The sequence below is a fragment of the Calonectris borealis genome, chromosome 1 (genome assembly GCF_964195595.1).
Source record: "Calonectris borealis chromosome 1, bCalBor7.hap1.2, whole genome shotgun sequence".
Lineage (NCBI taxonomy): Eukaryota > Metazoa > Chordata > Aves > Procellariiformes > Procellariidae > Calonectris > Calonectris borealis.
The window spans coordinates 173062524-173134612 of record NC_134312.1 but is presented as its reverse complement, the minus strand read 5'-3'; positions in this window follow the sequence as shown (position 1 = coordinate 173134612).

Here is a 72089-nt window from a genome sequence, read left to right as displayed (position 1 = left end):
ACATACATCTGCTCTACTTCTTATGGAAAGTTGTTCACGTGAGTGATCAGGAGACCTAAAACCTTGTATAAATTCAACATAAAATAAGAAAATTTAAATGTCATGGAAAATCCAGGTCTATTTCAGAAATGATGTAAATGTGTAAATTAGGCATTCGGGGTCCTAGCTCCACTGAAATAAATAACAAATATCTTGACTTGAGTATGAGACAGGACTTAACCCACTTATAATCTGGTCAAAAAACAGGTGCCTGTGATAAAGTGCAGACAACCTTGGATTCATTTTTCATTCAGCTGAGTGCAAAAAGAACATAATTTGCAAGCAAAATACATGGGAAGAAAGTAACAGTCAAGAGTGTGGAAGATAAGGAGACTCTTCCCATCCATCCAGAAGACTTTTATTAACCATTTTTTCTCCTCCCTTTCTTTATTCTCTGATATCTTAAATAGTACTGAATTTGCCTGCCCACTGCTTGCCTGGTTCACCATGAATGGTTTCGATCAGTTTGTTCCTTAGCTGTATTACTTATTTGATTATATTATTGCTGAACATGATAAAAAATATTTTCCAAAAGGTATTACATTGACACATAGTATGCCTTATAGTTATCCAAAATTCATTACTATAGAGAGATACCCAGATCTATTTAATCATCAGTAGGAGTACAAGACTTTTGCTAAAAGTGCCATCTGAACCTTAATTTACTTGACCAACATTTGTGTAATTAATAAAAGTCAGAATGAAGGCAGAAGCTACAATGTAGTATTGCAAATGCAATTTATCAGCTTTCTGGCTCCGAGTTCTGCGCACTGCTGGAAGGCTGCCTTCCCTTCCTGGTTCCCTCTCAGTTCTTCCTTTTGAGAGGTCTTCAGGTGTGCAATGGCAAATTTAGCAACTGAATATGAAAAGCATGCTAAATTTCTGCTTATGTCAAGAGATTATATTCTCCCATTAATCCATTTTGCAGAAAATGTCTAAAGCCAGGGACCAAGACAATGATTTAAAGAGAATACATAGCAATTGACAGGCAATGAATTAGCACCCAGTTCTTTTGCCAGCCTGAACATTTGCAGTTCTCAGCATGCTAGAACAATGCCAAGACACTGCATGACGTTAAATTGGATTAAACGTATAATGATTTCATGGAGAGATAAAGTAGAATAATCCTTTCACTGAATTGGGGGATTCAAATAGCTTACCCTGTTCCTGCAATATTGCGGGTTATCCTAATAGAGTACTACAGCAAATGTGCTTTTCAAAATGTGAGTTAGTTTTGGAGGAAGAAAGAGTTTATAGCATGTGCAGCATTAATAACAGTTTTTCCTGCTGTGATATTTTGTGCCTTAAGGAAAGTTCTCTTGGCGTAAGTCTGGCAACCCTGAAACAATAGCCAAACTTACAGAATATAACAGAATATAAAATGGTAAGGGCCTAAACTGGGATCTAGAGAATGTATGACTTTTATGTCACACTATGTTTACATTATTTAGAGATTTTGAATGTAATTATTTAGAGATTTACTTTTGATTGAAGGATTGACATTAGAAATTCCTGAGGAAAGTAACCTATTTCAGGGATGGGACTAATTTCACATAATTTTCTGTATTTCAATTTTTGTAACTTTGAACTTTTGTATTTATCGTAAAATGATGCTATTTTTGCCCAGTTGAAAAAAGGACATATTTTTATTATTGCTTCATATATTTGAAACATTTTGTTCAAGTAAGTTTTCAACCAAAGCATATATATCTCTCTAAGTATGATCACGCTTTTGAAAAGTCTGCTGTAGGCTCCTCTTTGCATCCAAACTACCGGTCTGGTATGTGATACCCTCGATTTGCTTAGTAAGTGTTTAACAATCATCAACCATTATGTTTGTTTGATAAATAGTGCGTTTAGTTAAAAAGAGCACCGCTTCATTTAACCCTTCTCTGGATCTTGGTTGGCCTGTGAGTAGGCCTGTGTGAAAAGCCTGTTTTACAATTTAATTTGCAGATGCACATTTTTTGATACAGCTTTTAAAAATAATTTTATTTAATTAATAATAGTAGATTAGAGTTCATCAAAGGAATTGCATTCATTTCTTTATTTACCATTTCTTCGTTTGATAAGGGATCCCTCATCAAATAGAATGATGGTATCTATCATCACTGTTGGTTATTATTAGTCTCAAAGCCTGAGGCAAAGTCAAATAAATAAAATGCACTAGCACCTTTATCTTTTGGCATGAAAAAACAATGAGGAAATAGTAAAACATTAAATTACCTGTTCTCAGTCACATGGCTAATCCTTAGTCAAGCAAGAACTTGATCCTACTGATTTTAACAAGATCCCTTCTCACACAGTTCTACTCTTAAGATAAAGATAACTTTAATAATTGTTATTTTTATTAATTTCTGCATAGAAGTTTTTATCTTCAAATCTGTTGTAATAGAGAATTACATTTAAGAGACAATTAATTTGTAAAAGACAATGTTCTCCATTTTTTCTACAGTATCAAAGCAGAATATAAATTTTGTGGAGCTGCCCCAAAGCACAAATGTAGCTCTTCCTAGAGTTAGCTTCACATTATCAGCATTTTTTCAGAATCTTACCTTTCTATCCAATTTCAATAGATTTTAATCAATATTCTCAGTGTCGTTATAGAGCTGACCAGCTGAAAACCAATATTTCTTCTTCATATGTTCTGTTGCTGGATCCTGTTTTTTAAATGTCATATTTTTGCCAGTGCATAAGACATTTTTCCATAGCCAAGTTGATGGATTTTAAAATCAGTACATTGTTACATTTCAAAGAAAAATTGGACATCTTTTAAAGTCCCAATGATCCCTGTAAGACTTAGGCCTCACCAATGTATTTTATGAGGTACTAGACCGGATTTCCTCCATTAAAAGATTCATATGTCATTTCTGCAGACATAACTTCTCCTGTCCAGCTGTTGAAGGACCTAATCTAACCAAGATGTAAGGAAGTGATTATTTGCATACGTGGTGAGGACATGAAGATGTGCAAGGCTGTCAGATGCCTGCCTTAAGGAAGAAAGTCGCGATGAGCTCTTGTATTGCAACATAAAGGCAGCAGTCAAGAGCACAGGCTGCTAGTGCCAGCTCTGAAACCGAGAGCTTGATTCACTTGCATAAACCTAAGCATCTAATGTTATTTGAAACACTTTGGTGGATATATACTAGACATGGTTACATGACTGATGGATGTGACACAAGACTTGCCTTTACGAACTGGTGGTTGGATATGTAGCCATAGCTTCACTGCCTCTAGTGACCTCTAGGTTTAAGGAACTGCTTTGAGTCCTGAGGGTGAGATTCAGATCCATATAGTAGATACCTGTGTGTAAATGCACGTATTTATAAGGAGTCTAGGTTATAGTATAGTCACAAAGGTAGACATTTTACTTGATCGAGACAGGCTTTATAGGCAACAGAGATCTACCCAATCTGGAGTGTTCTCTGGGGAGTCATTCTGCTCATTTCAGGATGCAGTTCATTTCAGAATGAGCTGAATAGCTCTGGAGCTGCCACTGACTATGCAGATTAGGTTTTGACTAATTTATTGACCTTCAGCTGCCAGTCAGCAGGCCTCCAGTAGGTCCTCTGACCTATGTTTAGAAAACTAAACAGACCCCTAGATGTCCAAGGACCACAACAGTCAGACAGCTCTCTGACATGTAGACTGCTGGGCAGAGATGCAGTGTGCAGTGCAGAGTGCAGAGATGCACGACCTAAGCTGGCAGTGCCATTTTACATCACAGACAAATACACGTATTAGGCTTTACAGACTTATCATGCCTTTCTGATTCAGTAGCTGGAGCCAGGAGCCATCCCAAAAGACACCAGACACCTTTGTTTAGGTGTCTGAATCCTACCTCCACACTAACATACCAACATGGACCCGTTTACCATCTGGACGTGAATCTGACTCTGCAGAGAAGTCAGTTCCATTTTGTGTTTTTGTGACCCCAAGTGTAAAATGAGATTAGGAAAACTTCCTTCCCAGAACTGCCATAAATTTTAATTAAGTGCTTGGAAAGTTATTTGATCTCCTTGATTGAAAAACACTGCAGAACCACTAAGGTTGTTATTATTTTGACAGTAATTATTATCTTTCATATAAAAGAGCTTTCTTTTTATAAGACGAGTGAGGTTTGAAAGGCACCTGGTGATAAATTCAGCTTTCAACACCTATGTTTTGAATTTGTTATATTTTCCAAGAGTTATGCAAACATTCTCTGAGAAATCCTAGCAGATTTTAGCCATCCTTTCACTGCATATACTTTTTATACTCTGTAGAGCTGTTGGGGCCCAAACCTACTCAGTCTTTGACTTCTCAGATGAGTCTTGTTCTGGATGCCTGGGTATATTGTCTAATATGTTATGTGTGTACTACAAAGCTGTATGTAAAACCAGACACTTCAACACTAGCGTGTTCACATTTAATTGCAGTTCCAAGCAAAAGTAAATACCTCTGATGGCCTGTCAGAGTGCTATTTTGTCCATCTATTTATTTATCTGATAAAGACTTTGTAATCTCTTAAAAAGAATTACCACCCTCATGCCCCAAATCATAGGTATATGAAATTGTTTTGTTCTTAAAAAATATGATTAGCGTTGTAAACACTTTAAGTAATTCTTCTCTTTTTTTTTTTTTTTAATAAAAGATGAATCTAAACATAAATCAGATGTTTTACCTAGGTCTTATCAAATATGCATATTCCTTTGTTTAGAAGAATTCTGGGTCATGGCATCTGCTGTTCTGCAATTAGTACCTTTGTCTTATTATGTTAATTAAATATGGTTTAACAAGAATCACCGTCATCTGTACTTATTTCCTCAAAAGGAAATTGATTGTGAAAGTAAAAGAAAGAAAATTAGTTGGAAGAATAGACCTCAGGCACTTCATCATATATCTGAAAGTACAGACAAAGACAATGTAATTGAAACAAGAAGAAGCAGCAGAACTGGTCAGGAATCTTTTCCATTTAAAATGCTAGTTTATCAAAATTGAAAGGTTTTCTTTAGAATCATTTTTTTATGAAACTGATGAAAATGTCTACCCATGATGGAATTTTTGGGATAAGTTAAGGTAATCTTGTAGCCTGGTGTTTATGACATTCTACTCAAGATACTTGGCTAGGACTTAATGCGAGATTTCCAACAGAATTCTTCTAATCACCAAACCGTAAATTTAGATTCTTGTGTTATGTGACACAAGAGACTTTTTAAATTTGAAGATGGGGGACAGATGCCAACACAAGAAATCAAATGCTTTGCAGCTTAAGAAACACATTTGGGAGGTTAGGTGCCTAAGTTGAAGCCACTCCAAGAAGTCAGTAAGAATAGAGCCTTATACTTACACTGATGATATCTTAATTCCTGGTTTATATTTGGATGGGTGTATCTTTTTCTGCATCTTTCTTAGACTTAAAAATACATTTTCTAAACCTCCCCACCACTGTGCAGGAGAAGAGAGGAGAAAAGTCTTGCAATCTCAAAACTTACTGGATGTCAAAACCTTTTCTTTCCCAAAGGAATCTTTGAAGTTGTACTTGATATTTTATAATTTGATATTTTGAAAAATGTTATTAGTTAAAAAACCAAACCAAAACAAAACAAATGTGACTAATGTATATGTTTCTTGGATTTGAAAGTATTTGCCTGGCAATACCAGGCTGGAGGCCTCGATAACTGGGCAGATCTCGGGCAGAGTTATGTATATTCCCTTTCTTGGTTACAAGAAGAGCTGTGGGATACCATTGAAGAGAGTCCACGGCTTCATGAAGCTGGATGGAGGTGAATGACTGTGTGCTCCTGTTTCTTTGCTGTCAATCTGATTCAAATCTTTAACACCTACAAAGATGAACTTCGTGAACTTGGGTTGTCATACAATACTTTGCTTTATCCTGGAAAAAAGCCTTCTTTTCCATTTAGGAGGAGTTATGGCAGAATGGTTTGGTCTCTTCTTTTAAAATGAAATTCCAGCTTTCGCCCCATGCTTATGTTGGCCTGTGGCTGCAATTGATTGGGCTTTTGTAGTTTTACAGTTTTCCGGCCTTTATAGCTCGCCTTACAGAAGTTTAAGACATCAAATGTGCTTGGATTTGTCTCTGTTTTTTGAATAGGCAGATGTGTTTTAGGTACTACTGCCTACAATTTATATCTGGCAAGTATTATTAATGCAGACACAGATACAAACTTTGCCCCTGTTCTTACCACTGGTTAAGAAAACACACTTTGCTGGACAGCTGTTACCAAAATATCAGAAAAATTAGCTTAAATGTTAGCTGTAATTTCTAGGCAAGTATGAAAGAACTGAGGTGAGGAGAATGGGGAACTTTTTTAGGGTGATGTACAAGAGATGATAGGCTTGCCCAGACATTAACACTTATTAAAGTGAGTATTAAATTACAAAGAAGCAAGGCCATTTTACATTTAAATAAGAATATCTGCAAAAAGAACTTAGTTCACTTGAATGCAATTCATCGTGCCTTTAACTAATTTGAACTCATCTGCAAGTCTTTCAGTGGCCAACTGCTAAGAAGGTGAATTAATGAAAAAAAATGTAGACAACAAATGGATCCTGACAGGGTGGTTTGATGCAGGCCTCTTTAGTACAGATTTGACCCAAATACATTTCAAGCTACTGCTGATAAGAAACCAGTTATTAAGCATTAAGTTTTCAGGGCAGTGCCTGGTAGTTAAGGAACCTTTATGAGTGTTTTACTTTACATATAAAGCTCACATTGTCTTTAGAACAGATTATCAAAAAAAGGGTTTGTCTGATGACTCCTTGACATCTCTTGTTCCCTTCTGCCCCATACCAGTTTCTGTGTCGAGTATGTTTAATCGTGCACTGTTCTCTGAACAGCAATTAAAGCCCAATTTGACTTGTTGCTGAGCAAGATGATAAGAGCTCTGGCTGTCAGCACGGTCAAAGATCAACCATTACCCCATACAGAGCTTGCTGCAGCTTCATAATTTATTCTGCTGAAAGCTCCTCTGAGAACAGGACAGACTTTGCAGCTGTTGGTGTGCCTTTCCAATTGTAATTCTTCTGGAGAAAAAACAAAATCCATTTATATTATAGCTATTCCTGGAGTTCTTACTCATATGTGACAAAACAAGGGATTCCTTTTTTTTTTCCCTTTCTTTTTTTCTTTTTTTTTTTTTAAAGATTTAAGCTGGTATAAGATGTCATTTGAGCATATTTAAAAGTTTATGTGTGCAGTTAAGGAAATCAAAGAAATATCACTGTTGCTAAACCCTCCACTGAAAGACTCTGCTTTCCTTCAAATGCATATAAGTGAAATAGGGTCTGAAAGATCATTTACATGTAAAGATTCAATTAAACTGTCATGCTTCTTTGTGGCATTAGGAGACAACAAGCAATAAAGCATCTGTGTGCAAAGAATGTCTACAGTGTAATGTGCAGCCAATAATTGTGAATTGTCTAGTCATTCCTAGCAAAAACCTTTCAATCTGGCATTCTCCATAAATAAAGGAGCCATAGAATCCATCAGAGATGGAAAAATGATATTAAGTCATCAGTGGCAAATGCTGAAATTATCTTTTGCTGCAGGTTTTCCAGAACTTTGTCCTATCACATTCTACTATCCTAGCCAATAAAGTTCCACTATTCTTCTCAAGACACAGTTCCAGATGCATTTAAGATATTCAGTCTAACCAAGAGCTAGTAACTTCCTACTAATAATCTGAATGTTTGTTTTCAATTCCTTTCTGAGTTACTGAGCGGTGAAAATTACCCAACTGCTGATAAAAATATGCCAAAGAACCTCCTCCAAACTTCCTTTATTTTATTTGAGTAATTTGCTGTAGAGGACTGAAGCTCAGCTCACCCCTTCTCAAGCTTTGCCTGTTGATGCCTCATGTTTGTGTCTTACATCTGAGGAACTTTTTGGTCCAACTCTGAGTAACTGAATTTGTGAGACTTCCAATCATTCATTCTGACAGAGGTGCTTCAAAGACGTTGGTCTCAGAGGAAAGGACACTGGTCCTCCCTTCAAGCCTGGACAACAGTAATACTATGACAGAGTTCTCGGGGTGCTTCTCATATACAAACTCTCTTACTTGACCCTAAGAATAGTTATAACATTTCCATCTGCACAATACTTCCACTTATCTCTGACACATTTCAGGGTAATCTCCAGTAATACCTCCTTTACTCCATTTCACTAATCTGCATTTTGGGTACAATGCTCATTTTTTTCACCTTCTGTTTTATCAGCTCTTAAGATTTGCCTAGTACATTCCATGACTTTACATTGATACCTTCCAACTTTCATATTCTTAATGAAGTTATCTGCACAACAATAATACTGAATTAAGGAAACCAGAATGGCTATTCAAAGTCTGTGTTACTACCCAAAATCAAAGGCTCAGAATTTTGTCTTTAGTTAGCTAAGTCAAAGTTCCAATAAACACTGTTTTGTTTGCATGCAAAATAGCAACAAACTGGGGATCGAAACTGAATATATTTTAAAATAAGTTTATGAAGTAACCATATGGATAATCTGTGTGTTCAAGGATTCATAGTTGTTCACACTGCAATTTTTATGAATTCCGCAATTGATTTAAAAAAAAAAATATATAATAGGTCAAGGTATTTGTATGAATTGCAGAACATCATTTTATTGTGAGAATAAAGTTACAGTCTTGAGCTTTAACATTTCGTTTTGTGCAGACATTTTGATGCATGTTAGTTCACATTTTCCTTCTTTACTCACTCTTGACTCTTAAAATATTAGTGCCAGCAACAGCAGAGCTTTGTAAACTAAGTTTTTCCTTCCTTCCTTTTGCCCTGATGAGACCAGTTGATACTAGAGGGTGCAGTGCCAAATAAATACAACTAAAGGTAAAAAGAACAGGTAGAAGCAGATTTTCATTTTTTGGCTAAACATTGGTATCCTTTTACATATACTGAAGCGATTGGTATGTACTACAAAGGGAAAAAAAAAACGTAGGCATTTTCATTGTAAAAATAGGCACTACAAACTAGAAAAAAAATAGGATTTCTGCCCATCTTTTGCATCTGGTATGTAAAAGAAGTTAAAGAAAGAGGCAACTGGAGCTTCAAGGCTGAAATTTCCAGAAAAACTAGCTTCCTGGTTTAAGCATTAATTTGAAATAGAATCCTTGAATGTGAAGAAGTGTTGCCCTTTATCCTTTAACGCAGAAAATCTGAGCTCTCTGGAGTTTTTTTATGTGTAGCTGCTTTGAATGAGGTCTTAAAAATAGATCCTGCAGCTTGCATAGTTTTGTTTGTTGTAATGCCTAATTTATACATCTCTTTTTTTGCATTGCCATTATGGCATTTCAAATGAGACCTAGAATTTGTTTTTCAGTATCAAGCTGTAAAGGTTCCAGGACAACTTTCCTGGAGTCGGGTTTTCACCCAGTATCCTTAGCCAGATTTTCCATTCCTGTGTGATTCAGTCAAATTATCTATCTCCTTGCTATCCATCCCCTTATGCCAATTGTCTGTCACAGAACTCCATCACACACAAAGCCTGTGTTGCTTTTTTCCAGTGTTTAGTTTTGAACAAAGTTGCCAGTATTAAAATGCTTGTGCCTCATTCCAGTGAAATGCTTTAGTCATAGAAATCTATTTTACAACGTATTTTAATGTTTTCAGGTACGCTAATCAGCTCTCTGTGCCATTAGGATTCAATGTTGCACACAGTAAAGAAGCTTTCTCTCTTTTGCTGAAAAATAGTTATGGGATTCATAAAGCTGTTATTCATGGTCAAGCCCTGTGCAAATGGAGACAGAATATGAGAAAAAACCTCTTTGTTAAGGCTATTTATCATTGGCTGGGGAATTTTCCCCCAAGCAGTCCTTTAATAATTTTGCTCAGATTGTGAGTATTTCTGTGTGACCAGGTTGCAGACTACACAGTGAGTCTCTAATCCCTGAAACAATGTGAGGTCAATCATTTCCCTGCACATGAAGTAAGCATGAGGCAGTAAAGAAGGTTCTAAAAACAATTGTCTGATATTTTCAATGACCAGCGTGAAGAACATGTAAAAAAAAATTACCCTATATCATGTTTTAAATATTTCTTTTAATGGAAGATTACGGCCCCAGTTTAACATAGTATTTGAACATATGCATTTAGAAATGGGGACATATTTAATGCTTCACCAGAGATGAATAGCTCAGTCACAATTGCTCTGTGTATTAGAAGATCATTGTAAGTTACTGTTCAGCTAAATATACCCTTCAACCCTACTGTTTTATAAAGAGTTTCAGAAGTGATAATAAGCTCAATATGAAAGATGTTATTTGGCACAGCAGAAAACATGGCACAGATTTTAACTTCATGTGTAAATGATAGATAAGATAAAACCAAGAGCATACTATATAGCAAGTAAAATTGTAAAGGAAATGTATTTTGCATGGTTTTGGCCGATAAAAGGACCAAATTAATTTTGCACATTGACAATTACACATTTTAATATTTTTTATTTTAAAAGAAGTTATAAGAAAAAATGATCACTGTTGAAGTACTGCATATTTAGAGAACTATTTCAAGTATTCAATATATCGATGAAGATTTGGATTTAAATTGTATTCCTACGTTTTCTCTATAATATGCAAAAATATATTTTCCTTGTGAAAAAGTCTTTCAATGAGATCATGTTGAAAACATAATTAAATTATCCTTTGGGTAATTTAAAGACACACCTTCTTCCAAATATTATAAGAGATAAAGGGTTTGGGGCCCAAAACTAATTACTGAAAACAAAATAGTTCCCTGATATTAAAAATTCGCACAAGAGGTAGAATTAAATTACACATAGTACACATAGATTGTTTTTTTACTGTGATCTCAGACTTTTTTTGATCTATTTCTCCTTACACACAAACAATAACAACCTCTAGCCCAAAACCACTTACTTAGTAGTCTGTACCTCAAAATTTTGCAAAGTGATTATAACGAAGGAATACAAATCTTTTTTTTTCCTGTATCTTAATTAACAATTAAAAATTAATCTTCTTCAGCCCCAGGCATGTGCCTGAGATATAGCCAGTGGAAAGAATTATGCTGCCCCTCAGGACAACACTCTCATCCTAAAACAGGTGGGATAAATCATCTTCTAGAGGGAACTCTTTCTTTCTTTTTATATTAGATGGAGACTAGACAAATACCTTTGTTAAGGCAGGTCAGTTTCAGATGGTCAAAATTAAGTGAGATGAGTCTCTCTTGAACCATCTAAGACCTTAATTGGTTTCTGGATTATCTTTTTTCTTCTAGAGATAGCCTAAAGCAAAACTGCTTCTCACTGTAGTGCCTTAGCTATATGCCTGAAATCAGACTGTATTCCTACATTTGTGATCCTACTTTTAAAGCTTTAATTGTAAACCATATTCTTGACAGTAATCATGAGTCACCTGGGTAGTCCCCTTGATTATTCCATGATTAGACCTTTGCAGTGTGATCTGAAGAAAATCTCCTACATCTGCCCAAATCTGTTCTTCTACAAGCTGAAAGTCTTTCTTACCTATTGAAATCTACAGTTTAGTAAGTGATTGTAAAGTTCTCTTCAGTTGGACAGATTTACTATCTTTCGCAATAACTAAAAGGAAAACAAAATGTGATGTATTGTAGGAGATAACAAAGGAAACATTCTACATTTGAGCTGGATCGTTTCCTTTCAGTAGTCTCAATACGGATGACTAGAGTCAATGATGTAGAATATTATTTTCCTTTAAGTATAGAAGATGAAAGCACCTTGTATGAAATGATGGGCAAATTTACTCTATTATCTACACTTGAACAGCTGCTTCCTCTGAAATCCTTTCCTTTAACCTCTCTTAGAAGAGGTAAAAAAACTTTGAGAAAGGTTTTATGTGTCCTTAGAGAATAAAACAAAATAAAGCATGAGTCTGAAAATAGTTCTCAAATGTGATCTCAGAGCCTTTGAAAGAGAGCAGAAACAATCTAGAATAAATTTTAAAGAGTTTGAAAACTGAGTAAAATCACAGGTTGGAAAGGACCTCTGGAAGGCAATCTAGTCCAGCCACCCATTCAAAGTAGGCCAACTAGACCAGGTTGCTGAGGGCTGTGTCCAGTCAAGTTTTCAATATCTGCAGGGGTGGAGAGTCCACAGCCTCTCTGGGAAACCTGCTATAGTGACCACGCTCATGGTAAAAAGTTTTTCCGTATTTTTTCGAGAATTTTCTTTGTTCCAGCTTGTGTCCATTGTGTCTTATCTTATCACTGTGCACATCTAAGAAGAGTCAGGCTCGGTGTTCTGTATATCCTTGTCCTGGTTTTGGCTGGGATGGAGTCGATTTTCTTCCTATTAACTGGTATAGTGCTGTGTTTTGGATGTAGTATGAGAATAATGTTGATGACACACTGATGTTTTGGTTGTTGCTAGGTAATGTTTACGCTAGTCAAGGACTTTTCATCTTCCCATGCCCTGCCAGATGTGCAGGGGGCTGGGAGGGAGCGTGGCCAGGACGGCTGGCCCAGCTGGCCAATGGGCTATTCCATACCATATGACGTCATGCTCAGCATATAAGGCTGGGTGAAGAAGAAGGAGAGGGGAGCGTTCAGAGTGATGGCGTTTGTCTTCCCAAGTAACCGTTACGCGTGATGGAGCCCTGCTTTCCTGGCGATGGCTGAACACCTGCCTGCCGATGGGAAGTAGTGAATGAATTCCTTGTTTTGCTTTGCTTGCGTGCGCGGCTTTTGCTTTCCCTATTAAACTGTCTTTATCTCAACCCACAAGTTTTTCTCTTTTACCCTTCTGATTCTCTCCCCCATCCCACCCAGCAGGGGGGTGAGCGAGCGGCTGTGTGGTGCTCAGTGGCTGGCTGGGGTTAAACCACGACAATCCTTCTATCAAGTAGTTGAAGACAGCAATAAGATCCGTCCTTGGCCTTCTCTTCTTAAGACTGGACAATCCCAGTTCCCTCAGGATCTCCTCATATGTCATGTGCTCCCATCCCCTGACCCCCTTGGTGGTCTTCTGCTGGACTCACCAGTATATCAGTTTATTTCTTTTTATATCGGGGAATCCCAAACAGGATACAGCACTCCAGATGTGCTGTTGTAAGTGCTGAACAGAGGGGAAGCTGGTTCCCTCAGCCAGCTGGTGACACTCCTACTAATGCAGCCCAAGATGCTGTCTGCCGCCTTTGCTGCAAGGACGCATCGCTGGCTTGTGTTCAATTTGGTGTCCACTGGGACCTCTGGCCCTTCTCTACAGAGCTGGTTTCAGCCCCCTGCCTGTACTGGTGCATGAGCTCTTCCCATGATTATTCCTCCCCAGGTGCAGGACTTTGCACTTTCCTTTGTTGAATCATAAAAAGACAATCTAAAACTGAGATATGTATCGGTACTCTATGAATGCACAGAGGATTAGACCTGATGCATGTACTCCTAGCACGGAGGAGGCTTCCTTTATTCTTATTGTTTCTTGGTTTTGATTGCGTATCTATTCAATGGTACTTGACATTACTGTGAACATGTGTACAGTTGTGGGATAGAAATCATGTACTTATTTGATTAAATTATTCATAGGTGCTAATAGTTTACATTGGAAGTTCAACTCCTTCTGAAATAAATATTCAAGGTGCTCCTACACCCTTGAATTATATCACCATCCTGCCCAGATGAGCATCCTGGTATTGGCTTTTCAGTATTATTACTGAAAAATATTCTTACTGAGTAATATTTCTTAAAATAATCCTATTAAGAAAGTAATGATTATTGTCTGTAAAGCCTGATATTACTATTGTTAGTATATGACACATTCATTTACCATGTCTAGGGTTACACAGAAAATTTAATAAAGATCTCAGGTTTATTTCTATTTTTCGGGATTGCACATTAGTAGAGGATGGTATGAAATTACGTCCCCTGTTTACTGTTTGCTGTCTGGAAGATGTCTATCTACTAAACTCTCATCTTGGCAATTTTCATGAGCACTAAATTAATTATAGCAATGAAATTCAGGAAGATTGGCATGGGACGAAAGCAGATGCAGCAAGATGAAGGATGAATTCGAGTGCTAAAAAATAAAGTAGTTTGTCATTCTGTCACATAGCCCCTTTCTTCAGACTATTCACCCCTTAACAGTACCAAAAATACTGTTTGTAGTAGTTCTTGACTGTTCTAGTCTAATTTTATACCTGAAGCTCAATGCCTACCTGATTTGTTTCCTTTCTTGAACTAGAAAACTGTTATAATCTACCTCTTTCAAAGCCTGGATATGAGAAGGCAGTCTAACGAGAGAGACAATTTGTTTTCTAATTCTCTGGCCTCTGCTGGCATGTGATAATACCTCCTTATTTTTTTTTAAATTTTCACGTTTTGCTTTTTGAGAATTAGATTTTGTGCGGTGCCATGAAGTGAGAGATGTGTGTGAGGAGTTTTTCTGTTGGGTGGACTTCAGTTTCTCATGTGGAAAATTGGACCACCAAAAGGAAACACCTGCTTTCGTCTTGAACACCCACGCTTCTTCAGGTCTGCAATATTGTTCCACAATTTCCCACGTTTCCACTTAGCAGAACACCAGCTGCACTCCAAGGTCAAGATTTTACTAAGACTCAAAACACAACTTGTCATTTAAAGTAATCAAGACATGACTGGGCAAGCACACCAACATCTAACATCACATCAAAAGAAAACAACTGCACATGTGAAAATGTCACTTCAATAGGATGAAGAAAGAACTGTAAGCAGATGTGTTCAATTTTAAATGTACTGTTTATAGACATGCAAGCCAGAACTACCTGAGTTACTATCACAGATAAATAATACTAAGTAAATCATCATCAGTAAGTCAACATTTCTCTGGGAAGTTATTATTGTAGACAAGACAATAGTTATCTTCCGTGTGTTTCCACAAGTACTTTTCAAAGGGAAGCTATTCTTTTTCCTACGTATAAAAGAAGCTTGCCTTTACATGTAATAGTCTATATAAGGTAAAGAGGTGTCAAAAATAACACGAAGTGTTGATATAATGTCAAAGAGAAAAAAACAAACATAATAACTGATCTAAAGTAAATATCTACCTTAGAGTTTTGTACTGCTGCCCAATTATCTAAATGCCTGAAACACAAAATCAACAAGAAAAACAAAGTCCCTTGAAAGTTTCCTGGAGATCCCATCATAACCATACAACCTGCTCGGGCACGTTTGTTCTTTCTCTGTTTTCCTTTTTAGGGGATTAATATGAAAAGCTTTCCTGATTCTTGGAGAATTAAAGGATTTTGAATTGTATCACCTCTGTGGGGAATCCTATCTTATAGGTTTACCCCGAAGCAAAAGAATTCTGTTTTTGCAAAGTTTCACCATAATAAGCTAATCAGTCAGCCAATCAAATTCTCTGGAAACTTCAGTTTTCAGTCAACATATTTTCCATGGGTAAAAATATAGATAAAGTATTCCATGTAGTTAGTTTAACACTGTTTTAGAATTATGCTATATGTAACATGTAGGTTTCATGCATTATTTTTAATCATGCTAATTGCATTACCCTCTACAGCTGTTTACACTGGCCTAGACTAAAAACTCTTTAAAGCATTTTTTCTATGAGTATTTCTTCAAGTTTCTTTACCCAGAGAAAGGTGAGAAGTTCAAATGAACTTGCCAATACGCGATACCATATACTGACAAATATATATTTCATGTTTTCAAAAAATATCTGAATTATTCTGCTCTACCTCAAACAAAAAACTCTCTGATTTATGCTACTTGCAGTTATTCTGCTGGACCGGCAACTTTCACCATCAACTCATAAATGTAAAGATTGACACAACTGTGTCAGCTTTAGTAAAGGTCTATTTATCAGAGGTGAAATATGAACAGAAGTTTTTGTAAACATTTTGTCCTACAAGGTGTTTATTATGTTGTAGTTAGGTTGCCTACACCCATAATTTTGTACCGGCTTATATTTCACCATCCTTCTTAGTGACTGCTTTTAAAAATCTGTTCGTTATCAAAATGCAGTGGATGCAGAAAACTAATGAAAATATCAATGATAAAGTATTTCTTGTACAATTTAAACTCCTGAGAGTAGCATTAGCAGCCTACACAATATATCGGTGAGCGGTATTTTCAAAAGCACCCAGGGATCATGTCATTAGAGACCTTATTTTGGTGTCTAGCCTGCATCTTTGGCTACAGAGGAGAAGGACAACATGGATGGGACGCACACGACCAAATGCAGATATCTACAGAGCTGCCTAAAATAGGCCAGGTGAATCACACCTGTGTATTTCTCTCGCTGTCTTTAAAGAAGCCTAAGGTGACAAGCTCTGCTCTAGGTATCCATACCATAGATGTCTTAAGTTAGATGAAACTAACCCTGCTTCTAGTAACATCTGATGTGCTTATTCTCCTCACAGACCCAAGAACCTGGTATTCTTGGTGATTGAGAAAATCACTCTTGATTGAGAAAATCACTGCAGGTGTACAGGAAGAAGGGAACCCTCCATTCAAATTATTCTGTAGCCTCGTACGCCATAACATTTGGAAGCAAGAGGAGGAGGTATGAATTATTTCCTCTCCAAGATAGGAGAGGGGAAATGTACCTCCATTTTCCTCTTCCCAGTGAATACCTCAGGCACCAAAGTTTTATATAAAAGCCTGCCATTCTTTCAGCAGAAAAAGTCACCTAGTCTCTCGTGCCTAAAAGGAGGAATACAGAATCTAAGCACAAGGAATTGTTTCAAGGCTGTGAAGCCCAGCTTCGTGGTGATCTCTATACTAACTCAGGCATGACTCTATATCTGGAAGAAAGAGATTTCTGATGAACATCTACTTTGGTGTTTTCAACTGGTTAATTTAGAACAAAGTTTATTGTGAAACCCAGCCCAAGACCTAACCTTTTCCTAGGCAGGACAAGCATGTGGCACCATGCATTTGGCTGTGAGTTCTAATGGGTAGCTTTTTCTTTGGATATGGCTTTTCAGTTTCAGTCACAGGAAATTAGGTGCCCAAACGCCAGTGAGAATATGTGCCTAAATGATGGTCTGATGTCACACTGGATGCTTGTGAAGAAGCAGAAAACCTAACCGATGAATTGCTAAGCCCCGGGCTATTATCTGAAACTTTTATGCTTTCTTCCCCCAACAATATTGTTGCCAGAGTACCAGGGTGGTTGAAACACACTAATAATTTCTTAGGCAGAGGAGCAATTAGCATGTCCTTATGGCAATATATCATGCATAGTAAACAACTTAACTATAACATAGCTCAGGAATATGTATTCAAAGGAAGTTTGAAATATTTGGCAGTCAGTGAACTTCTTTGTATAGGGATGGAAAAGGGTATTAGCTCATCTCTAATATAAATACTTGCACCCAGTAGCAGAGACCTATTATAGGAGTACGTTAGTTAATGTTATTTAGGTAAATCAGGAAATTTCAGACCAAATATTTATGTCAGAAATTATGGAGCCATTTATATCGCTATTTTTAGCACATTGAAAACAGTAATGAAAAAACAGGATTTAATAGGCTTTAATAGGTAAGGTAAGAAGCAGGAAAAAGGGTTTTCCATAAGAGGCCCTAATTTCCATACGGGGACCATTCTTTTTTCCATCTTCTCACCGACATAATAACCTAAGTAGGGGCCCTTTTATAGACCTTGCAGAAGGCATGACCCTGGGGCTTCCTTTAAGCTTTGCAACCAAAGGCTGCCCTAACTCATTTTTTCAGGTATCTCTACCTTATGCTGGTTGATCGGCCCCGTTTATTGCTGTCGCCTGTATGGGTAGTTACAGAGACCTTTACAACACAACTGCAGATGCCTACTTTTCAGAAAACTTCTGGCTTCAGTATCGACTTCTTTGGTCATCTCCAATAAGTATCTGGTCCTGCAAGAATGAAGTCAATGGAAATGATTTATTTAGGTGCAGATGAAAACCAAATTGTTACAACTTCTTTTATAAGAAGAAATGGGCATTCTGCACATTACGATAATGTTTACCTCAAGAGAGGAAAAATTTGACTGCTTTTTTCATTACTCTGTGTGATAATGAGCGTCTTCTATTTTTCTGACATGGATGAAAAATGTTTTGAAGTTGGCCCCTTTATATATGCTGTAATTCAAATTCAAAATGAGCTATAATTCAGATCTATATATTTGAAAACCTCTAGCAAAAATGGGTGATTTCATTAGTTCAGAGAAGATGTGATACACATGGTGAAGTCTCAGTTTAACATTAATTTCAAATTAACTTGTGATTTCATTAATTCAGAGAAGATTTGATACACAGGGTGATGTCTCAATTTAAAATTAATTTTGCCCTTGAAGGCTCATGCTGCTGGTTTTTGAAGGAGTAGAAAATCAGGAACTCTATTCCCAAAATAGCTTGAAATCCTTATCCAGAAAGGATATTAGCAGCCTTCAATTTTAGCAAGTCTTTCCTCTCACTTCTCCAGGTTTCCTTTATCATCTAACATTTGACCTATACTTATCGATATGTTGTAGAGCTTTTTAAACTTGTCAACAGAGAAACTATAGTTGAAATGTAGGTAGAGATAAATATAACTTCACAACTTGTTTCCCATGATCCACCCATGAGCAACTTGTTTGAGGTTTGTGGCTTCTTCCTCGGAGAAAGCTCCCTCATTGTCTTCAAAGAATGATTGATTCAGTAAGCTGATCTGAGGACAAGAAGTCACGGGAGAGGTCTCTGCCCCAGTATCATGGCCTGGAAGAATGACGATAGGTTATCATTTCCCTTTTGTTGCAATGAATTCAGTTCATGGATATGCTATGGATAAACATCTAACAGGAACCAATCCCTTTTAGAATTGCTTTCAGACCTGGCAGACAGAGAAGTCCTTGAGACTGTTGTGAACTGTACACCAGAAAGTCTGCTGTGCCTTTTGGGGTCTTATGTAATATTTGAACAGTATGTCAAAGTGTCATTTAATCAAGCTATTATAGGATAGATGAACTTTTTCATTTTGATCTAGACTTTGATTAGTGAGCATTAATTGCTAGGAAAATATATTTTATTTAGGGGAGTGAGCAAATAGAAACAACATTTCCTTTGTCTTTTATCTTTCAGTTCTCAGAAATTATTGCCTTCTGCAAAAAGTCAGTCAAGCTTAGTGATTACTATAATATATATATAAATACACATATACGTATTAATATTTTTATGATGAAATTATTATTTCTGAATATCTGATCAGATAGACTTTTCCCACTTTGTCCCTTTTTCCATATATTTTGTTTTTCTTATTTGTTACCAGCCTGGAAAAATGATCTCTCATTCTGTTTCTCCCACAGTAACCTGTTCTAATTTACAGTTCAGTGCAGATATGTTTAAAACCCATGATGAAATAGTCCTTTCTCATATGTAGTTTAACGTCTACATGAAGGCTGGTGATTGAGCTACAAATGGAAAAAGTACATGAATGAATGCAGCCTCCTGATCTTTGCCTTTACAATGCCCTTTTGTTCTATAAGTTTCCATGTGGGAAGATTAGGGAGGGTCAGTAAACAAAAATGTCTTTGCACTTCTTAAGAGAGCTAAGTGCTCTGGCTGTAGAGTCAGCAACTTCCCATTGACTTCCAAATAATCTGAAATAGATGAGTTCCTTTCACAGCATGAAAATGCTGGCTGGGACGATGGGTATTGTCTTCTGATTCCTTACTCTTCCTTACTCACATCAATGTGGCTGAGCCACCTGGCTAGAGGAGGTTTTGCCACTTTTACTATATCAAAAACAGAGATTATCTCATCAAATGCATGTACTATTGGTTCTTCATTCCAGTCAGCACATTTTCTTCATAATATAGTGTGGTAAATGTTTTGTTACAGATTCAGAGGCAGATATACTGTCCAATTCTCGCACGTGTTCACATCTAATGGTATTTTCTAGGATTGTGGAGAAATAAAGAAGATTTTGAAGGGTTATGGAAGAGATATAAGGTGTAGGGGATGCTGTCCACACACTATAATTTGTCTTTCTGGCTTTAGATTTCAAGGAGGGCAGAGGCTATGGGAGAACATGCCACAGTTAAATGGCTCACCCATTCTGCTCTTAGGAAATTATCTTATGAAGCAGCTTCTGAACCATGAAACTTTGTGCAGAAACAAATCTGTAAGTCTGATGCTGCTGCTTAGCCTTTGGCTGATGTGAGAATTTCAGGATCAGGCCTTTAGAAGATAATTTTGGTGTATCATGGATAGATAAAAGTAATGGGTTAATTTGCTACCTGTACAGTCTCCCATTATACACAGTGTTAAGACAAGCAGTTCTAAATAAAACAGATGTCCAAACCCACATGCTTATAAGGTCACTGAGATGAGCTATAAGATACACAGTGCTGCTCAGTTCATAACACAGAAGCTTTGGAAGGAATTTGGATACTAATAACTGACCTAAAGTTGTGACTGTTTATTCCAACCATTTACAAACATAGGGAATTATGCAATGCTCTGACATCATTTCTGCTAGCAGCTGGAAACCTCTGCTGAACATCTGTCTGAAGTGCTGTTCTCACAATTCAGCTGCCAAAACTAGCTGAGTAGATTAAAATTATATTCCAATTTTTATTTCTTTATAAAAATTTGTGTCTTTTTTGAAGGCAAAATACTTTTGTGAAAACTCTTTCAACAATTCTTTGTGCCATTTCTATAGCCTTTAGTTACATATTGTGTCATAAAAACGTAGAACACTGGAACATATGTCACTGCGTCAGAAGATCCCTGGGATTTGCACTAGCTGTTATTTGTATGTTGGCAGCTTGCTTTGAAATGATTGTTTGCTCCTCTTGGAAGCAGGGACAATTTTAACCAGGGGTCTCAGTTCTGGAAAGGCAAAAATGCTGTGGGAACTAGTAGGTAATTTTAACTTTCATTAAAAGAAAAGGACGAAATATGAAAAAAGTAAGAAAAATGTTTAGCCCTTTCGTTATACCTACAAGTGTAAGTAGAAAAGAAAAGTGGCTAAGGGAGGGAAAGTTTCCCTTCCCCATAATTTGAATTTGCTCTGGGTAGGTATACTTTTAGATTATCTCCATTGATCTCCACCTGTATCCTGAATACATCATGGAATAGCATGAGAGAGAATCTAATTTTCCAGATGGAGAGGAAAGAACGCTGGTTCTGAACTAATTTTAACTATGTCCTTACTCTTAGCATTGGGTTTATTTCTCCTAATGTACCACAAAATAGGTTAATTGAATTGCAGTCTGGAATTGCCTGTTTCTGCTCACTGAGTTGAGCAGCTTGGACTGACTATTTCTGATTTACAAATGTTCCTTTTATTTATGTTCCTAAACTTGAAGCATGATATTCCCATGTTAAATCTCTTTATATTTTAGTTTATTTGTAAAATAGGGATTATTATGGTTTGGTATAAGGGCTATTCTTTGGGATGTGTATTTCTGTGTGTTAAACTGTGTGTACAGAAAGGTACTACACAAATTCATGTTTCAGCTTCGTTTAAGGGCTAGCAAGTCCCCCAAAAAATCATGACCACTCAATTGTGAAGGGGTACACTGGAAGAAAGACTAATGTCTTTACAAGCCCCACTTACTTTCTTCGAGGGGAAAAAAAAATACCTCTAAGGCTTTATGTGGTGGGAATGACTAGTTTCCTTATAACTAAATAATATAGAATTTTCATGGTATTTTTCACAGATTCAGTAAAAGTTGGGTTTTGGAATTGATTCCATTCTCATTTATCCTGCTATTAACATAGAAGCCAGAGAAATTATGCTATGTAAAATGGATATAAGTGACAGCAGAACTGGGATTTGAGACACCCCTCTCCCTCCACTGGTAACAACTGATACTTCTGGCAGTAGGAAAAGCCATATAGCGGGTATATTGGAAAGTTACTGCTCAATTCTTAAGTGTTAAGAATGTCCAGCTCCATGCAATAGGTTATCTATACATCCTTACCCAATTGCTTTTTTTGAGTAAGTCTGTCATTTATAGGTTTTGTTAAGTCTACCCTGTCTCCCAAATAAGCCATTAGGTCATCAGGCCACATAATTTATTAAAGTGCTTTTTTGTGAACAGGGAGTTCATCCGTGAGGATATTGTGTTTCCCAAGGAAGTTAGGAAGAAATTTGCCAAAAAGGAACTAAGGTTAAAAATTCAACAGATATCCGTTTCTCTGGAGTTCCTCTAAAAGATGTTTCTGAACAGATGTGAGATGGAAGCAGAAAGAAAACCTCCAGTGAAATTCTGAAGTGAAGGGTACTGATGTGGTAAGTTGCACATGAAAATGAAAACCACTCCAACTGGAACGCAGAAAAACCCCTAGTATCTAGTTGGCTAATTGTACTATCATGCAAAAACCTAGATCTACAAGAGGATTCAGCCCTTACAGCTATTTCAGGTTCAAGATTCTCAAATTCCACACTGTTACCTCACTCTCTAGATGCCTGTTATAAATGTGCCATTCTGAGCTTGTTGGAGTGTCTTTGTCTTGGGAGTGCTTGTCATCCTTGTGTCCCAGAGTGTGTGTCCTACAGCTGTCTTTGATGCGTAGGTCTCATCTGCTAGCTGCTTGTATTCTACATCATGCTTAGTACAGTTTGTGCAAAACTATCGGGTCTTCATTCTCTTCTTTACTCAATAACTGGCTCATTGGACTATTTACCTGAGCTGTAAGAGGTGCTATTCCTTCCAGCTTCTGCATGAGTCGATCTGGAGACTGTATCTCTAAAATTTGTGGATAAAAACACCAGGCTTTTGAGTGCTGATGGGTGGGGAGAAACAGGGTCTCTTTAACTCTTCTGCTGAAACTGTTTTTCTTTATATGGCAATATTAAACGTGTATTGGGCTAAAGAAACACTGAGAATTACTCTGGAACCTAGTGATGGGGAAACTCAGCTGGCAGTGGGATGACCTGCTTAAGAGTGCCAGCTCCAATGAGGCAGTTTTTACAAAGTGGAATATTCAATAGGTAAGACTGAGAAAACCTCTGTCATGGCTCTCTGACAACACTGTGGTCAGACCTTTCCTGCGAGAAACCAGAGCTGGAAGGAAGCACAAAAGAAAATTTCATTTGTATTTCTTCACATATCTAGTGAACATTAGGCTTTTGGGAGAATTGGAGAAGGCAACATAAATGCTTTCTAAACTGCTGAATAGATGTGTGAGAGAGGGCCATACCAAGCATAGGTCTTGGAAGGGCTTCACAACAGAAAATCCCAAATACAAGTCATTGTTTAACTTAATAAGAGTTGTAGAATATAAGTTTTGCTTTTCATCCCAGTATTCATTACTGGCCAACATGATAGCTTAGGTTGCTGGCTTCTCTGGAAAATCACCTTGTGTTGTATAGGCAACCTAGGCAAACATTAGAGCTGTGGATTGTGCTGAGCAGCAAGGTACCTGGAATATGGGGGCTGCAGACCTTTTGGGGCACAGCTTCTGTGTGATTAGAAGCTGGGAATGCTGTAGTCCCATTTCTCAGGACTACTTTCAGAGTGTTTTTGATAATACACTTAGGGCATTGTGGTACGAGCTCAAAGTACTGTCTAGCTTGGTCAGTTGTGGGTACTGCTGCAATCTTGCAGATAGTAATTGTTAGTATTTCATCAGAAAAAACAGTGTTAGAACAGTCACTAGCTGCATTGTAATAATCACATGCTTAACGAGGCCTTAAATCCCCTCTTGTATTACAGCTGTGGTATTTTAATGTTAAATGGTTCATGTCTCTGCTGCCTCCAAACAGCTGACTATAGGGTGTAATTTAACAATCAGTTTAGGTTAATATATGTCCCCACTGCAGCTATGATGAATAGCACTGCCTTTCCCTTAACACTTGCCACATATTGTCATTCTTCTATGCCAGCAACTGTGCGACTTCATGGACAGTTTGATAGCTCCCTGATCTGGCTCTGGGTTAGTTTTCAACCAGACAAGCTTCCTCATCCAGCTGCCGAATGCTTATTTAATCATTTGGGCCAACACAGTGGAAGAGGGTGGGATGCACATCTGGAGTGACAAGGTGTGCAAAGGCTGGCTTCCACCAGTCTTATTGCCTTATGTAAAGGCTTTTGCTTCTACAGTGAAGGCAAAATGATGATAAAGCAGAGATGATGATTCTTTGCAGTAGAAAAAAAAAATCTTTTTTGCACATCTGTCCTTAGAGCCTATATCTGCAGGCACTTTAAATGTTAAACACTGAATCAGCAGGAATCTCGTATGTGGCATCCAAAATCTGTATTTCTTGAGATGTGAATACTATGTAAAGAAAACGTTAAGGAATGTTAATGATTTCTCGAAGTATTTGGTATGATAGCCCTTGGAGTGGAAGAAAAATCACTTTCACTTATCTTTCAACCTCAGTAAATTTAAACAAAAAGACAGAACATCAGATACACTTTATCTTGTATACACAGTAGAACATGCCAACTAATAACAAGAAACAGCTCATGACCCTAGAGGAACTCACCTCATTTAGAGATAATGGAATACAATCAAATATAAACAATTTGAAATGCGAGTGTAATGCAGACTTTGCCTGTGATGCTTAAGAGCAGATTAGCTTTAAAGCAATTTGAAGCAACTTTTGTTGCATGTCTTTTTTAACATCTCAGCAGCATTAGAAATGCTTGACAGCATAAGTATTAAAATGTTATTACTACTTGTAACTAAACACCTTGTTCGAATTTAATAGTAACATCCTAGCTATCCAAATATTTATGAAGGTTGGATTTGACAAAGATTCAGTGTGACGTTTACCAAGATAAGGTTAGTTCAAGAAATGACTAACATTCTTTAATACAATGCCGATCTTTCTTCTGATGGCTGCAGTGCAGTGCATTCATTACTTGTAGTTGATTCATTTTAGGAGCAAGTGTTCAAAGATACACTGAATCTGTGTGGATTGTGTTGTAAGTAAAATGATTGGCATCCTTTGGAATAGACAGTTGTGCATGGCAGAATGGTGCTAAGCGTAGAAAGTTCTGAAAGGTGAACTGGACCACTGACGTACCTTCAAAGTACTGCAACCAGATTAGCTTGGAAATTGTTTTGAAAATAAATTAATGAAAACAAATTATTTGGAAAATAAATTCTCTGTGCTGTGAGTGCCTTGTTTTCACAATATTGATATATTTCCTACATGCTTTTCACGCTAACCTTATTTGTCCCCTGAGGGGCTCAAGCTTGCTTTGGTTGCTAATGACTCAGAGTGGGGGGGAATTTATTTCACAGTTTATGGGAAAAAAAATTATCTGATTATTGAAAAATCAGGGATTTGAACTATGGATTCTTCAGGGGATGTCAAGTCTATTGCTATGTATTTCTACAATGAACCCTAAATTCCAGCGTGGAGTCTCCATGCTAATGCATTAACAGTCATCATAGAATAGAATCATAGAATCATTAAGGTTGGAAAAGACCTCTAAGATCATCGAGTCCAACCGTCAACCCAACACACCATGCCCACTACACCATGTCCCTAAGGGTCTCATCTACACGTCTTTTAAATATTTCCAGGGATGGTGACTCAACCACTTCCCTGGGCAGCCTGTTCCAAGGCCTGACCACTCTTTCAGTAAAGAAATTTCTCCTAACGTCCAATCTAAACCTTCCTTGGTGCAACTTGAGGCCATTTCCTCTTGTCCTATCGCTAGTTACTTGGGAGAAGAGACCACCACCCACCTCGCTACAACCTCCTTTCAGGTAGTTGTAGAGCGCGATGAGGTCTCCCCTCAGCCTCCTCTTCTCCAGACTAAACAACCCCAGTTCCCTCAGCTGCTCCTCATAAGACTTGTGCTCCAGGCCCTTCACCAGCTTTGTTGCCCTTCTCTGGACACGCTCCAACACCTCCATGTCTTTCTTGTAGTGAGGGGCCCAAAACTGAACACAGTATTCGAGGTGCGGCCTCACCAGTGCCGAGTACAGGGGCACGATCACCTCCCTATTCCTGCTGGCCACACTATTTCTGATACAGGCCAGGATGCCGTTGGCCTTCTTGGCCACCTGAGCACACTGCCGGCTCATGTTCAGCCGTCTGTCAACCAGTACCCCCAGGTCCTTTTCCTCTGGGCAGCTTTCCAAACACTCTTCCCCAAGCCTGTAGCGTTGCCTGGGGTTGTTGTGGCCGAAGTGCAGGACCCGGCACTTGGCCTTGTTGAACCTCATACAGTTGGCCTCGGCCCATCGATCCAGCCTGTCCAGGTCCCTCTGCAGAGCCTTCCTACCCTCCAGCAGATCAACACTCCCACCCAACTTGGTGTCGTCTGCAAACTTACTGAGGGAGCACTCGATCCCCTCGTCCAGATCATTGATGAAGATATTGAACAGGACCGGCCCCAGTACTGAGCCCTGGGGAACACCGCTCGTGACTGGCCGCCAACTGGATTTAACTCCGTTCACCACAACTCTCTGGGCTTGGCCGTCCAGCCAGTTTTTTACCCAGCGAAGAGTGTACCTGTCTAGGCCGTGAGCCGCCAGCTTCTCTAGGAGAATGCTGTGGGAGACAGTGTCAAAGGCCTTACTGAAGTCCAAGTAGACCACATCCACAGCCTTTCCCTCATCCACTAGGCGGGTCACCTGGTCATAGAGGGAGATCAGGTTGGTCAAGCAGGACCTGCCTTCCATGAACCCGTGCTGGCTGGGCCTGATCCCCTGGTTGTCCCGGACATGGCTCGTGAGCGCCCTCAAAACGAACCGCTCCATAATCTTCCCCGGCACCGAGGTCAGGCTGACCGGCCTGTAGTTCCCTAGATCCTCCCTCCGGCCCTTCTTGTAGATGGACGTCACATTGGCAAACCTCCAGTTGTCTGGGACCTCCCCAGTTAACCAGGACTACTGATAAATGATGGAGAGTGGCTTGGCAAGCTCCTCCACCAGCTCCCTCAGCACCCTCAGGTGGATCCCATCTGGCCCCATAGACTTGTGAGCATCCAGGTGGCATAGCAGGTCATTAACTGCTTCCTCTTGGATTATGGGGGGTTTATCCTGCTCGCCATCCTTGTCTTCCAGCTCAGGGGGCTGAGTACCCTGAGGATAACTGCTCTGACTATTAAAGACTGAGGCAAAGAAGGCGTTAAGTACTTCAGCCTTATCCTCGTCCTCCGTGGCAACGTTCCCCCCTACATGCAATAAAGGATGGAGATTCTCCTTGGCTCTCCTTTTGTCATTAATACACTTGTAAAAGCATCTTTTGTTGTCTCTCACGACAGTGGCCAGGTTGAGTTCCAGCTGGGCTTTTGCCTTTCTAATTTTCTCTCTGCACGACCTAACGAGATCCCTGTACTCTTCTTGCGCTGCCTGCCCCTTCTTCCAAAGGTGATAAACTCTCCTTTTTTTCCTGAGTCCCAGCCAGAGCTCCCCATTCAGCCAGGCCGGTCGTCTTCCCCGCCCGTTCTTCTTGCGGCACATGGGGACAGCCCGCTCCTGCGCCTTTAAGACTTCCTTCTTGAAGAACGTCCAGCCTTCCTGGACCCCTTTGCCCTTCAGGACTGTCTCCCAAGGGACTCTCTCAACCAGTGTCCTGAGCAGGCCAAAGTCTGCCCTCCGGAAGTCCATGGTAGCGGTTTTGCTGGCCCCCCTCCTTACTTCACCAAGTATCGAGAATCCTATCATTTCATGGTCGCTAAGCCCAAGCCGGCCTCCGACCACCACATCTCCCACCAGCCCTTCTCTGTTTGTGAACAGCAGGTCAAGCGAGGCACCTCCCCTAGTGGGCTCGCTTACCAGCTGCTTACCAACTCCAGGAACCTCCTCGACTATTTCCTCTCTGCTGTGTTGTATTTCCAGCAGTCATGTCTCCATCACAGGCTCCTGACAGTGCATCTGCCACATGCTTCACTGCTGCCTACTGCTACCAGCAGAAGCATGGCTATTACCATTCTTCCTGTCTGTCCCCCGGTAAATCTGATCCTGTAGTAGCAGTACTAAAGCAAAATCATTATTCAGAATTCTCTAAGTGTGTGTATGTCTCCTCACAGAGAGAACTAGAGTGTTGCTATTAAAAAGTGTGCTTTATATAATTAGGAAGACAACAAGTTGACCAAAATAAAGTCCTCACTACTATACAAGTATATAAATAATGTAAAAATAGTCTAGACAACACTCTGGATAAAAAACGTAGGTGAAAAAGAAATAGTCCTATGTGTTTTCAGAAAATGTGGACAATGTCAAAATATTGGCACTAATTCCAGTCTGGCTTTAACAGACCAAGACCAAGGAAAAGGGAAAGGGAAAGGGAAAGAAAAAAGCAGAAAAACCTTCCAACAATTGTGGAAGAACTGTTTCAAGCCTCGCAGCTGCTGACCTTCCAAATACCTGCTGAATACAGTGATATGTATATATTAGCTCATCTCCAGTGCTGGAGGCACAGATGTGGATGATGCTACCTCTACAAGGTTTTCAGTGTTTCACATATGGATTTTGTATCCTCTGTCATCCTCAGTATATGGTGTTAGCAAATCTGAGAACCTTTCCACTGAGCTTCTAGTGACAAGGAGGAAATTGTACATGTTAATAGAGTACAGGAAAGAGCTCTGAACCTATGAACTATTACCACCCAGTTTTTAAACATTGTAATGCCATCTAGCAGAGGAAGTGCAACTGAAAGCATGGTTAGATATCTTCTATTTTTATAGGGGAAAATAGACTTGAGGCTTGTAAAGGTCTGAATTTTAAGTAATTTTTGTTTGAAAGGTGAAAAATCAACATTTTCCTTATCTATTTGAGACCACTGTTAGAAAAAAATATCTTGAGTCATGTTGAAAAACAGCACTATACATCTACATGCCTGTGGAAGGAAGACAAAAGGGAAAGAGGGAAAAGACTGAGGAGACTGCTTTCATAAACTTATTCAGTTAACCTTGAAAACAAAGGCTCAGCTATTCTTCAGATCTTTTAACTATGTCTTATGAATAGGTATTACCTAGCCTATCAGTTTCTTTAGGTCCATCCATTTTATTTTATTTTTCCTTATATGTTAGGTACAATCTAGTAAATGAGAATATTCTTGCAGTACCGGTTGAAGCCCTCAATATGAATTTCCTTTGGCACAGTGGTTCTAATGTCCATGTGAATTGTGTAGTCCCTCAGGGAAAACAGATATGACCCCTAGCTTTCGTTGAAGTGGGTTGTACACAGTGTAGTGAAACCCACCCAAATAAGTCAACGTGGTACATCGGAAAAATGAAGTCATGAAAAGGCAAACATAATGCCATTTTTAAGAACACCGGTTTTATTGTACAGGATTTGCAATACTTAATAAACTTGTTCACACACTCTGCTTCCGGCATTTGACTTTCAGAGAAATCCTTCAAATTGCTTCAGAGGGGACAGAGCCTGGGTTCCTGTAGTAGGATCAGTGCTTTGGTCTGTGTGGTAACACTGTCAACAGATGAAGCAAATAAGGTCAACGAATGACTTCTGCTAAGAAGTGGAAACCAAGGCATTATCTGCTTGTTTAAAGATTGTAGGAAAAACACTTCTGGAAATCTGAAACAAGAAAGGAACTGGACACTATTTGCTCTGAGAGCTGTCAGGCTCTTTTCCTGTCTTTCCTTTCTCTTACATTGTTTTTGCCTGAGTTGCCAGTTGGATGAGCGGCGTAATTAGGAGTGACACGAAGCCTGTGAAAGCAGCCAAGTCCTGGTTAGAATCTGCTGCTGTTCGTGTTGTGGAGAGAGGATACAGTCAGGCATGGAAAGTTATTTCCTGCACTTAATATCTGATCAGTCATTTGAAATGTAAACGTGAATGGAGGAATAACAACAGTTAGAAATAAACGTACCAGAAGAGATTGGTTCACCTTCTAGTTTGGCAACCAGCTGCTATTCTTAGAAGTCTCCAGGGTGAAAAAATCCTAATAATACATTTATAATACTTAACCCTGGGTGTACATGAGGTTTGAAAACTCTCTATAAACACAGAAAATAATCTAAATTATCAGGATTACTACCATATGCAATTTTGCGAGCTTATTCAGCTTCAAGTGCTGTGCAGATTCATGTAAATGCTTTGTCCTTTGAAATATCACTAAACCATTTGCATCAGCCACAACTTTTGGCATTCTCTGCTGAAAAATAAATTAAAGATATGAGTTATGTGAAAGCCCATGGCAAGACATCTAGAAGGAAAGATCCTCATTCAGTATTTCTTAATGAAAACTAATGGAAAAGTGGAAGTATGGAATTTGTTTCACTGACATTGAATGTTCAACCATGAACTAGTCACCATGAACTATTTTTTTTTTAGTAGATGTGGGAAATAAGCACATGATCCATCTGATCTATCTTAGATGTTTGGTTTAGGATATGATTAATTGCTCTCATGAGGTTTCCCTCTAATGAATTGTAAGGGAGATCAGTCTAACTATTAGGTATCTTGAGCAAGTTGAGAGGAACCTGACCCAAATCAGTCTTGTCAGAAAGGGAATCTAGGAATCAACTTTCTCCATTCCCACTTAAAATTGCTTTAAGTGTTATAGTATCACAGTAATACATAAAATAACACAGAATATGTTATGTTCACCAGTATCTAAGCTTTTACTAATTCTTCGCTAATTCTGCAAATAAATCTGCATAACTCCTTGTTGATGTCAATGAACGAGTCTTGGTTTTCAGGATCAGACTCTCAGGCTCACATTAATTGCTTGTCTTGTAGTTTATATACCTTGTTTGTGGGATCCAAGGAGATTCCCTGATTATGTACTAAGATGATATGTGAACTCAGGGATTGGCTCTGGCTTAGAGTTCACCAATTCAGTGGAACAGCAATACCGGAAAATTCCATTATTCTCTTGCTGTGTGCTTGTATGCTATGTAATCCCTTTTATGAGTTGGTTAAACTTCATCTTATACCAAGATGGCTTTATTGTGCCTATATAATTCGCCCTGAGATGCTGCTCCAATATCTAATTCCTCTAATGTTCAGAAAACCCCTTCTGATTTCCTTTAGAAGTTTATTCACGTCCAGTTATATGCATTTGTTCTTACACCAGCACTGGTCTTCAGTATAGATAATTTTTATACTCTCCCCACCAAGTTTGCCTCTGTTGTGTATTAATAGAAAGCAAATGTATTGCCTTTCAGCCTTCATTCTGCAGAGACAAAAAAGCAAGTCCAAGTTCCCCTTACAAAATAACTATCCTTTCCCATGATCATCTTTGCAGCTCTTTTCATCATTCGGTTTGAATTCACCTTTCATAACAGCGAGATTACGAGTATTATACAGAATCCTGCAGATTAAGCTTTGCCATCATCTTGAACATTCTTTCTGTTCTGAAAAAGATGTTTCAGTTGCATCTTTATTTGTTCTTTTCACTGCTGGATAAGTAAAGTCTTCTAATGTAATAGCCCCGTTTATTGGTACAAGTTCTTGTTCATCCCTAGATGCAGGAACTTTCATTCCATTTGATGTTTCATTCCATCCGTATTGCAGTCGTCCCCAGATCATTAATTTCTTCATATAAAACACTTTTTTTTAAACTCGTATTTGTGATGCCTCTCACATCTGTGTCATCAGCAAATGTTATGAGTACGGCCCCAGTTTTTGTGGTAAGGTTAGTACTTCATTCTTATGGATGATGAGATCATCCGTTTGTAGATAAATCTGGGAAGAAGTCCATAATTTCTGCTTGTTTATTAGCAATATAACTAGCAAAGGTAGAACCTTTTTCATAAAATAGCGACAAAACAGGCATCCTTTCATTATAATCACATCATAGAGTATGTTTGTAGTTCTCCTTTGTTCTACGGCAGCACAGAGATGACGCTGGTGAAGCCATGACCCTGGAAGTAGTCATGGTACCCAAATATTGAATTTTGCAATGTAACTAGGATACTGATGGGTTCCTCTCCCCAAGGTAACTACCGTCCCCACTTTCAGTGTCTGAATCATGCATCTAAATGAAGAATAAGCAGGAACATGATTCCTAAGTGATCTCTATGTGAACTGGAGTACAGAGAGACCCAGACCAGCAACACTAACATTCAAATGAGTAGGTCAGGATGGCTGTGAATCAGTAGTAGGAATCTACACAAACATGAAGATGGCCTGCATAGCTAGCAAGTTAGGGCTGCAGTAAAAGGATCTGTGAGATGCTCCAGATTTACTTCAGAACAGAGCTTCATCTATGCATCACCTTTTCTCTGGGCAAAGTCATCCCTCTTTTCAGGAAGACTGCTTTCAAAACAGCTTTCCTTTGGACATTAATATAACAATGATTTGTAATAAAAACATTACTTAAGAATTCTAAGCATAAAACAAATTAAGTTTAACTTGCAGTAATATAAAGCCCTAAGGCAGTCTAATTTTATTTCAGTTCTGAATGTGTCTTAAACATCTGTGGAGTGAGAGTTTTATCAGTTTATTGCCTATCCCTTGGCACAAAGTTTGCAGACAAAATTTGATCCTCTAATAACACTGAGGAAAGGCTTGTAATGTCAAGTCAAGCAAAAGATCTGGCAGTATGCTACAAAGAGACAAGAAACCCAGTATTTTAAAAGCTGACATGAGGAAGCAATAACACTGATACTTTGATCATTTTTTCTTTTTCTGTTTTTGGTGAAGATCAAGATTATATGTTCTCAGAGGCTGAGAAGGGAGAAAAGAATTCTACTGTAAAAAAAAGGGAGTCCTTCATATATTGAGATTGGTTCAGGCATAGTGTTGACATATTTTTTCCAGTAAAATTTGAATTCTTTGTGATACTTTGAACATTATTTATAGATAAGTCATAACAATAGTACTTGATTTTGATTATATGAAAGGATCTGGTGACTTTAAGTGTAAATAAAGAAAATCAATATTTGGGAACTTGTAAATCACCTGGCCAGAAATCCTATTCAAACAAAGAATTTATCCTTTAATAAAGTACCATGAAAATGAGTGTCCAATTAATCCATGGAAGTAATTTTAACAACATAAGTGAGTGCAATGGGCCACAAAACCTGCAGACACAGAGGTACATGGAAGCTGCATAGTTGACATAAGTCAGGGCCTATCTCACTTTGCTGCTGATGCCACTCATCTGCTTCTGGAACTGGTGTGTAGGATTCTTATCTCACGCAAGGCAAAATCAAATAGGAAAATACAAAGTAGTTATGAAGGACTAGATTCTCCTTTATTCTGCTCTTCATATTGACTGTCTTTTCCTGGGGTACCTCACTGGAAGGGTGTTAAGGCTGTAGAGGAGCAAACGAGAGGCACACCTGAGCCACACAGACAGAACACCAAAAAAGCCAGTTAGTCCTGTGGCTACCTGAGAAAACCACCCAGAGCTCACAAGGAGTATTTTTTGCTTCATGTGGGTGTATGACAGCTAGTCAAGTTTAGGTTTGGAGTTCCTCATGTCAGGTCAGAAAGACCTAAGTCTGTTTTTCTTTTCTTCTCTCTTTTTTGTTGCCCTTTATTAACTCTGTTAAATTTTCTTACCAAAGTTGTTCATCCCCATCACCTTTTCTTTGGATGAGTCCCCTCTCAGACAATATATTCTGCTTGCAGAAGTTTATGGAAATCTGTGAAAAAGCACTTAGCTCTTCAGATCTAATCCAATTTCTACTGAAGCTTGAGGAACAACTTTCATAGATTTGGCGTAGCTGGGTATAGTGCAGACTTAGATGACTATACTTCATACCCTTGAACAAGACACAGACAGAAGAGGTAGAAGTGGTAGAAAACACAGGTTTCCCCACTGGGTAAAAGTCAATGGATGTTTGGTTGCTACCATACGGGGACTGATATGCAATCAGATGTGGAGAAGAAGAAAGAATTGAGACCTACCCCAGGAAAGAAAAAGATGGGATTGGAGGAAGGGAGATAAAGAACAAGAGTGGTGAAAGTACAGGGAAAAGAAAGACAATAATGATTGCAGAGGAGAATGAACAATACTGACAGCACTTCAAAGGTGCCCAGGACAGGTGGGCATTGTGCCAACTCAACTTCATACAGTATAACAGTGTAAAGAGGAAATAGGCCCCTTATGGATAATTAGGGGCAGATCCACAGAGACCCTCCAGCTGTTTCTCACCACATCACTGATGCAAAGCAGATGGACCTTTATTTGGAGCAGCTGGTTATAACAGGTTTAAAGCACCTTTGTGTCACTGGTGCAGATCAACTCTTGGCTTCTACTTCTTCCTCATGACTTTTGGAGATGACATAAATCATCCAAGCTTTGATGTCACAGTTCATGATGGGACCAAAAATAACTTTATAAGATTATAACCTATTAATGCATGATTGACTTTTTTTTGTGTCATTTTTCACCTGTCTTCCACTGAATGACCACAGACCTCAAGTGAGAAAGATGGAGGAGGGAAATGTTAACAATTAAAGAACAATTAAAGATGTGTTACTGTATAAAACAATCAAGTAAAGGGCAGCTATAGGCAAGATTTTATCTTCAGAATTATCAGCCGAGTGTATGGAGTTTGGAGTGCTTAGAAGGAAGTAATTCAAATAGTTGTCCTTTAGAAATATCTAGTTTTGTTGTTTTATTGAATAACTGATGCAAACATCCTAGCTTAAATGTTTGATATTTATTTAGCTGTTTTTTTTTTTAAACTTCCATTCTAGAATCAGATGCTCAAGCCAAGGTCCTTGTGAGGTAATTTCCCTGTCAGGAAGTCCTGAACTAATCCTAAACGTCAAACAGAATTGCAGTACTGAGAGCCTGGACAAGAGAATGTAACTTTGGAGAATGTTTCCTTGAGCAATTAGCTGAGAAACTGCCATGGAAAGTTCTCATCTTGTGAAGTTTCCTTGACCCCATCTTTTCTTTCCAGATGTTCTGTCATGTTTGCTCTGACTACATCTGCACTACTAAGTAAAAGAGGGCCAAGAAGTGAGTCAAGCACTTTACCCCACTGTGCATCTGTTAGGCTGCACCCTGCTCAGCACAAAACAAGACAGATCTTGCCAACTTTCCAAGGTGGATCTGTTCTATCGGGGTCTGCTCCTAAACAGTCAGATGTGCGTCAGTTGATTCCACTTAACATCAGAGCGAGGGGTTGGTCTCTGAAAATTATTTATTTAGCAGTATGGTTATAGCCTGTGGGAACAAGATTCACCCAGAGAAGGATGATGAAGATAAATATATCATGACAGAAAGACAGGACACAATCTTTTCTTGTATCATCTAACAGCCCAAGATAAGCATAAAATAATATATCTGACAGCTCTCTTGTTTAAGACTCCTCTACTTTAAGCCCTTTCACCACCAGCTGGGCTGATGAAACCTTTTTGAGGAGAGAGAAGAGTACATGTACTATATCAGTGAGGTAATTGAAGTTAAAAGCAACAACTAGGAAAAAAGCCCTTTTCCAGAAATCAGTGTTGTTCTTTTTGGCCCTGATGCAATTAACAGACAGCAGTTTCCCTTGGTTTTTTACCTCTAACTCTAAAAGTGAGGGAATGGATGCAAGAAAGGCCTTGGGATTCTTGCAGGATTCACCTTCAAATTCCTTGTTATAAACTTAAGCCATTCAACTCCATTAATACCTCAAGTAGGCTGAGTGTCTGGTTAATGGCAGCTACTGTGGCAAATTCCTTTGCTTTCTCAGTTTCTTTTTTTTTTTTTTAATCTGTATTATGCATCTAACTAATTGTGAAGCCACAACTGTAAATGCTTAAATGGCTAACATATGGCCTGGTCCTCCTGATGAATACTACATACTACATCCAAGTTGCCTATTCCCGGTTTCAGGGGAGATTGGTGGATCCAAGATGCTTTAAACTTTCGGCACTTTTTATGGCCATTTACATAGCGTTTAACCACAGTTTACATGGCTATTGTGTCTCTAATGTCAAACCACGGGTCACTTTGTGACAACACAATGCCACAACCTTGGAAGGAAGGAGGGAAAAACAGCGTTTTCACCTTCATGCAGTAACTGTCTCCATACTAGCTCTGCAGATGACTGGTGTATTTGTTGCAGACGGCAGCAACTGGTACTAATATTGGCTAAGAAGCAAAACTGTAAATCTACAGGGAGGCAGTTATATGAGGCAGGCTGTGCTTGTGTCACAGCTTACTGCTGCTGAGAGGAACAGTCTGTCTCCTCTTCGACAGCTTTTTTACTTGTTTCTCATTCTCATCTGCTCACTCCTTTCCTCCTCTTGCACCATATCTCAGGCACCTCTGCCCCTTGGGCTACATGTTTTCTAGCAAATGATATTTGCCTGGGACCATACTCTGGCACTGAGACCAGCTGGAAGGGAACAGCACCCTCCCCATCCATCACACTCTTGAACCTTCCAGCGCGTGTGGCCATATACAAGCTGCCTACGGGGAATGGTTTCTGGTCCACAATGATTTTGCAGCTGTTCCTAGGAATTATTGGAAGAGAGGTAGTTAACCTGGGCCAAAACCATACCGTGGTCATTATAACAATTTACTGTAGACAGTGTAAACAATCCAGTTCCAGTGCCTCGGAGTGTTTCCTGATACTGTTTAATATATTATCATTCCTGTAACTCAGGGGGCTGATTCCTCTCAGCGAACTAGCAGGAAACCAGCTCAACCAAAAAGTAAGAAGAAAGACGTTTTTGCCAGTTCAGAGAGCTACATCAGCTCTTTAGGGATCAGATCACAGAGATGGGACGAGGGTGAGGACAAGAGTATACATCCAAGAACAGAGAGGGAGAGATGGAAAAGAAAGTAAAGACAGACTTCTTCAGTATCAATTTCGTCTTTTCTAACTGTACCCTCCTTAACAGTATAATTAGAGATGTATATATAGAAATGTACACAGAGGAAGATTCTTTGTCCTGCAGTGATGCTGACTAAAGAGATTTGCAGCACAGTGCGAGCAACTCACTGCCATTTCTCTGAGGTTTCTACCCCTTTGGATTTGTCATCTAATTTGAATTTGTAAGAAATTCCGAACTCTTTGCAGTCAAAATGAGTCCTACTGCTAAGACTGTAAACTAATCCAGTGCCTTTTGCTTTAAATGGACTAGTGAGAGCTCACACAAGCAGTTTAACTGGCAGATTGGAAGAGGTGATAGCATTCAGTAAGACAAGCAGAAGGAGATGACCCTCCTTTAACCTCTTCATGTGACATATCTGCAATCAAAAGAGAGTGGTACGTGTATACAGCTTTCAGAAAAGTTTGTACTCTTCACTCTGAGTCAACAGTTAGGCATTCAGCAGCAGTGCCACTCCATTAGCATAGGCAGCCCCCTGCCCTAGGACACAGATGTTCAGCTGGACCGAGGAATGGCTGCAAAATAATCTTGCATACCTGCATAAAACCGGTTGTTGTTTTTTTTTTTTCCCCCACCATCCTCAGTTTTTTAGTCTACGTCACCATATGATCATGTGGGAAAAAAGGTCTCAAGTCAGAATTTCTGAATCTGGCATTGCTTATGGGCTGTGGGAGAAGGTCTTTGTTGTGCTGCAAGGTGATCCAAACACTCGTTAAAAGACTGTTCTCAATTATAGATATTTTCCATGTTTTTTAAAATAAACTTTCTGTCCTCATGCAAATATAACTAACAAAAAAAAAAACCCTTTGAAGTTCTTGATATTCTGTGGAAACACTTCTTAAGGATAATTTTGTAGTTTTTACTGTTTAAAATTCCTTGTCAGTTAAGTTACGCTGGAAGCTCTGTGTTCAGTCATTCCACTTCATATTTAAGATTTCCTCTAGCATGTGAATATAAAGATTCTCACTCCATATCTACTCTCCATTTTTTTCTCCTGTAACAGATTTTTTTCTTTTCCTAGTTGTTTTTTTTTTTTTTCTTTCCTGACAGATTGCAAATTTTAGGCTAGTGAACTCATTTCTGGAATTGAGGAGTCCAGAGGCCTTAAGATTTGACAGTTTGGGATGAACCTGTGAAAAACATTTTGCTTAGCAGAGTAAGTCATGCAAGTATTAATGGAATTAAAACAACCTTTTAGGCACACATGCTTGAGTCTCATTAAAGCAACATCCTCATGTCATTTTCAAGCAGCTTTTAATTTCCATTCTAAAGATCTGACTCCTCTGCCCTTACTTAATGAACTGTTTTTGTTCAAAGTTTACTAGTAATTGCCATTGCAGTTAGAAGTTCTGATTTACAAATTCCCATAAATTCTGTTTTGTGTTTTGGCTTTACAATTGTAAAACAGCAGGAAGCTTCCCTTATGTGCATATTTAAAAGATGAAGAATAATTTTTGTTTATGGAAAATGATTAAACAATTAAATAAAAAGAGATGTTCATCCCATTTTCTATTGTAGCTAACAGAATCTGGTTTAGGTTTATATTTTGCTGTTCTGACAAAACATTAAATGACAGTTCTATCCATAGAGGTCTGAAGATATATTAATATTCTTCGTTTCTTGTGAATTAATGGCAGCCTAGTGTTTAAATAAAATAATTTGCTGAGATTGTCTCTGACTTCAACCTCGGAACTCCTTTTTTGAACTAATGTGTCTCTTAAAAAACAACCAAGGAGATCTGCAGATTTCATGGCTTGGGAGCATTCTTTTTTAGTGGCTTCAGTTGTGAATAAGGTAATAAGCAGATGTTTTACGTTACATTTGTAAGTAATGCATCTGTTAGAGAGTGGCACAGAAAAAGTGTATCGGTGTTTAATGCAGTTTGACTAATTCCTCCCTAACTTTCATAGATCCATCAGCTTCCTTCCTCTGTTGTCTAGTGTTAGTTCTGTCCCTTTTTCTATTTTCATTACTCTTTCTTCCTTGGGTACATATCCAAGAAAATACTCAGCTGCAGAATGTGTATGGATACATTTATCCTAGCAGTGAGCAGCCTGAGTGAAAAGCAATATTTTAGATGCTTTGACTATGCTAGTAACGCAATCACCCGAAACGTTGCTAGAACTTTCAGGGTACCTGCCATGGCTCCTACTGTAGGTGCAGCCAAGGATGGATGTAGCCCTGTCCCTGAGAACTGGGGGGCACTTTAGACTCCTGAGAAAACAAGGGTAGATAGCGAGAAAGCATTGGGGAATGTCAGCACTCCTCTGGTTTGGTGTCCCCTCTTGGAGGAACTTCAACCTGTAATTAGCCAGTTAGCACAGGTTTAGTGTAGTATTACTTTGGAGCAAGGGGATTTTGCATGTGCCTGGGAGCTGGGTTAAAAAGGAGCCAAAAGTTAACTGTAGAGCTGATGGTAAAAAGAATTTCTATTTTGGAAGAAATGCAGATGGAAGGAAGGAAGGAAGGAAGGAAGGAAGGAAGGAAGGAAGGAAGGAAGGAAGGAAGGAAGGAAGGAAGGAAGGAAGGAAGGAAGGAAGGAAGGAAGTTCCCACTCTTCTTCAAATCAGATTCTGAGGTCAATGATGTTGTATTTCCAGTGAAATATAGTTAATAAAACGATTTGAAATCATGGCATTAAAACATTTTTACCTCATTGAACTGGAACATTTTATCAATTTTAAAGGCATTTTCCTTTTCAAAACGTAAGGGAAATCAGCATGAGCTTATGTAAAAATTCCATTCTGACAAAAATGCTTTTTAAAATAACTCTTCAGTGAGGTTTCTCGGTCTGCAGTGAAAACAAACTTTTAATATTCCTTTCATCTGGCCTGCTAGTAAAGCATCTGTTTCACACAAGATGCTATGCAAAATAAAGTAGTTTTTTCTTGGAGTCTGGTCCTAGGATCACTGTTTACCTGATGGATTTGGATAATAAAAGCTCTTAATTCTACGTGCTTAGCTTCCTAAATTGGCAAAGATGCATGGATACTGTTATGCAAAGCAACCTCAGTGGACCACTTTGAATTGTTTGGGTTCATTGATAAGAAGAAGCTGAGGGTGGTTAGTTTAATGAATCACTTCTGCGAACTTCAAGAGGCAGCAAGAAAAGAGAAGAGTAAATAGTAGTTAATGGCATGGGAAGCTTGGAGCCAAAGAGTCCCTCAGCGTGAAAGGCAAGGGAAAACAATCCTCCCAAACTGAGGAGAATATGTTTAATAGACGAACCTTAGAGGACTATTCAGTCACTTACAAAAGAGACAGACAAGGTAATGACAGGCAGATTATGTGGTGTTGGTGTGGGGTTTAAGGAAATAAGGCCGGAGGAAACGGAAGATGAATTTGCGAGTGTGGAAGAGATGTGCAAATTTATGAAGATCTGGCTTTGTTATGCTGATGATGTAAAGAGAGGACATTTTATTAACATAATAAAATTCCTCAAAGAGAATCAAAGTGATTTAAATAACCATTAGTCCACTGAGTTCCTATCTATATTCAAAAGGAACAATCTAATCTAACTTTATTTCAAAACAGAATGTTTCACGCTTCTTAAATACATGTGAATTATAAAGCACTCATGTCCTCCTCCTCTGCGAAGTGCACAATGCAGGTGTATTCCACCAGATTTAATAACATCCCTATGACTGGACATCTACCTTACAAACATCTGCACATTAAGAATGGTACTTTAGCAAAAATTGGTGTTGTGAAGACTTTTTATTAATGGTGTAGACTGAAGGGCACCTTTTACAACAAGCAGTGGAACAGCTTTTAAGGCTGGCTTTTCACTCGTTGGAAAAAGTCAGGCCAGATTTCAAATGTAGCTCATGTTTTAGGCCAAACCCATTAAGAATTTGGTTCTGACTCCTAAAGAAGCACAACTTGATAATCTTGGCTAAGCTTTACTCTGGATTTTTACTCACTGCCTGAGCAGAATTTGGGGTATGAAAATCAGAATCTAACTAGAATCAAAAGAAAAGCTTATATAGGTCCTTCTAAATCAAAATTTCAACCACAGCACAAAATTATCTAAGAAATCTAAAATAACAGCCATGTCAGCAGTTATTTTTTTTAATTTATACTTCTAACAACCATATAACATATGGTGATCAATTAAAGCTTATGTTTATGAGCATGTGCATGTTGATATAATAACTTAACTATTTCTGAAATCAAGATGTGATTGTTTTCTTGTTCCCTCACCATCTAACTAACTAGTGTATTTCCATCCCATTGTTAAAGTATTTCAGTTTAAGGGGTTAATTTTTATTGGACAGGCCAGTTCCAGTGGAATTTGATTCTACTTTCAGCAGTCCCCAGGTTCTGGAAAATGAGCAGTTGGCAATATGCATTAATTTAAATCACTGGTCATAAACAACGGTGGAATTTTAGATATGTCAGACCCCTATTTAAAACGCAGTGTGCTTTTAGAAATACTGGAAAATAAAGTTCAACAACCACTGGGACACACTTAATTTCAGCGAAAGATTCTCTTTGCTATCTCATCTTTCTGCATAAACTAATGTTGAAATTCTAGAAGATATAATATCTTTAGGAAAAATGAAGTTTAATTCCTGCATTACATGGCACAATGCAGAACATAAGCAGATCCAATTAAAATGCCGATTGTTATTTAAAGGGCTTTAACTTAAAATGTAATAAGGGTTGCTTCTTTTTTTTTTTTCCTAGCACATCTTCATCTCATGCAAAAAACTGGTGGAACAGATTGTCATAAATTGCTTTACTTACATAGTCTTTCACGGGATTTTGCATACATAATAGTTAATAATCAAGAGGTATAGTAAAACTTGAGCAGAATTCTGGGGATGAGAATGGGGAACCATAATGAGACAGCAGAGTCACAAGGAGCAGAGCAGCAGAAAAATGGGGAGATTTTAGTTGTGTTAGTCTACTTCTATTCCTGGTCTGACAATGAAAACAAAGATAGTTTCTTTAAGTATGTCTTCTAAGTGGTGAGGATGTACAGGGAGAAGTAGAAGGAGGGTTAACACATAATCAGGAGATAAACTGAAGTAGTAAGAGTAGGTAAAAGGAGGAAAGATCATTGGAGAGAGGATATATTTCTGTTCCATGACTGTGGCCTCCAATCCGCAGCTTTCACCCTCCCAGCCGTCTGTTAGAAAGAGACTGGATTTGCTCAGGTTTTGCATTAGTCACCTTCTTTCCTCTGAGACCAAGATGAAGTTTTGCCTCTGTGACAGATTAGCTGAGGCAGAAAGGATGTTTTCCCTTCCCAGTCTAATGTCCATTTTGCAGAGAGGGAGTTTAGATTAATGTTCTGCCAATTTAAAAGTCACAAATAATGTAGTCAAATGCATAGAGTTTCATTGTCCAACAATCTGGAGCTGGGAATGGGTTAAAGGAAAACCGTTTTAGGATGGTGGAAGACAGCAGCTATGAATCCTGATTACTGGACACTGAACTTTTCTAACAGTACTGTGACCAAGGTGGCAATCTGTGATGACAGAAATCTGTCACAGAAAGTCACCAGATCATCACGGGGGAAAGGATGATCAGGTACCAGGAACAGACTGGGACCAAGCTGGAAGGGGAATGAAGTAGAGCAGCAAGGGTGAACAGTCACAGAAAGAGTAGTGATAAATTTTGTCTGATATGCTGCCCAGTATTTCTAAGTGGGTTAATAAAATTGCAGGTTACTTAAATGATGATTTATGCATCTTATCTTTCCTCGTGCAGGGCTGAGATGGTACGCTTTGCTTCTCACAGACCATCCAGAGAGACACTATGTGCAGGACACTTGAGAGCAATGAAGAAGCATCACGTGCTATTCTGAATTGTTTTCTGAATGACGTGCTTAACTACCAGTGTAGAGGTTGGAGCACTGAGAGCAACTTAATTTGGTTAATGAAAGGAAGGTCTTGGTCCCTGTTTTGCAAAATCACCTTTTATAATCAAGCCTTCAACAATGAGACCAAAAGTGACTCAAGTTGTGCATATCCATTATCTAAACAAATGGGGTTACATCACTAAAATATAACTTGTGAAGATTTTTTATTTGATTAAGGACAGCGATTTTGAGTGGATATACAAAACTAGCTATTTTTCTCCAAGAACTCTTACATTTGTAACTATGTAACCCAACAAAACATCCCCATTTTTAGTGTTTATCTTTCTCTGCAATTTTCCTTTCATTTCCCTTTTTCTCCATCATTTTCTGTACCATCTTTGGTACAGGACGAGGAATGGGCAACCTTTCATTTCCAGTGTGAACTTTGCAGTTGCAGGTTGTGTTTGTGTGACCTAAAAGCTAGTTTGCCATTAGTTGGATGACATGGTGAAACACCTTCTGGTTATTCGGAGCTGAAGCCATTACAGAGTACAGCAATGCTTCCTCATTAGCCTATGCTTACAGAACAGCCACGAGGCCAGCGCTCTGTGTCAAGCAGCTTTTAGTAACCTAGCTAGTGGACACCTAAGAGCATGTTTCTCCTATAAACCCAACATATTTCGGGAATTTGGCTGTGTGTATTATGATGTATTTTTCTAAATCATAGAATTTCAGATGGGGTCAAAGGGGGTTGCTGCCTCTTAAAAGACCCTCCAACTTTGAAATTTAGCCTTTGCTTACCAGAGTCCATACTTAACCCCAAAAACCAGTAGCAAGCCCTCCTTACCCCTTTTTCCCCTTGGCAATATAGCTTTATTTATGAGAGACCCTCCACACTCTTTTTTTGTTCTCTTTTTGTATTTTGTTTTGTTTTGTTTTTTAATTTGTGATTTTAAGACCTCAGATCTAAATCAGAGTTCATAACAAGCTAACCTCAATTTTAGTATGCTTGTTTACTGCATTTGTGACGGTATATAGCATTGGCTGTTTACGTTCATCTGTTTAACCTATGCTAATTCTTTTTGTTTCCTAGAGTTTAGGAAACCCTAGCCCTAACCCTAATTAAGAAGCTGTAATTCCTAGAGTTTAGGAATGGATGTCAATACACTTTAAATTTTGGTTCTGATCTCTTTCTACAATTATACTTGGTTCAAAATGGTCCACATTTAACAGTAAAGCTAGATTTGAACTAGCCAAATTAAAAACAAAACAAGCCTTTGAAAAAGCACTTGATGGACTTCTGTTCCATATTGGTGTTATGGATTATGAGTATAATTGCAAATTTCTAAATAAGGCAACTAGATAGCTAGACATATACTTTGGATGCAGTTATTTGTTTGTAAAGGTGAAAAATCTGTGTTTTGTAGGAGATGATGATAAGGTAATACTTCAATCAGAAATTTTTTGGATCTGAATTTTTGAGTATTGCAAAGTAATGAGAAATATGACAAGGTTACAGAAAGATTTTCACATGGAGATAGAAAAATCTCTCCTGGACAGATATGAGAAAAATAATCAAACAATTCTCACGAGGTACTTACTTAAACTCCTCATCAGCATTACTCAGGATTTTATCAGCCTGCAGACCTCAGGTCTATGAATGGAGCCAACTGACATACATAATTCTAGTTGCTGGTACAAGTATATTTAAAGGCAGTGAATGAATTAAGATGATAAGTAATGTTTGTGCCCTAGCAGCATTTCCTACTAGCTATTTTACAATCATTTGACAAGATAAGAACAGGGATAAAATCTATCATCCAAAGAAAAAGACTTTGCTTGTCACTGAAAAAAACACTTAATATCCTAGTTGAGAAAACATATTCTGCCTTGTAAGCTTATTTTGTGAGTTTTTTGTTCTTCTTTTATAATTTTTATTTTAATATATTGGGGGGGTGTTTGGTTGGTTGGTTGAGGGTTTTTTTGGTCTAAAATCATAAAATCATGTAGCTAACTATGATCAGGATTTTTTTTGTTGTTGGCAAATAGTAGACATGCCTTCCATGAAACAAGTGCAGTGCTGCTTTAGCTTGGTTTAAAAGACTCATCTGAGGAAACAGCAGAGGAGAAGAGATACACAGCTGGCTATGGGAATCTAACATTCTTTTATTAGTGTATAGTCAGGGCTGAAAGTCAAACAGAAGAAATTTGTGGGGAAGGTTAATAACCTGCACTGCCGTATCTGAAAACTAGAGGTAAATTTACAAAAAATAGCCTTTTGAAATAATGGTTTTCACTAAATTATTAATCTTTCTTGCGTTTTGAGAAAAATACTCTGGTTTTATAAGAAACACATCAGAAAGGGCTGCTTAGTGAATCTGAAGCAAAACTGAACTTTCTGTAGCCATGCTGAGATTTGGGATAGCACTTTAAAGAGGTAAGAGATTATCCCCCTGAACTCAGCACTCGTAAGACCACGTCTATAGTATTGTATCCAGTTTGGTCCCCTGCAGTACAGGAAAGACATTAATAAACTGACATGAGTTCTGTGGAGGGCCACCAGATGTTGGAGGCTGGAGTGCTTGCCTATGGTGGGAGAATGCGAGGCAGTGGAGATAACTTGAAACATAGGAGGTACAGGCTGGATGTTATGAGAAACTTTTTTCCCCATGAGGACAGTCAGGCAGTGGAGCAGGTTGCCCAGAGAAGTTGTGCTGTCTCTGTCCCTGGAGGTTTTCAAGACCTGACTGGTCAGAACCCTGAGCAACCTGGTCTGATGTCAGAGCTGCCCCTGCCTTGAGCAAGAAGTTGGAATAGAGACCTCCTGAGGTCTCTTTCAACCTGAATTCTCCAGTGATTCTGTGAACCTGTGATGATCCTATCTTCATCATTGCAGAAAAAAGAAAAACTATGAGAACTTTTTTCCTTTCTCATTACAAAATCCCAAAACAGTCCATTTTGATTAAAACAAAAAACAAAGAAGTCTTGATTGTGGTCAAATTTATTCCATTGAAAGTGGCAGTATTTTAATCAATGGCTAAATGGAATTATTCCCATCTTTTCTGCTTCCTATGATCTTAAAAAATCATCTCAGTGGGAAAAGAAGTATAAGACATGAAAAGATCAAAGGTTTTTTGTTGATTTTATGAAAACCAACCTGCTAACTATACGCTTTCATTTTATTCCTTCTTTTTAGAACTCTACACTTGAAGATATATTTAATTGTTGAATATCATTATGTGATACAACAAGCCATAGTAGAATACTGGAAATAAGTCATGTCTAAAAAGTAAATATAGCTGTACCAATATATATCAGTAGGAGATCTGAACCAGATCTTTTCTGTGAAGCATTAATATTATACTTGTTCCTTGTATTTGGTATTGTGACTTGTTATTAATTTGTAAAGATAAGTTTTTTTCATAGCCTAAGTAGTAACATAACTATGTTTTGATAAGAGAAAAATAAGACCTCTTTAGTGTCCTAAAAATAAGCATTTTCTTTAGATTAATTTTCTTGGAGATTAGATTTATTAGATTTATTTTTTTGGAGTTCACCTGTTCCTATTATTTCTTAGAAATAAAATTACTATCGTAGACTTTAATCTATTTTGCATGTTAGCAGCAATACAAAATACAAACAGCAATACAAAATAAAGGAGTCTTTTAAACTCGTAACTCAATGATTTAAGTATTTGAGGCTTTCGATAAGGCAGGCATTTTTTGTTTGTTTGTTCTCAGGTTGTCCATACCCTGAAAACCTTTGGAAACAACTCTGTTGGCCTGTTCATCCTTTCAGTTGGACCTGGGAATGATTCATGTCATAAACGTTACTTCTAAATGCACTATTAAAATATGTTCAATTATAATGAAAAAGATGTGAAATCAATTGAAGATTTCAGTCTGAATTTTAGGTGCAATTATTGCTTTCTTTTAATTCATAACTCTTGGTGAAATGTACCTTGTGCTTAATATATCAAATCCACTAACAATTATATTGTATGATTCAGATGATGGAAGAAAATTAGGAGTGATTGTAACAGATGTGAATGATAACACCATTTTCACAGCTTGTAAATCAGATTTATCTAGGTAAGTATGGTTCAGGGAAGTTGTGAGTCATATAGTAATAGAAACTTGTTGATGTCTAGAACGTGTGAACAAAGATCAGTAAGTCCATCTTGAAGTATGTATCTCAAGATTTTATGCTATTTTAAAAAGTGATATCTGTTCAGCACCTGGCTCCAGGCAACTTCCATATGAGACACTGATTTATTTTTCCCCCCAGATTAGAAACCATTGCTGTTCTCCTGCACATAGAATAGGTTTTGTGAGTTAGAAATATGTTCTTTTCTGAGATTAAGACCAAGTTCCTCTGCTCAATCTGCCTCTATCTTTCCTTGTTGGTCTGAGCTGATTTTCATGGATGTCTGGATTTGCAATTCACCTTGTCCTTTACTCACAAGTGAGCCCAAGCAGAAATGGAGCTCGGTGCCCAAGTACCTGCTTAGATCCAAATATTCTAAAAACAACCATTACTGTTTTTTCTTATTCTTCTTCTGTGGCCTTCTGATTTGTCAAGCATTGGAACAGGCTGCGCAGGGAAGTGGTTGAGTCACCATCCCTGGAGGTATTTAAAAGACATGCAGCTGTGGCACTTAGGGACATGGTTTAGTGGTGGTAATGTTAGGTTAACGGTTGGACTCGATGGTCTTAAGGATCTTTTCTAACCTAAATGATTCTATGATTTTATGATTGCTTCTTGATCGCCTTTCTGATTGACTCTGCCTGATTTCTTATTTTCTTTTCAGAGAGTTTTTGCCTACCTTGGGCTAACGCTATATCAGATTTCTAATATACCAATCTGCCAAGTGATTGAATGAGTATAGTCATATCAAAGCCCACTGTTCCTTTATTCTAAGCACTGAGGATGAGCAAACCTAGAAAATTTTCAAGCTGTTGCAGAACCATGAATTCAGAAGAGGTGACAACTGTGGTAGAGCATTTCTAAGGAATATATAAATTGGAAGTATTATTTGTGCATGGATACTGAATGCATTTCAGTGAAGGAATTGGGGAAATGTAATATCTGCAGTGATATGCCCTGACCACTCACAAGTAATTCTAGTGGCCTAATTAGAAAAATAATTGGATTCTAGAAGCTTGACTAATTTGAAGGTTTGTTAATTGCTGTAATAGAAATGGGAAATTAGAAATATATTGCCTTTGTCAAAGTGGAAGGTATTTCAGTCATGAGACAATAATTTTTTATAAAGAATGTTCTTACCCTGGGTGAAGGAGATGTTCTAATGGACTCTTTGGGATGCTGGGCTGTTCTGAGGCTGATCACTTTGATAAGATATTGACAAGGACACTAACGATGTTGTTAATCATACATAATGTAAACATAAACAAAACAGTATTTAAGCAGTGCGAAAAAGTATCCTAAATACATTATGGGACTTACTTATGACCATGTCAGATTTAAAAGAATATGCAAGTTAAATAGTTCAGATTATAACAAGACAAGTCTGAAGAATGCTTCTGGGACCATTCTCAAAGACAAGACACTAATCAACAAGTTACCCTAACCTTTCAGGCCAAGAGGTGTTAAGTAGAACAAATATAACAAATTGTTGATGAGGTTTTGTTTTGTAAGAATGCGCCTTCAAGTCTAGCAATAAAGCAGAGCAAATTTTCACTTCTGATTTTTGCCTGAATAAAACTTCGACTTCCTGAAATATTTTTAGCATGACTGACCCCAAACAACTTTAGGAAAAGTAGCAAATTCTAGTTAGAATTGATCTAATCTGACAACCGAACAATGCTAAATTGGACAGGAGAAGAGAGTATTCGCACAGTTTACTGAGCAAAATTAATTGGGCAGCCCACAGCAAGACTTCTCTTTCTCTTTATAGTACTTATTTCAACATCTTTTGACTCTCTTTTCTAACAGAGCTTGTCTGGTTTTTTGTTGTTAAATGGGAGAATTATTGCCATGAGATGTCCTTGCACTATTTAGGTATATGCTGTTTCACTCAGCAAGTGAAGCAACAAGTTTGGAGCTATGGTGCTGTTTACGTGCTGTTTAGTTTGTGGTTTAATAAAATATAATCTACTTCTATAGTTGCCCGAATATCACAAGAAGGTAAACGTGTAATGAGATTTATGCTGTTGCATGAGACTATTAAACGATTAACAGTCCCCATCATGTTCCAATTTATCAATAAAATTGGTTATAAAGGATTGTTCTGTACCGACTATCTCAACCAAAGGTACTCTGGCTACACCTTCTGGCAGTCAAATTGTTGCAGCCATCTCTTAGTGACTGTTTAATTTTGTTAATTGTTCCTCTGGGACTCAAACAACAGTCCTGATTTCATTTACCCCAAGAGTTCCTGTGTGTGCCACCATGAATTAGAAGGGAAGAGTAAGAAGTAGAACCTCTTGTAGTTTTTTTTATTTTTCTCTTCTGCTTGCTGTGTGAGGTTGCAAGTTGCAGAAGGAACATTCTTTATCAGAGCATTAAGCAGAGAATTAAGAAGCCTTATACTCACATTAGGAGAGTGAGATAGTGGTGTTAGGGTGATGAGGGAGATTTGAGCCTCTGCCCTAATTTTAGTTCAAGGAAGTTATATTCTAAGTTTGAGCTGGTCTTTGGAGTCTTATGAAGAGAAAAATAAATCCTCAAGCTTTCTTGTGCTATACAAAGTCAGTTCAGCTGCCCACTGGATTGTTTCCATGGGCTATAGCTGAGGGAAGCTTAGCCTAAGATGCAGATATCTAACACTTATGGCTTGGTTTCCTTGCCAAGGCACAGTCATCAAGTGCCATTTGAAATCTCCTGAGGTGGTAGGGATATCACCCTGTCAGGGCTGGCAGATATGATGTGAAGCTTATGGGAACATGTGCTTTTCTATGGTGGCAGCTGAGGGCCAGTGGGATCTCAGATGGGTCAGGATGACTGTGTGTGGGAATCAGTCCTATATTCAGCCTGGTGATAGCATCTCCATGTTTAAAAATAATATGTGCGGGAATACTATGTTAATAGCAAACTTGTGCATGCAGCTTTCACCTTTAATATAGTATTCATGCAGCCTTAATACAGTATTTGCAAGCAGCATGGACAAAGCTAAATGTGTATAATTTGTATATACATATTGTTCTGTATCCTTAGCAAATATTTTTTCAATGCTTAAAGGATGTATCACATTCCAGAATTTGGGTTAATCTTGCATTCCTTCACAAAGTAAAAAACTTTATTTTAGTATATTAAAAATATATACAGCAAGTAACTTTATATATTTCCTTCATCCTGATGTATTTATCATATTTAGTTAAACTTCTGTAGCTATTGCAATCACTATCAACTTCTGAGTAAGAATAATTTCTGGTTAATCTGTTTTTCTTTAAAAACAAAGTTGTTTTCATTTTTTTACACAACCACACTGAAGGAACCCAAAAGAGATATTTTATCTATGTGTCTTTTCTTAGGTTAAATTTAGCTACAGTTGCCTGTAGCTATCATCTAATTACTGAGTTGCCCAAACCAGAAACTTATTGTTGTTTGCTTTGCGTGGAAATAGCATACATTCCATGTACCATACGTTATTGGGAATTCCTGAAAAGCTTGTGAAGAATAAGCACAGAGATTGTGTTGTTAATGTAAAATTAATCAGTACTGGATCCTCTTTTTTATCAGCCTTCTCGTAATGTTGAGAATTGCAGCTTTCTAAGGAAGCAAGAGAGATGCCTTTTTATTAAGATTTTTTTTTTTTTTTTGCAGAACAGATGTATTCACATTTTTTCATAGCTATGATACTAAAATGGCTATGTTTGAAATCTAGATAATTATGTATGTGAGAAGCAGCTGAGTAAAACTGCAGCTTATCCCATGCTGCTATTGTCCCAAATAATCTAAGAAAAATTTCAGCTCAACAGTAACTGGCTGTGTTACCAGCTTTCTGTATAAGAGGGTATTTAAGGAAAATGAAGCAAATGTTAAAATTAACACATATAGGAAAAAATTATTCAATATCTTGTGTACTTCCAGTATCTTGATTCAGCTGTAAATTGTTTGGAGGTGGTTTATCTTGCATTTTGAGTGTCTACACAGAGGTTACTTTACTAGGAACTGCATCTACTTGTACTGTGAAATCTTCCAGATGTTGCTGTTTCTTTCAATATTTTGAAATATTGCAAATAGAAAACACTGATTTTCTCCTGCTATTTTTCCTTATCTTCTTTACAACTGAAGGATCTTAAAATGAGAAAAAAAAAGATAATTTTTAATGAGAGCTTACTAATATATTATTCTATGCTTATTCTTCTATGGCAGCCATAATTACTTACCTGTGTCACAACGAGGCTGCTGTAATCTCAGCTATTGTGTCATTGCCCTCAAAAACTTTTGAGATTAACACAGATCAAAACTGGCCCTCACTCTTGCCTCCTTCACTTTCAACATAAGCACTTTCTTCTCTGGTCCTAGCACCATTTATGTCCATTTTACTATGTCTATAAAATAGACAGCATTGAATGAAATCAGCAAGCAGCTGACTTAAACCAGGAAAATAGGAGCTAGTTCGTCACATGGTCTTCTCCACAATCCTTTCCTGAGGATGCTGTAGATGCTAAAAATTTGGAAGGGCTGCAGAAGTGACTGCCTGAATGGCTAAAAGAAAAATACATCAAGGACAACACCTCTGGCTTAAAAATCAAGAGTCAGAAATTGCTGCTCACCGTCAAAGTATCCAGGCAGGAACTTATGTTGTCCACTGTCAGTTGGGATAGATCGACTTTTAGTCTAAGCCGTTACAGATTGTAGTCTTCTAAAACTGTCCTCTGGATGAGTGCTATTGTACAAATGTGGGTGCTACTGCAACCGACAGGTGTATTTTCGAAGAATATATATCCTGTTCACTCACGTGCCTATGCTCTGCAGGGAATTTTTGACTGACAGAAATATCTGGGGAACCCAATAGTGTTTCATGCAGCTCTGCCCAAAAGATTAGCCACTTGCTCAGATTTTCTTACAAGCAAGCCAAGCTCCTGACTGAACCTATACATGTCGTTAACTATTCCCATCGGCTGTTCAGGGAGCGCCTAATTCCCTTCTCTGACTAATCCTCCATAGTCCTGGTCCCTTGTTTTTATACTGGATGAAGTTTAAATTGGAGATGACTGAATGAACTTTCTTGACCATACCCTGAGCACCAATATGTGTTTTTCTGAGAGGAGCATGTTTATTCTCAGTGCAGCTCCTTGACACAGAGAAATGACAATCCTCATTTTGCCAGTCAGGAACTTGAAAGCAGACTTTTGGGCAGCATGCCCAGGGTCCTACATGAAGCCTGCATCAGAGCCAGGATACTTCATACTGAAGTTGCTGTAATTTACGCGTTGTATGAATAGTGATCATGTTCTTGAGAGTTAATACAAATCCACAACCTGGGAGTTAGGTCTGAGTTTGAGCTGATAAGAGCATGAAGCACCCTGGCCTATGTGCTATGTATTTTGGGAAGACTCTTCCCGTAACTGCTCGAGTGATTATTCTGAACAATGCTCTACCATCCATTACTATCCTTATCTCTGCTACCACTTATCCTAAACCTAAGTCATCTATTGTATTTCAAGTGGATTTTACAAAGTGTTCCGTATTTTATATCCTATGCGATGATATTGGCCCATTTTCTATAATCTTTTGTTGGAGCTTCCTGGACTGCAAACCACAGCCAAAACCTTTTCAGACTGGCAAATCAAATATAAACTGGCACGATAGAAGAAAAAAGCAATTGTACTTCATTGGATTTCTTAATCAGAAATGGGGAATGGTACAATTTTTCCTCATTTTTGAGTGGTTCATTTTTAATGTAATTAAAACAATATGAGTGTTCCCAATACCACTGTAAACTTGATCCACACATTTTTAATGTGGTCAGATCATTTGTCTACTGATTTTCTGAAACAAGTACATTCTCACTGTGTTTTCTGATTACAGAAAAAGGCTGTAAACACTAAGTGTAAACACTTAAAATGTTGGAAAAGAATCTCAGGTAGTTATTTAAAACCCACTTTTTTTTCCTTACTGGAATTATTGTATTTTTTATTGTTGGTAGTAGACTTAATATTCCTCCTTGGAACAATATCATGTGAATCTTATAAACAATCCACTTTTCAAGTGTCTTAAGACACAGGTTCAGGCAGTATCTTAATTTAGGATATAACTGAGTTGTGTATCATTTTGACTTCTATTTAAAGTTTTCTTGCCATAATCCTTTCCCTTGAAATAGTTTGGTTCTCCTGTAGTCTGCGTAGCAGTAATGTTAAAGATCTGACATCTGCTTCTCTACTTTCTATTCAGGTTTTATTTAATGCAGCTCTTTACAATGAAAATGTATTAACAAAAATAAAGTAGTACAGATTGGAGATCTGCAGGTGATATTAATCTTTCCACACTATAAATATGAATGCTTCAGGGTCTTGATGTAAGCTAATAATCTAGGTTTACACTGGAGGAGATCTAATCCATAAAATTAGAGAGATTAGAGAGTGATTCATCTGACCATGTTGCTCTTGTTCCTTGATTTCTGCAGGGATGGGAACATGCCCTGTTGGGAAGTCAACATGGTCCAACAGGGTAGCAAGCAGGGAGTTACTGTAACCAGATTTTTTTGTTATCACTGAAACAGTGAATCAAAACTACACTTACTACCAATGCAGCGTTTTCACAGCAAAAATGTCTGTATACACAACTTCCCATATATGGCTAGTCTACTGGATTTCTAAAGGAAATGACTGACAATGAAAATGCTGTCTGTCTTCTCTAATATGCCTTTAGAGTAAGTAGGGTGGGAGGTTTAGAGTACATAAAAAACTAAAACTCCAGCTTACTTGAATACTGGAAATTCTAACTATAACAATATTTCTAAAGGATAAGCATAGTCTCTGTACTTCCTCTGAAGTGCACTGAAATCCATCTCCAATTGGAAAAGACATTATAAAGAACCTGCAAATATGCAATGTGTGGTGACAGTGATATTTATCTCAATGTTAAACTCGGGAATGAGCATTCCAATTGTTGTAAATGTGGGAGATGAAAAGACAGAACAGGCCTGGCTGAATTTCAGAGCAACCTGGATGTTTCGTGTTCAGTTGTTTCTTTTATTATGGTTGTTTGTTAAATGATTATTTCCTCCACCAGATTTTTTGCTCTCAGATTTAGAAACCTAGCTTAATTGCTCAGCTCCTTCTCTACACACTAGTGAGCAAGCAGTTACCTTTTAGAAAGGAAAGAAATGTATCCAGGTGAAGGAGAAATGTAATAAGTAATGGTGTTACTTTAAGTCCCAATGCCCAAGAAACATAAAAATAATTTCTCCCATCGTCCTGCCTCCAAATCTAGACTGATTGATATGAAAAATTGTGAGGAAACTGACTCTTAGCATCAGATTGAAGCATAATTCCTGCCTTTTTTTTTTGTCAGACATCTAGAACAAAACAAGGGGAGAAAATTCAGATCTATGGCTGGTTGGTGGCTAAAGCTGTTGCTTTTATTTAATTAAAATACCTATGTTCACATATTTAATATGAAAATACAGCATTAAAATGTCTGAGGCTGGAGGACTCAGCTGGTGTAAACTGGTGTAGGTCTGGGGAGTAATATGGCCCAGTTCTATTCTTTGAGGTCTTGTAGCACCCACAAAGGACTGCTCACTTCAAAACATGAAGACTGTGATACTCACCAGAGTTCATGTAAAAGGCAATGCATTTCTAAACAAAACGAGGGGGAAAGGTGTTTTTCAACAGAATAAGCAATCAGAAGTGGGTTCGAGTGACAACAACAACAACAAAAAAGCAAATAATAAACTGAAAACATTTACATTTCTTTATAAGAATAGGAACAGAAAACTGTTACCTAGGTCTAAAGTTCTGGAAAGAAGGAAAGACACATGCCTGTACAGAAAACAACAATGATTTCATTGATCAAATATGTTGTTATTTTAGGAAAAATACTACCTCCACAGACTTGTTACTTCTAGAAATGCTCTCAAAGAAGTAGTTCACACAAAAAGACAAAACACTGTATCTTGGTGGTAATGGCATTCTTGGAAATATGGAATATGGAGTGGGACTCCTGTGCTGACCCAGAACTCTCATCTCATTTTGGGGCCTGAGTTCCAGCACCTGGGCTACTGTGCAAACAGGTGGTTTGGCCTCCCTTGGGCACAGAATCACTGAATGGTTGAGGTTGGAAGGGACTTCTGGAGGTCATCTGGTCCAAACCCCCTGCTCAAACAGGGACACCTGGAGCCGGCTGCCCAGATAACATTTGAATATCTCCAAGGACTGGGAACTCCATAACCTCTCTGGGCAACCTGTCACCCTCACAGTAAAAAAAAAGTGTTTCCTGATGTTCATCTAGACTCTCCTGTGTTTCAGTTTGTGCCCATTGCCTCTGCTCCTGTCACCGGGCACCACTGAAAAGAGCCTGGCTCTGTCCTCTTTGCACCCTTCCTTCAGATAATTATATACGTTGATGAGACCCCCCCTGAGCCTTCTCTACTCCAGGCTGAACAGTCCCAGGTCTCTCAGCCTGTCCTTATAGGAGAGGTGGTCCAGCCCATCATCTTGGGGGCCCTTTGTTGGACTCTGTAGTATTTCCATGTCTCTCTTGAACTGGACACAGTACTCCAGGAAAATCCATGTGTGTTCCTCTCACAGAAAACTTTACTAAAAGGTAAAAAATTTATAGTATCTAAAAAGAAACCAGAGCACTCAGAGACTCTGTGGGCTGTTAATGCACGAGAGGTCTCTGCTCTCATCTCTGATGGACCAAGCTACCACACTGCTGACAGTGAGAGGCACAGGCATTTCCCTTAGGCTTTCAAAATAATTCTTCTTTCTTAATTGTTTATAGAGCCCATATGCCTAGTGTAAGTCTTCTGAAGCACCCTGCCAACCTTGGGGAATCTGGATTACCCTGCCAGCTCTATTAAGCACTGCAATGCCTAAATGGGGGACATAAATGAGGTAACACTGCTTTAAATTCTTATCAGTGACTGAAATATTGCATATCATTTGCGTCATTCGTATTCAAGAAAAATGATATCAAGCCAGAAGAAGAGCAAATACAGTGGGTAGGCTCAGGATGGAAGACAGAGAACCTGTCAGGCAGAGGGAGACCAGCAAGACGTGGTTCTTTTTGCTTAATGAAATGAGAGCTGAGAGGAGGTAATATTTCTGATAGTAAATGTGAGGTGGGGGGAAGAAGTATTTACATGCCTGGCATGTAAGTTCATAAATTAATATAAACTGTCAGTGAGTAAATTAGGACTAGAAATTAGAAGATTTTCCTCCAAGTAAGGAAGAGATTATTTGTCAAAAAAAATAGAAATAGGAAACCCAAGTGGTTTGAAGATGGAAGATGCTCCATTAATAGAAAATAAATAACAATCTTGCTTCCCATGGTAGAAGAAGAAAAGACTTGATGATCCAGGAATATCTGTCACCCTCATATTTCCATTACTTTTTTTCATTATCCTTTTTAATGCTTCGAATTCCCTCATGAATTCACTGGACAGATTTTTCCACAGCCTAGCAAGTCTACAAGAAGTGAGGTTTGCATAATTTTATTCATGATCCATAGTACTTCATTCTCTGAATATGTCTGTTTACTTAAATTGGATAGTAAGAGTACTTACTCATATTCTTGGCCATAGTTAAGTAACGACCTGTGATATTTCACTGTGGTATATTAGCTTTGCTGCTTTATTTTTTCCCTCATGTGAGGGAAGGAGAGACAGACTCTAAAATTTCCCTTCATCTCTATGCATAAAATCCTGTTTCTACTGAAGACAACTTTGTCTTCAGTTGATTCGGTTGATTTAAATGAGGCCAAAGTCTTATCAGATGCTCTTGAAGTGCACCTCCACTGAAGATGAAATGTATTAAGTTGATTTCAATGATACATATGTAGTTCAGAATCGATAATGAAAGGTGTTTTGTGTACTGCTTTGTGCTTTATTATTGCTGCTGTACTAGAGCTCAGAAACCATCACATTTTTGAATATAATTCTTAATAGGCTAATTTATAAATGCAGAGATTTTCTGGAAAGCTGGTAAAACCCATATCTGCTTACTTAGGGTGGGGGACCTTTCTCAAAGACTTCTATCTCTTCAAAAGGGCTGTTTCTTCCTCTTAAAAAATTTCATATCAACAGAGGTCACTAACCCCTAGATCATTTTGTGATTGCAAGGATGTTTGTTTTTGGAAAATTGTACTGCCAACCACTGCTGTTCTGGTTTCATGATGTCCAGGTTCCTGTTTTTTCAGATTGTGGTGCCCCAGAGTCACACTGTGCCTTTTCTCTTGATGAAATATTGTGAGAAATAGAAGAGGTGTATATATCTAGCAACTTGGGAACGGAAAAAAAACATTCTTGAAGCATTTGTGGCATGAGCAGGGACATTTTTTTTCAAGAAGAGTAGCCATGGACTAACTGAGGTATTGCCATGCCTTCTTTCTTCACTGCATTTATGACTGAAGCAAGACACAAGTAGGTTAGTCATGGGCTTTCTAAATTCATGTATGCTGTTTCCACATTTATATGGTTACAGGCATATTAAGATGTGTAGCAGGTTGTATAGGAGTATAAACATGTAAGAAAAGAGGAAACAATTAAGAAAGGGTGAGAAAGTCACACTTATAAGCAACATTCATAGAATCATAGAATCATCTATGTTGGAAAAGACCCTTAAGATCATCGAGTCCAATGGTAAACCATATAAAACCATTCAAACCATATAAAATCAGAAGCTCAGGTTGCTGCAACTGAAAGAAGAGAGGGCAGTCTAGTAATGAACTGAAGGAGAAAGAATGTGATAAATTCTGAGTTAGGCTAACTAGATTCACTCTGGTAGCAGCATACACTTTCAGTCATGATGACTCCAAATGTTTCTGTTTTGGTATCTAATCATTCTTTTAACAGTAGATCCTACCAGTCAGAATAAAAATTCTATATGGATTTTTCTGGAAGCAGGTTCCATATAAATGATTTGTTTCACACTTATGCCAGGAGCTGAGAGTGAAGCTATATGGTGCAGTACCACCAATCTTTCCTCACCCTGGTTTTAGTTGAATGGTCCTGCCTCTTGAGGCATCTCTGACACTCATGCAGTCCTGGCTCAAGTAGATTGAACTAACTTCCTGGCACAAAACAGTTCTCTTTTTTGAGGGGCTGAGAGAGAAGGATGAGAAGGGGAAATGAAGTTTTCTGAAAGTTTAGCAAATTGAATTGTCTCTGTGAGTCCAGCGAGGGCTGGAGCGAGCTCGAAATAAGGGCAGAAGGGCAAAGTCGGGAGCTGAGCTGTTAATGGAAAGAGTGGATAATTTTTTTCTTTCTTCTAATTTATAAAGGAATGTTAAATCAGCTCAAAATGTATTTTATAGCTTCAGCTGGAAAAACAGTATCCACACAACAAACCCACATGCCTGAACTATTCTAGTTCTATGTGTTCCAGGGCTTTTGGACATGTTTTCGTGAAACAACCCTGGGGCAGTAATCACTATTTTGCCTTCCAGCCCCTAGCATTCAGCTTGCAGGTACTTAAACTACAATCAATTCACCTGTGTTTCAGACTGTGTGGTTCTTCTCTTGCAACTCCATTGCCGTTTGATGACATGAACTATGCTGGTTTATCATTCCAGATTGCTTTTCACATTTTTGTTTCTGTCATACAAATGTAGTCCCTTTATCATAGCTATTTTACAGAATGAACAAAGATTTTCAGTGTATTTTTATAATGCTCAGTTACACTTAGAGCATATTCTGAGTAAATACTAGATCATCCAGAATGCTATTAATACCTGCCAGCAGATAGCATTACACAGCAAAGTTTATTTTTCCTTAATCTTGGCAGTGGTAAGACAGACAGTTCAAGTTTACGTGGTGAGTGAACAGAGGAAAGTAACACCTTTACTTTTTATAGCCACCCACTTCTATTTTCCTGTCTTTTGGATTTTCCTTGAGAGGTTAAAAGGGAACTTTGTGCTCTTTACTATGTTTAAGTGTACAGTGAGTTGATGAAAGACCAAAAAGAACATTTAATGATCTATAAACTTTAACCTTCATGCAACTAGTGTGTTACAGTGTGGGCTTTGTAGTTATCTTTTGAAAGCAGAATGATTACATCACTACCTCAGGGAGACAAAAGGCAGCCCGAATAAGATGTTATTACTGCAGAGCAAAAGATCAGTTTATCAATCAGTCACAAAGCAAATGTATCACAAAAGGACGACGACAGACACCTGGTCAGAATGCGATATCGCCAAGAGATTCTTAAGCTTCCTTTCATGCATTTATTGCTACTATGTGGTTGAAAGTTGGATAATTTTCACAAGGAGACTGTGACTCCTTGTGAAAGGAGGTGCCTTTATCAATGATGTGTGAAAGAATTGTGGAATAAATCGTTATGGGGAAAAAAAAGAAAGAAAGGCAAAAAAGCGATATTTTATGTATAAACAATAGAAGAAGCCCAGGCAATAAAGAATTTAATTGGACATATTCGTTGTAGTGATAATACTCAAGTTTAAGTTCCCGTTTCCATTTAGTCATTGGGATGTAGCAGATTGGAGGGCTTAACAGCTCCCTTTGCTGGTAACAAGCAAGAAGTGCAATTTGTGTGCACGATCCCTAGTTCTGTTTGCCGTATCAGGTTTTAATTAGCTTCACAGGCAATGTGTCCTGACTCCGACTTTCAGTTATGATGTAGTAGATCTTTTCAATAATTCACCAACTCCAAGGAAAAGTATAGATTGAGCATCAAAAGAAAAAAGGAAACAAATTAATCAAGTATATATATACTAAATGAAATGAAGATCAAACCAAAACATGGTTGGATATAAACTTTCATTAGAAGTGTATGACAAATAGAAAATCAAACAATTATTCTGTATAAGATAGCCAAAATAAGACTGACTGAGAAAGGTAATTTTTCTAACACATGCTACAACGTAAAAAGCTAGCCCATAGCCTATTCCCTTACCAGGAACCTTAAGCAGACCCAGAACCCTCACCTGAAGCCTTTCCCTGATCCCAAAGGCTAAATCCTAAGCCTCAAAGGTGAGCTCAGTACCCAGCCCTGGCCTGAATGGAAACCCCTAAGCAGAAATCCTAATGAGATGCCCGAAGCCTTAGCCACTCTAACCAAGGCCTTCACCCCCTCACTCTAAGCCTGAAGTGCTAGAGCCCCTTCCTAACCTTAGCTCGCATGTGTTAGGCCCCCAGGAGGCAGGAGAAGGGCAGGGGTTGCGAGGTTGAGGAGTGAAAGCCTGGGGAGATGATTGTGATGGGCAAGAAAAACAGGTTTGTGTCAGGGAATTTCAAGCAGTGTAATTTATTGCCACTTAACAAAACTTTTAATTACTGATCCTGGTATTGGAAAAATAAACAAATAAACAAACAGGGAAAACACCTCAGCTTCCCTCTGGGCATCTCTGCTCTCCCCTTTCATGCCCCTAATCCATTTGCTGTCCGTTATGCTCAGACCCTTTGGTGAAGCAATGGATGGTACAGGAGATTGGGGTTGGTGTGCAGCATTCTTTTTCTTTTGCTGCTTCTTGTTTCTTACTCAACTGCTCCAACACGGTTTCCTCACCGGCCGCAGTCCCTTTAGAGTCATACCTCCTCCTGAGTCTCTTCTCTGTCCCTGTCCCGTCTGATATTTGGCTTCAGCCCTTGCTCAGGCTGCTCTTTGTCTCCAACACCTACTCAGGCTGCAATTCTTTGGTGTTTCTCCTGCTCTACTGTCCTTCTCCTCAGGCATCGTTTCTTGTGTCTGCTGCTCTAGCATCATTGTCTCTTTCCTTGTCTCTTTGTCTCAGCGTTTAATATTTTTTTTGCAGAGGCTCCAGAAACTCCTCTGATTCTGTCACACGGTGCACGCATTTTGTCTGCTGTGGAGCGGGCATGGGCTGTGTCTGGCTCAGGGCAGTCCACGTCCTCTTCCCATACAGATCAACCCTGCAACCCCCCATGAAAAAAAATACCCAAAAAATAACCACTAACCCTCCGCCCTACCAAAGCCCCTTATGGAGCTCAGGGGAGCAGGGAGGTGATGGGATGGCAGAGGTAGATGCAGGTTAGAGGGCAAGCATTTAGAGGGTTGTTGACTGTGAGAGCCCCTCTGTTTCAGCAGCTGATTGTCCACAAGCTGGAGGCCGGGCAGGAGGAAGCTCAGCCAAGAATGCGGTGGGATTTTGTGGAAGAGTTTCAGGATTTGGAGGTTATGGATTAGAAAAAGGCACTGGGCTAAGAATTAGGGGTAGGGTGGAGGGCTTTGTTAGCACTGAGGGATTGTGCTTGGACTTATGGTGAGGGCCTAGTAAAGGTGATGTCTCGATCTTTGTTCCAGACACATCACCATTTATTCAGTCCTGCTTACCTCCACAAAGTCCTGAAACCCTAACACCTTCCTTTGTTCCTCACCCTAGGTTGTGCTTTTGCCATCTTGTGCAACCGTTAACACAGCATTTTCCTTAATGTTTATTCTGAATATTTTTGAAAATTTTCTTTCTCAGGAAAAAATATTTCTCCTTGAGTACAGAGATAGAAGTGAGACATGGTTCAAGCGATACTACCTGTGGCTTGCATATAGTTCTAAGTCAAGAGAATCTATTTCATGTAAAATCCTTCTCAAGATGCAGAAAGTTGTTAAAACCTATACCATAAAGGTTAACCAACATTTTTACAAAACTTTTGAGTAAAAAATTTTCCCAAAGAATCTTAGAGGGTAAGAAAATCAAGGCGCCGATTCTGTGTGAATCCATCATACTGTTATAGACTAGGAATTCATATAGAGGTATAAAAGCACCAGAATAGTGAAAAGTTGTGCTTGTCCAGTTATATCAAGTTCTATGATTACAGAGCACTCATTCTTTCACTGGATTGTCATTTTGCAAGTAGGTGGATTTGAGTTTGTGGTTGGAGTTCTGTATCACAAGTTCTGCTGTAACATCAGGCTGACGCCTCTTCATCCTGTTCTTCGTGGAAGAGAAATCCAGAAGGGGCTATCAAATACCTGTGATTCAAGAAGGTCCAAAGCTGCAGATGTATTGCTTCTCCCTCCTTAAATCTCTGCCGTATAATATCCACTTTTTTTCCCATTGTTGGAGACAGGATTGTCTAGAGGGATCTTTGGCATGAACTATTACAAACATTTATCTTCTCTTGTGTTCTTTTGAAGTGGATATATAAGGGATTTTATAGTCCTCCTTCTGCCAGATTCCAAGCAGTTTGTGGTATGCCAAGCACCTTTTCTACCCGCAGACTTCCTTCCAGGGCTGATAAAAATCTTTCAGGATCATATTATGGTTTGAAAATAAGTCTGACAGCTTTTGATTGAAAACAGACTTGAAATACAAAATACTGGCTAACAATCAATTTACAGTAAGCCTTATTAGCTGATATTTTAAATTATATAATACATATGGACTCATAACCTAAAGCTAAGCAACGGATTTTGAAAGTGTCTAAATACTACAGCTTCTCCGCATTCCCCCTATTTAAGCCACATCAGACTCTTTTCCTTTTCCTTACTGAGCTAACCTCAGACTCTTCAGTCTTCATATCTTCCAATATAACCACTAAACATGCTTCTTTTTTTTGGTCTAAGTTCCATCTGAGTATTATCTTATCACTGAGTTTTTCTGGTGGCTAAAGGTTGCATCTTTTAATGCTTCTGTATAGCTCATCATTTAAATTTGTCTTTCATAGCCCTCCCGGCATGAATGTATTGTCTATTCCTTTGCACGCTGAACATAGCCCGTTCTTCATAATGTGCTTGTCTGACTCTCACTGGTAAATGCTTAGGATGGGACACAACGAGGTGCTTGAAAATTGGGCAGGGAGAGGATTCAGATCCAGACTTTAGATATTTCTGGCCCAAACACAAATATCTAGAGCCATTTGAGATACCTTCTTGTATCCCTTCCACCTGCCACTCCAGAATAATGCAGATTTACTGTAGACTGTGTCATATTTCCCAGATTCACTTGGAGATCTCAAAGGTCTCAAGATGTCTACCCTTAGGCAACCAAATCAAGGCTGGTGGTACAAGATCCCCTGGCAGCAATATAAGCTGGGGACTGATGGTTTACGGAGCAGCTCTGCAGGAAAGGCCCTAGGAGCTCTAGGGGACAGCAAGCTAAATATGAGTCAGCAGTGCGTCCTGGCAGAAAAAGACAGCCAGCAGAGTCTAGGGATGAATCAACAGAAGCACAGACAGCAGGTCCGGGGAACAGATTATCCCCCACTTTACTCAACACTCATTACACCGCACCAATAGTAGTGCAGCTAGTTTTGGACCCCCCTGGTACAGGAAAGATACCTATAAACTGGGACAAGTTAGGAGAGGGTCACCAGAATGGTCGGGGCTGGAGCACTTGTTCTGTGAGGAGAAGCTGAGGAACCAGCGCTTGTTCAGCCTGGGGAAGAGATGGGTGCAGGGGGACATAACAGCTGCCCCCAGTGCCTGTGGGGAGGTCAATAATAGCCAGAGCCAGGCTCTTTATAGTGGTGCTCGGTGGGAGGATGAGAAGCCGTGGGCATAAGTTGATAGAGGAGAGTTTCAGATTAAGTGTAATGAGAAACTTTTTCCCCATGAGGACAGTCAGGCAGTAGAGCAGGTTGGCCAGGGAGGTTGTGCTGTCTCTATTCTTGGACATTTTCAAAATCTGACTTGATAAAGCCCTGAGCAACCTCATAGCTGCCCCTGCTTTAAGCAGGAGATTGGACTAGAGACCTCCTGAGGTCCCTTTCCACCTGAATTATCCTGTGATCCTATGCTTCTGTCTGAGACTAAGATAGAGATTTGATTTAATTATTTTAATCTGAACTCAGTAGCTCTCATCACAGTCTAGTACTATCTGAGCTGCTCTGGGGAGTCTCACCTGGCTTTCAGCTTCTTGTTCAGAAGGTAGCAGCTCTCCAATTGCTCCTGGGTCACATCTGCTAGCTCCATGTGGTTGTCTTAGATCCAGCAGGCATCTAAGTTGACACTAAATGCTGTTTGCAACTGAATCAGGTCCCTGATCACCTGTTGCTACATTTGGAGCTTAGACATCAACCCGTACGTAAACATCTGCATAGACATCTAGCTTCAGGTGTGAAAAGTCCAAACTGAACCCCAGCTGTAAATTTTAAACCTAAATGCATCACATGAGCTAGGTGTTTAAACTCCCAGCATAGCCAGTTGCCTAAATTTAGTTGCCCAGTGCCATTTTTGATACACTAGAGTAATTTGAGACATATCTGTTGGACTATCAGGACCCTTTGGGTCCCAACAGGATTTTTGGAAGAGTCTGGTGTTTCTGGAGTGGAAGCTGGAGGCAAATGAGAATACTCAAGGATGTCCAGGTGGCACTGAATGAAACATGCCCAGATGTCCACACCTGGTGTACTCACCATGTATTCCCTCTGTAGTCAGTGAAGAGAAATGAGGACTTGCTGTTGGTGGTTCAGTTCATTTTAGCTCAGGTGTCCGCATTCCAGGTCACCAAAATTTTTGACTTCCTTGCTGATGCTCAAACTTGTGTGTACATCAGGCATAAGAAATTCAGAGTTTGCTTTCACATCTACCAGATGTCATTTACATAAGGAGCCCCTAGCATGCCCCATATGCCCTGTGACTACCTAACAGGTAAATAATTTACTATCTTTTGGTTTCCTTCATGTTTTGGTGTCACTCTTGTGTTACAAAGCGCATTTGATTTTTGGAAAATGAGAAAATCCGGGGAGAGGCTTTAGCTGTCAAGAACAAAGTAATAAGTTCAGTGCTTGTGAATTCAGGCTGTGTATTTAGGCAACCAACTTTAGAAATCTGTGTTAGTAAATTTTGCCCTTGAGCTCTTCCCGAGTTGGCCCATGACTGCCTACAGTGAGATCAGCTTACGTTGGTGTTAATATAAGCTGATCTCCTTAGGCTCCCTTCATTGTCACTGAAGACAAATAGGCATTTTCAGACTTACCTTGGCTGCCGATTTAGGGTAGGATAAATCACCTGTGGCAGTATTTATTTTCCATTGGTGACTGAAAAGGGAATGGAGGACAATAAAGTCAGACTAACTGTGAGAGACTTAAGCTAGATCTGAGGAACATTTATGTTGCTTTTAAACTTTCCCTACTTGAGCCATTTATCAGGTTACTGTGCTAAGGGACAGATGTTTCTAATGGAGCTTCCTCACCATGAAGGGTGCTGTGCATTCTGCGGCATGTTTAGTGGAGGTGGTGATTCATGTTATGTCATAGACCACATTGTAATTGGTAGGCTGTTTATTATTTTCCTTGTTTTAAATCAGCTATAAACTGTTAGTTTGTGTCTTGCATATTACTTTCATAGCACTGGCATGCCCTGTCTGTGACTTTTTTCAATACTTCAGTGGCTTGTGTTTCTGCACTCACAGTTAACTGAATATTTGGGGCATGCATTGTCCTGCAAACTGAGCTCCCTTTTCTCCTGTGCTGTTGCTAACACTATATTTTGGTTAACTCTTTCTTACTAGCGTATAAAACTCTTTATTAATGTATAAAACCTGGAACGGTACCTTCCTTTCAGAAGGATTGTTTCAGTTATTCGTTATACCACTAGATGGCAATATTAGGTAAACTACAATTGTGTTTCTTACAAAAACCCTACCCTAGATGCACATCTGTATTAAGAGAAAGGGAAACACGTTTCAAGAGAAATATTGCTTTATTTCTACACAGCATGTACTGCTGGAGATCTGTCATGTCATAGGATGGGACTTAAGCATAAGATACTCACTTTTCCTTGTGGAAGTGAGATTCCTTGTCATCATATTTTATTAGGTGCAAATTACCTTTCTGTGTTTTGTCTTCTCTTTCTTGGTTGTCAGTTATGTTTTGTGTGTAACTCTTTTCAACCTCGTCACATGTGGAAGCTCTTGTATTGCAGCGGTGTGCTCCCCGCCCCCCGCCCCCACCCTCCCGCTTAAGCGATAACCATCAGTGGTGGTCGTGATGGCTGCATCCAACTTAAGTTGGACTTCGGGGGGAACGGATGGCAACACAGTAACCAAGGGCTGTCTGTGCAGTGACCCAGACATCTTCCTGGTATGCAAATATAAGTCAATCATCTTACTTCATAAGTGGTGGACAGTCCAGGGCCTGTTGAGCTCTCCTGCACAGCAGCGGGCTGCATGCCAGGATCTCCCCTTGAGTAGGGATGCCTCTTAAGGTTACTCCTCGAGGTTGAGAGAATCCTTATCGCGTCAGATACTTGGTAAGTGATGGGGAATAAGCGCGCTGCAACTTTGTAATCTTAGCTAAGTGATATAAAGGACTCATTACACATATATAATCCTTTAGACATAAACCGTTGACCAAGTCTGGGACTAAGTCTGGATCCAGCCTCACCTAGACTCCTTTCTGAGAAGGAGTTTAGAAAGCAAGAGGATCCTCTCTGAACCTCGTGACTCAACAGGAGGGTCTCCCTAACAATTTTGTCTGACACTGTCCTCTATGCACTAAATAATCAAGTGTACCTTGCCATCGCATCTTGTTAAACCACTGTTGCGTTTACCATTGAACTTTGTTAACTCACTGTTAATACCAATAAAATATGTTGTTGCTTCTCTCTTGCGAGTGAAGTGAATCACTCTTTCTGCGACATGTATTCAACTTACTGCTTTTTCGTTTATTCTGGTTTTGATCTCTGTTTCTATTTTACACAAGAATTAAAATGCTGCAGAGGAAAGCCAATTGCCCAGAGTGGCCTGACAGTTGTTGAACTTTGGAAGGTATTTATGGAATTGTGGAAAGAAGACACAAACAGCCTTTGCCAAAGGTCTGTCTGTGCTGTCCTGTAGAAAGTAGTTCAACAGTGTTATTCATCTTGTACTATTTTAGCTTGTATTTTTTTAATTTGGTTTGAAATGTTACAGTTTGACATGGCTTAACAGTGAGGAGGTTTCGTTCTCCATTTTATTTTTCCTCCCTGTTCCCACATCTTGATCTAGTTTCTGTAGAAATAGATATAAATACTTTGTTTGTTTGTTTGTTTGTTTGTTTTTAAATAAATTACATTCTCCAGCTGGCTCTCCTGCCTGTCCTGTTTCATGGGCTTCTGCCTGCCAAAACCTTGACTCCTGAATACTAGCCAACTTACCAAGAATCCCCTCAGGCTCTCTACCTTTTTATAGCCATCTTCTCCTATGTGTATACAGACAGAGAGAAAGTAAAAGATAAGCAGGGAGACAACTCTGTGAAGATGGGAAGGAGATGAGCAGAAAAGAGCTTTAAAGTGTACATGCTTGAGCTGGTAGCAGTTAGGGGACATTTAAGAAGGTTGGAGAGCCATCAGAAAGTAATGATAAGGTCCTAAGATGAATCACAGGATGTCACCAGCTCTCAGGGGAGTATTCGAGAGGTCAACAAAGACTAAGAGAAATGCAGGAGGCTAACTGAGAAAGTAGGCATTAGCTAGGTAGGACATTGTGAAGCCTGTCAAGAGCCCTAGACTGTTCAAGCATCAGGCTCTACCTCTACAGTGCTTAACAAATCAATGAGACCAGTGTGAAAACCGAAAGTTTATCTATCATACTGAAGCATGCGAGAGCAAAAAAATCAGCACTTTTCTCTGAGTATCAAAAAAGGCTCCTGGGTAAGAGAATCAATTTGCACTCAAGCTAAGGGTGATACATGGAGGAAAAATCATGTCTCCTGTACAGTATATTGACTCTTCCTTCTGACTCCACCACTGAAGTGCCATATGGTCTTCATGTTTACTGCTCTGGACTTCTGCATCCTTTCTTATGCCTTCTACCTGGAAAATACATAAGCAATGAATTCTGATGGGCCATTTCAGTGTGTATGTTCTCAATGCAACAGGATCCTTATTTTACATGTGGAATGCTTACATATGAATGCTTCCCAAATAATAGATACTGATAAAAAACAAGATTGGTCAAAGAGTGTGTTCTTCAGAGGGGAACTGTATAAAAAAAAAAAAACACAAACCCATAAATTTTCTTTTGGAAATATCTTTTTGCTGCAGTCAAAATACTGCAGAAAAAATGTCTCTTGATGACATTTCTAAAAGGTAAAGGATAAATGAAGTATTTCCCCTCTCACTTTGTTTCAATAGTTTAAAAATCTTTTATTTTGCTATTAGTTAGATATTTCATTTTAATAAAGAGAATTTCTTTCAGCTTCATAATTTAGTTTATTCTGGCTTTTATATTCTACCATGCATTGTAATATTATATTTTCATATGATCTATTTAGTATTTCAGCTGATAGCTTTTCCGATCTTGTCAAAATCAGAACTCATATCATTAAAAAAAATCGTAATGTTTCTAAATGAAAAAATGACTGCATTTTTAGTTTGAAAAAAATCCCTGGAATTCCAGCTTAAGAAAAAAAAAGACAAACTTCAGTTCTACCTAGAGACCATTTTGGAAAATTCCATTTTCATGGATTAACATGAAATAGCGTAGTCTTCTCTTTTCAATTATTCTCTGGGACTACATTGAATTTAAACCTTCCATGAATGTCTCGCATAACATGAAATGATTACCAGCCTGGATAAGAAAGTAAAATGTCAGCAGCTGCGGGTAGGACTGCAAAATTAGGCAGTGGACTGATGATGGTGGAAAGGTTGATGCAAATCACTATTAGCCCACTAGACTAAATGGGTCACTATTGAAATAAGGTATAATACCACATCATAAATTACTAGAGCACATGCAGATTGTGATTCCACCTATTCTATAGTAAAAAATCCTTTCATTCAGAGATGTTCTTTTTAAACCAGATTATAGCTAGATCTGCTGCTAAGTGCACCACAAATCAGCTCTGTCAGCAAAGCTGAAGGGATAGAAAAGTGCAGTACAAGGTGAAAGCCAGTCACTGACACTGGAAACCTCGCTTTTGTCATTGCCAAACTCCAGTGTGGACCTGCAGCCTGAGTGAGATAATTTTGTAAGGTTTTCTGTTGTATTATTTCTGCATTAACTGTAAACCAGAGCAATCACCACAATTACAGGTTTGGAAAAAATAAACAAGGTACAAAGAAACCTTTGACAACAGGTTTGCCTATTTCCCTAACTTGTTGGCCTAGTCAAATCTCGTATTGTTATCTTTTCTTCCTGGTCTTTTCTTGAATATGGTTTGGTTTATTTCATAAGCACTGATGAAGCAATGCACTGAATCCGTCTGTGATTAGGAATGTCCATTGATACCCAGTCTCCTCAGCTTTTTCCTACAAGGCCCAGGAGCAAAGGAGGTGTTATATTCCAGCAAGCAACGGGTGAACATGTGGTGAGTACAGTTGTGGGTTGTGGACCCCTGAACTTTGGGTCACAATGTCCGCTGCAGGGCTGTGACTGGGCTCTGGAGAAGATCCATGATGTGCCTCTGCTAGGTAGTAATCTGTCAGGAGCAGCTCAGAGAGCTTTGTCATTTTTTGGTGAAGCACAGATTTTATTTCTTCTTTTTCCTTATAAGGCAATTGGACAACTTTTCACCTGGGATAAAGAAATATGACAGATTTTACCACATCAGGGATCTTCAATGGCTGAACTAGTTCAATTTAGTTAACTTTTTAAAATTTGGCCTGATCATGTATGATAATAATGCTTGGCATCAGCTTAGTACGTACATAAAAAGTGTGTTGGTTAGATATAGCACCTGAAGATGTTGAATATACTGTGTTATAGAATTCATGAAAATCCTGAAAGATTGACTCTGTCAAAAAACTAATATTATATCTAGTAAGTGGTCTGATATGAGAAGCAAATCAGGATATTTTGTTGTTTTTCACTAAAGACCTGTCCTTTCTCTCAGTATTTCTTTAGCTCACCTCTTGGCAGGTAGGTTTTTCCTTCTAAGTCAAGAAACTCTACATGTTAGGACTCTATTTTGCACAGAGGAACACAAGACAGAGGAAGGTAATTTTTTACTAAAAAGCCTTGATTAACCAGTAGCATACATGTCTCAGGAGCTACACAAGAAAGACTGAGGTATTATCAACCTTCTTGGATTTCTATGTCCACCAATTCTGATGTCACCAATATTTTAAAAACAGCTGCTCAGTTTCTGCTTATCCTGTTTTATTGACTGTACCTCCAGGTGTGGACACTAAGTCCAGTGAGTTCAGACAGTGCATTTGCTCTTCGGACACCCTCAAATTGTCATTCTAGTGGCCACACTAGGGATTCTCTCTTTTTACATGTTTTGCTCTTGTGGAGATTTCCAAGTCTTCCAGGTCTTTTAGGTGGCCTCTGATTTGAGAAACCATATTGGGCTATTTCCACCAAATAAAGTCAACCCAAAACTTTATTTAGTAGAAAACTTTCAGAAGACAAAATTAGTTTGTTTGAATGTTTGAAGTATTACACTGACAACATACTCATTAAAGACAATTCCCGTTCTCCTAAGGTGTAATCCCGTTTCATACTGCACCCTTTTGCTTTCATCCTTACAGAGAGGCTGTTAAGCTCTTCTTCCGCAATGCCATCAAAAAAGAAGTCCTCATTGAAGATGGGATTTCTGCTTCTCTTTATAACAGTGCTTCTCTGCTTCTGCTTTACAACATGAAATGCTGTATTACCTTGGCCAGATTCTGCTGCTTCTCTAATCAGTGGTATATTACTACAGTAGAGGTCAGTAAACTTGAGTAAAGGTGAAAAAACATTACTCCATTACCCACTAGTTTGCCCCCTCAAACTTTTATACAATCCTTAGCTTTCATGGGAAGAATACTGCTTGTTGGAAAACATAATTAAAAAAAAAATACAGCAAGTAATGCCCTATTTAATGCTTATTTTAGTAGAAAATCTCTCACATTGATTTTTCCTTTTTTCTTTGATCTTAAAGATTCTATGAAACCAACTATAACCAATTACACAAACATAGACAGCTCTCTTTTTTTTGGGTGAATCCTCCAAGCAGAAGTAAAATTTCATTGAGGATTGAGTTTTATCTCCTAATTAAAAAAAAATGTTTACTTGTCTCATTCTTGGGAAAACTCATACATGAACTGATTTCCACCCTTTCTAGCACATTTAAACGCATCCTTCCCCATAAGCACGCAATTGTGAAAAGAGAGGGTGTGGGAAAGGGAGAATGGTTATTTGCAGCACGACCGTATTTTATTACTGCTAATCCATCAGCACATCACGTTCTGACTGCAAGCAGTCCATTAACAAAGATGTTTGATGTAATTAAAATGAAAGTACATTTTGGTGTGAGACAAATGTATGTATAAAAATATACATATAAAAAAAATATATAAATATTGGGATAATCAAGTTCATTTCATGTAGTTTTTGTGTGAGAACAAATAATCACTTCATTTTTTTCCTGTGTAATTTCTTAATCAGCCTGAGGCACAGTGGGAGGTATTGCTTCAGCTTTCCAATAAGGAAGGGGTCAGGATTAAGGGGGGGGTCTGCCTTCAAAGCCATGCTAGGTCCAGAGGGAGTCTCCTCCTGCGGTTTTGGCATTGGAGGGTCTTTGAAGTTTTTTGGATTTCTACTTACCAGGTGGTCTTAACTCATAGCAGTGTCTCCTCTGAGCTGCAGTTGCACAGCACAGCGTGGAACCTACCTGCTTCACTTTCTGGAGTAAAGAAGCCAGAGGAAAAAATATACTTTTTCAGGATGGTTATATCTCTTATGGGAGCACAACAATCCCTGCGTCAGAACCTCATATGGAATAGAAATATCTGCCAGATAGCAGAAAGGCTGATTCAGTTAAGAACTAGCATTTAACAGTAGTGGAAAGAGCTGTCTGAATCCAGCCATTAGATGGCAGAATTGATCAAGCAATAACCTGATTTTAGTGCTGTGTAGTGTATGCCCAAAACCAGATGGCTTAAAGAATAGATACCAAGTAGCAGCTGGTGCTTGTATATATTCCCGAAATACTGTACCTGGCCTACCTGCAGGCACTTTGAGCTAACAGAGACCACAGTATTTGTGTATCATTTCCAGAGGCAGCACTTTGGGGACTAGGGATCAGAGCATCAATCAATGAGCATTGTTAGATCTTTTCTAGGCCTGTGCCTTTGAAGACCTGTACCTGTGTAAATATTGACCATCATGATGCTGTCTGGCTATACATTTTTGGCAATAGCACAGGTACAATCCATCTGTGTGTTTCCCTAAATACCATTGCTTTGGGAGGTATCTGTTCTGAAGTGAATCTGCTCAGCCAGTTTTTAACTGCAGTTAGTTTCTTTGGGCATCAGGCAACTTCATTAAATTCCTTACCATTAGCAGCTCATTACCAGCAGTTAATTCTGTGGGAGGTGATTTCTAAAATTTTAACCATTCTTCTCCCATGTAACTGCAGTATCTTCAGGTAAAGAAGCACAAAACTACCAAATCTAACAAGCCCCGAACCCACATAATTTTGTTACCTCTTTCCCTTTTGTGAGAATAAAAAAATGTTATTTTTTAATCAACCTGCTGACTCCAGTAAATTATTTCAGTATTAGCTTTCCTAATGTTCCTCTTCCCATTAAAATCCCCTGTAGTCTAATTGCTGTTCCTAAACTATACACACCTCTAGCTCCAGATTATGGTGTCTTATATTCT